General features: G+C 35.1%; 1 protein-coding gene across 1 annotated transcript; it reads left to right on the top strand.

Annotated features, from left to right (window-relative positions):
• The first annotated feature begins 25,530 nt into the window (after window positions 1-25,530).
• On the top strand, window positions 25,531-54,672 carry LOC149410306 (tubulin beta-1 chain). Its single transcript, XM_089648783.1, has 2 exons — window positions 25,531-25,696; window positions 52,951-54,672. Exons 1-2 carry the CDS (start codon window positions 25,640-25,642, stop codon window positions 54,235-54,237), a joined length of 1,344 nt encoding a protein of 447 aa, XP_089504909.1. The 5' UTR covers window positions 25,531-25,639; the 3' UTR covers window positions 54,238-54,672.
• Window positions 54,673-72,089: the final 17,417 nt, after the last annotated feature.

Consider the following 72,089-nt stretch of genomic DNA (forward strand, 5'->3'; position numbering starts at 1 on the left):
GAAAACCTAAACAAAATTTAGATAAAATAATCCTTCAACATATGGGAAATCAAGGAGACACAAAATTTTTATGCGATAAATTTGCTACAACATTCGTAAATGAAATAAAAGACATTAGACACAATTGTACTACAAAATTCTTAGATCGTAACATGTATACAACTCCTGCTATTATGTCAATGAGATTTAGACCTGTAACAGAAAAAGATATAAAAAAAATAATTAATGATATGGATGTTAAAAAGTCAGAAGGCAACGACCAAATAAGAATTAAAGACCTGAAGTTAATTGCTGATAATATAATTCCATTCCTTATACTAAATTAATTAACCTTTATGTAAATAAAAGCATCATGCCTGACGAACTTAAAACATCCATCATCAGACCTATTTATAAATCAGGAAATCACAAAGATTTCACAAACTATCGACCAATTGCGATTCTCTCGTGTATTGATAAAATTATTGAAAGAGCTATCTTTAACCAAATACAATTTTTTATAGAAAAGAACAGAATCATAAATCCCATACAGTACGGATTTCAAAAAGAAAAAAGTAGTACACAATTACTTTCTAATTTCACTGACCACATAAATTGTCATTTAAATGAAAAATATTACGTTGGTATAATTTTTATAGACTTTAAAAAGGCCTTTGACACATTGGACCATCAAACATTACTAAAGGCAATGGAAGAATGTGGTATTAGAGGTCCTTTAAATAAAATGTTTAAAAATTATCTGTTAAATAGAAAAATTAAAGTTAAAATTGACGGAATTTTCAGTGATGAAATGTTAACAGACACTGGAGTAGCAACAGGGTCGATATCGGGACCTACGTGTTATATAATGCAAGTAAACAGTTTACCTAACGTAATAAAACGTTGTAAATGTTACATGTTTGCAGATGATACTTGCATTATATGTGCTGACAGAAATCTACAGAAAATTGAGGAATTTTTACAAACAGACCTAAATAACATAATTAAATGGTCCCACGACAATGGAATTATTATTAACGCAAAAAAAACAAAATATATGCTTATACACTCTCCATATTATGCAAGTTGTCAGAATAAAGAACTGCATATAAAAAGTCATTCATACGATTGTTTTCACACAAAAAACCAATCTCTGCCATGTAAATGCCCAAACATAGAAAAAGTTTACCAATATACATACCTTGGTCTTACAATAGATGTCAATTTTAACTGGTCAAATCACATTGAAAATGTATGTAATAGATTAAGATCCATATTAGGGAAATTTTATCACCTAAAAAACTTTGTTAATAAAAATATATTATACTGTAAATATAATGCATTAGCGGAATCAATTATAGGGTACGGAGTAAATAGTTACGGATTAACGTATAAAACGTACTTAAATAAAATAGAACAATTACAAATCCGTTTCCTAAAATTGATATCAGGCAAAAAAAAATACAATTATGTGAAGGCGATTATAAAAAAATGTTTTCTTTGTGTAATGTGCTCTCTATACATAGTAAGGTAGATTACCAACTAACGCTAGATGAATTCTGGAATACAGAATTCAAAAAACCTGTAAACCATAACTACCCTACTAGGCATAGAGAAGCACAAATGTTTATTATTAAAATATCGCAAAATGTATACGGAGATAGATAGTTGAAATTAAATATATTATTATAAGCTAACAAATAGAAAAAGTGAGAGATTTCTTACAATTAAACTGATTGCTCAGTTTTGTAAGATCTAAGCAAGAGAAAATAATGTACAAATAAAAAAACTGAATAAACACATATAAAAAGTAAAAAAAAATAAATAAAATAAAATAAAAAAAAAATAAAAAAAAATTTCTAACACGCGGTCAATTGATTCCGTTCCAGCATCGAGAAACAAAAGTTGTAGTCAGTTATAGGCCAATGACTTTATTAGTATTGTGCCAGTTGTTTTCATATTTATTGAGTTCAAATTCAACACGTGTTAATGTAATTCTTATATCTAAACAGGATGCATGAGAGCATTAAGGAACCAAGAAAAATAACCAAATTTTAATTACTACGGTTAAATCCCATTTGACACATGATACGTGTCCGGTGATAAGCTTCAAAAGGGATTCGGCGTCGTTAAATGCGTGATAACAGTAAATATTCATTTCCTTAATTATTTTAATAATTATGTACGTACATCCACCTGCTGTCCGGTACAAGTATTATGTAACCGTTTGACGTTTAGGAATGTCAATTCATTGAGAGATGCGCCAGTGTTTTCAGTGTTTATCGAATCTGATTGATTGCGTTATCAACATCGGTCTGGATATCAATCATCGCGACCGTGCTCGGGGAACCGGCATAAAATCATCGATAGTTACGCCTATCGCTCCCGATATTGTAAAGATATGGATTTCACTGTGCTAGACCTCCTGATCAACTGAGAACGTCGATTTTTTTTATTATTACTGTCTATAATCTCTCAATGGTATAAGATATTTATTTACTTATTACACGCCCTAGTGGGCTTTTCTTTAAAAAAAATTACAAGCTATGTGTATCAAATTAAATACTTAAAAATTAATACAATAAAGAAAAATGTAAAGATAATGACAAAAAAGGTTGCAAAAAAACACAGAACAAAATTCGTAGTTAAAAATGTGAACGTGAACTAAGAATCCTCACGCATATAATTGAATTTAAAAGATTCAACAAAACAAAATAGTAGAAGCGAAGACGTTATGTCTAGAAGAATAAAGTGATAGAATATACAACATTTATACTGATTAGTTTTAAGATGAAATATATCACCCAGATCAGAAAGACTGTAAAGTGTCGGAATCGGAGAATTTTGGTAAGCTAGTGTCCCGGTGTTATTTAAGTAAAAAGGTAAAAAATGTCGACATGATTTTTTGAGAACATGGATATTGATAAATTGAAGTAATTCGGGATAGTCAATTTTAAAATGTAGTATTCTTTCTAACAGTCTTAAATCTGTGCTTATTCTTCTTTCTGGAAGTTTCAATAGAGGCATAACGTGAATATGAATTGTAGAGGAAGGCAGGGACTCCAGATGAATTCATGGCAGGATTAAATGAACCAGATACTTGAGTTGGGCCATGACAAGAGTCATGAATGAAGAGTGTGGAGACTGTGTGTGAATACGAATGAGGCAAAGAGTGTGTGCTAAGACTGAGGTGTTTGGCGGTTCGTAATCTCTGCCTTACTATCTGGTTAGTTAGTTAGCTAGAGCTGTAATGAGGTTTAAAAATGTATGCAGAAAGCAGGCAACAAGCCCACGATGTTCATAAATAGAAACCTCTACTAAACACCTAAATAGGCCGCTTGTCTTGCCAGTCGTTTTCAGGCCCGTGAATAATGCATGTTACAATGATTAGATTAGTACCTACGGAGGTTGGATTCGACCAGTGGGAGTGAGCAGGTATCCTTATAGGGGTATTCAATAAGAAAAGGTGTTTATGGTTAATTGGCGTGTAGTCGATAAAGTATCACATAAGTCGGGAGTACTCCTGTACTTCTGTGACTGATACAAACATATCGACAAGTAAGCAGAATCGAAAAGACGGTTGTTTATAAATATCTGCTAAATTAAGCAGATTTAGTCGACGTTAACTGTTGTTTGTTTGTTTATGCGGATATTTCATTTATTAGTTCCACACGAGAAAATATGACTGATATAAAATATTGCAAAGTTATTGAAAAACTCGTTAAATTTTTCGTACTTCTATTGAAAACGGGACTGCAGTCCTTTAACGAATGAATTTCCGAAAAAACTATCAGTGAAACACTATTGTTTTATGAAGATGTCTGTAATGTATGGTAATAAGTTGGGTATTCGAGCGATAGATGGCACTAGACAGAAAGCTTATTCCAGAGTCCGACAGCTGTCGCTAGAGTGTAGCAATTGCCTGTGGGATATTATTGACAGACAACAAGCTTCTAGAAACAGAGAATTACCAACCCTCGGGTAATGAACAGTGTAGACAAATCCAGACATATATTATTGTAACGTAAATAAACGTAATTATTGTAAAGAACCTTCTACTTTATCAAAGAGTTCCCAACACAGCACATATATGTATAAAAATGTCGAAACACTTGTTCATAAAAAATATTATATTTTCGCATTTCGTCGTTATATTTATTGAGATAAGCGCAGCTGCAAGAACACGTGTTCAGATAAATTCTAAATTTACATAATTTTTTTAGGAAATCACGTTTTAACATTTTTTTAGTAGTTTTCCTCCGTGCAACCATCAGGAGTCAGTGAGACTATTGCGTTTCCAATTGGGGTATGTCGTGGTGCTGAAAGTTGTGGAAAGGGGAAGGAGATGGGAAAGAGGAAGGTGGAGAAGTACCCGGCTATTCAGTTCTGGTCACCAAACACGGTCAAATTATTTTTTTATTTTTTATTTAATTTTTTGAAGTGAAACTTCTTTACGGGCGTCATGCATTTTCGAGGACCGGAGTAAAACCGACTCATGACCGTCACGAAAAACCGTAATCATTTGGTGGTGGGGGTACGGGACCCCCACTGTTCACTGTCGCTCTCTCACCGTAGTCGCTTGAGGTGAGGGAGCCACTGACGAACGTTCTCTCTCTCTCTTCTCTCTTTTCCTCTCTCTCTAGCCAACGACGCCACGCCAGGCATCAGCTGCTTGCTTCGTTTACTGCGCGGTGAGTGTAAGACGAGTGAAATACGTAATTGATTGTGGTTTATTCGATTTGGAACAGAGTTTTAGTGTCAAAAATGAATAGTGACGAGATAGAAGTGAGAAAATAGGCTTGCCACACACTGTATTTTTTAAAAATGAATATATGTATATTTACACGATGATGCAGTACATTTTCTTTTGACTATCACATTTCAAGCAACGGTTCAAAACTGGTGGTCTTATACCAATGCGATACTGATAGTATCTTCCACTCTGGAACATGCCGCAAATATACTCTATATCATTTTTTATGAGTAAATCATGAAATAACACAAATTCATCAAATAAAATTTACTTGCTCACGCTGGGATTTGAACACGTGACATCCAGCTTGCTAGTCGAGAGCCTCACCCACGACCATGCTTTGTAGTGTTGAATAACCGATATTATTCTGATAATTATTTAAAAAATATATTTGTACAACGCCCTTGAGATGATTTTTCACGAAAACGGTGAGATATAAATTATAAAAATATTATTATCACTATTCTACTTAAGGATATAGATTTTTCCTTAACCAAGATTCTGCCGAGAGTTAGTTAATCACAACGAATGGAAACGAAAAAGTTCTGCTGTATGCGAGATATACCCCATTAAGAGATACCATAGTGTCACTAGCTCCAGATGGTTGGGAGCAGTTGGGATTCTTGTACGATTTCATGTAAAAAATTTTAAAAAACCTGTTTATTCAGATCTGTTCACAAAACAAATGCCATAACAACCAACGTTTCGATTCTGAACGATGATCTTTCACCAGGGCGATGCTGAGAATATCCCTCAAGATCTGGCATGTCAAGCAGGTGATGAGCAGGCGCATCCTGAACACACCTCCCCCGGTGAACCCGAGCACCCCTGCTAAATCACCAAACGTAGCAAACCTCTTGGAGTGACTTATGGCAGAGATGTTGGTTAAAAACCGCGTCCCAAATTGATTGATACGGAAATTACCAAAAATATATATAAACCTTACTTATTGGTTTGTTTAATGATAAATTGAACGAGCACGTGTTTTTATCTCATGACATCACTACATAAAAAATGACTAAATATGTTGTTGTTTTTTTGTAAAAAATTAATTATTTATGCAGAAAACCGTAATAAAACCAATATCTATTAAATTATTAACGTAAATAGTCATGGGAACAATATTTTGACAGCTGTCATCGATCAGCTGCTCAACCGTGCGACGCCATGTTGTTATTTCGCCCCCGGTGTGACCAGTGCGTAAAAGGTCGTTGTGAAAACATTGCGTACAGGTACGGGTAGGTACCGAGGGGTAGTTACATTTTGACAGGTGCGTGTCTGACTAGCTTATAACACCCTATTTTTACGGATATTTAAATGAGGAGAGTTTAATATTACTCGTATCTATAGCTGAATTGGTCGAGCGTGAAGCTTCTATCCGAGATGTGGTAAGCATCGATCCCCTGCTAATTTTCATAAGCCCGGTATATCAGTCAGTTCGTATCCTCGCTATGTGTGACATTCCTCGCGCAAATTTAAGCTGGCTCAAATCGGCCGCTTGCCTTGGTAAGCCGCAGAATAGTTATATCTTTAGACACCGAGGCGCTAGCAGTAACAAATGTTAAATATGACGTTTACATAACTAATTACGTACTCCAATCTTACCGAAATATACGTAAATAGCATCATTATATCTGTATGGACTATTATATTCATCGAGAGATGGGGAATGTTGATGTTATTAATTGATAATCAAACTAAAATAGACAAATAGTCTAGTAAGGTAATACGAGGAATATTTCAAGGTTAGGACAGTGTTTTCCTTGGTTTTGTTTATGTTCATGAATAGTGCATTGAATATAGCAAAACATATATACGGTTTTCCAATAAGAAGTGTTATTTTGAATAGCCCGCTATTTCGGTAGATGTTACTTTTGAAGCTGTCATTTTTCGACATTTGACAAGTAGAAACTACGCCATTAATAAAAATGGAACGATTCACGCTTCAATAACGCATTGAAATTATTAAAATTTACTTGAGTGAATCAAATGCAAATCATCTTGAGTGATGAGGCCCATTTCCACCTCGGTGGCTTCGTCAACAAGCAAAATTGTCGCATCTGGGGTCGAAAAACCCAAGATTTATTGTTGAAAAGCCTCTCTATCCTCAACGTGTGACTGTTTGGTGCGTCTTATGGTCCGGCGGAGTCATTGGACCTTACTTTTTCGAAAATGAGGCTGGAGCAACAGTTACGGTGAAGAGATTGCGCTATCGAGAGATGATTAATGATTTTTTATGGCCGGAATTGGATGGTATTGATCTGGACAACGTTTACTTTACGTTACGTTTACGAGACGGCGCTACGTGCCACACCAGTAACGAAACCATTGATCTTTTACGGGAAAAGTTTCTTTGAATATCAAAATAACACCTCTTATTGGAAAACCCTGTACTATTTAAAATTAGTATCCTCGCGTGTAGCACCATGCTGATTGAAGTGGGGAACATTATCAATACATCAACTCGTAAATTAGCACACCTAGAACATTCGACATTTTGAAAGCTCTCGATCTCTCGATGACGTAGGAGCATAGATATATCGCTCAGCATAGAAAACATAATGAGTACTTTCCTCTAATAAAATCATATACAACACATGTAATATTGCTGATATCTCGGCTTCCGACCTATATACGGATTATGTGTCAAGCCTCGCTAAGCTCCACATTCCAACCAAGCCGAGCTATAAATCAACAGTTATACCTGGCCATAGAAATATTGCAGACGGAGTGGCTTGAACAGGTAATTATAATGCCGGAAGAGCGAATTTAGCACAAAATACTATCGGCAATTCCAAAGGGAAGACGTTCAGCGGACCCTGCCACGCAAATTTGAAAAACTGCAGAGGCTGCGCGAGGAGAGGTTAGGCCTGCTATGGACGAAGGCCATTGAAGTATCACAGTACAGGGACGCCAGGAGTCGCTTTATCAAGACGATGGGTCTCCGGGGAAGAAGAAATCAGAAAATCATCCACGGTTTTACAATCCTAGGAGAATTATGACTCAAGAGACTTTTTCCTGGCACACACTCCTTGTTTCACTCACATTCATAAATCGTCAGTTTTTCTGATACTTGACATAGCCCGACCCAAGAATTTGTTTAACTTGATCGTGTCTTCCTCAAACTTGCCCAAACTATTTAAGCATTCATTTCTTAATCTTATTACGCCTAGCATTCTTTGCGAATTTACACATTTGTCACAATTTATCCATGGCTTTACAAGACATACGTTTCGGGGATCTCATTTCTACAGCATTCACTCTAGATGGTTACTTAATAATTACCAAAAATTGAAGATACCAAGGGTGTATTTCACCATGCTCTCGATAGTTTATCCATTAGATAACGTATATTTTCGATTTATTTATTTATAAAATCCGATTTAAATATTCGGTACTCGAACCTATGAATAGTCGCTATATATATCGAATAAGTCAGCATCGTTTTCTACCCAATGCGGGTATTTATTTGTTTATTTATTAATATACGTTATCCTATGGATAAGCTATCAAGAGAATACTATCTCAGTGGATAGTACACCCTGATAACTATCCATTATAATAAATACCATCAATAGGCATTAAACTCGACTAACTTATCCGATATATACAACCACTATTCATAGATTCGAGTACCGAATAGAACACTCGAGCTTTATCGTAAGCCAAAAATAATACGTTATCCTATGGATAGTGCTTATTCGGAGGATGATGAAATTCCTCTTTAGTCAACAACTTTTTATTTATTTATTTATTCAAACGCCATAAAATGGCTTTTACAATACAGTGATAATCGAATTACGAGCGTACAGTGGTAAACAGGATAATAATAGCAATACATTAAAGAACAATTAATGTATGCACAAAAGCACTATTGCAAGTGATGCAGTTATTAATATAAGTGCAGTAAGACAGTGCATAATTCAAAAAGAAATATATACCAGTGTAACAATAGTTGAACTAATTTATACTAGGCTTTTATAAGACCTGTCAAGTCGAAGTATGAGGTATCTATGATAATGGTCAGTAGTGAGTAGTTTTGCTAAACTTTTCCTTATAGTAAAACGTCAAATGAAAATTTGACATAGTGTTTAGAATGAAAAGCCTCCTAAAAAACAAGCAATAACAACCTAATCAGTAGGTACATACGCTGCATCAAAACGAGAATAAACCTACCTAAAATGATGAGTGTATTTTCCCCGCATGACGACGGATTTCTCCGCATAGACTAGGCGTGGCTAGCCGCTTCCCCCAGTATGGAGGGGGAGTGGGTTGGCCACCCCCCGATGCAATGAGTTCCACCCCACTCTAGTTTCGTCTGCTTCGCGCAATTTCAGTATTATTTTTGTTAGGGTTGGGTTGGAAAAGGGTAGGTCTCTCGGACTGTGGATATATCGATTGTACCAGACCAGACTTGAGGTAGACTGAATTGAGATTATGAAATATTTACTTTTCAAACTTTCAATTTGTTGGAACTGCATGAGCCAGAAAGACTTTATTTTTATTGTGTAAATATAACAGACTTCGTCCGTTTAATATACACAATATGAACATTAAAAAAAAATACAGTAATGTGTTATTTCAAGAGACAAGTTGAACAGTGATATAAATAAAGAGATAATTAAAAATTAATAAAAAAAACAGTTAATTTGGTAATCTTTTTGAGCAGTTTTCGGTCTAGGAGAGTGAAATCGATAACATTACAATGTCGTAAAGATAGGCGTAACTACCGACGATTTTATACCGATTTTCCGAGCACGGTCGCGCTGTTAATAGCTAGACCGATGTTGATAATGCAATAAATCGGAAATTGATATACTCTGGAGCATCTATATACGAATTGACATTCCTAAACGTCAGTCGTAAAAGCTTAAAATAATAATAAATTGACAATGTAGAAATAAAATTGTAACTTTAATATACAAATGTTAACCTTTTAACGCTAAAAAGGGAGTTGATTAGTTTACGAGGTCATTAGTCCTCAAACTAACAACTTTTGTTTCTCGATGCACGGAATCAATTGATCGCGTCTTTGATGAATTAATTAAGTCTATGGATCGTATATACGATTTCATTACATATAAGAAATTATTCACAAAATCAATTAAAAACACTTTTGTGCTTGAAATCTAAAAGCTCTTGAAAGTGTTTCTAGACTCCATTTGCCAAGCGGTTTTTCATACCTATTACCTACATTCGCGGCTGTATAAGGCACACTAAGAATATTACACACATTTTGGCGTGTGGCTTCCTTTTTACAACTACATATTTACATTCGGGTAGATCATAAAAAAATAATGAAAAATTCATTTTTTGTCAATCAAAGTTCCATAAATTTGTTTGTTTCATCAGTTTCGTCATGTGTTTGTTTTCTTGTTTGAAGTATTCTAAAATTTTACCGTTTATCTCAAAATGGTATAAAATAATGTCGCTATCCGCGTCTGTCTATTTGTGCGCTTAGTTCTTCTAAACCACGCAACGGATTTTAATAGGGTTTTCACTATCATTTAAAAAATTTCTTCCGGAAGATTTATGTATAAAATACATGTATATTATATTTATATAAATTAGAGAAAAGTCGATGTTTTGTAATCAAGTCGTAAAATATTTTCGGGCGCTTACATTGCTAACGCTGGCTAAACCTTATGAGATACATCAAAATAATGTAGTATGGAATTGTATATCTTTAAAGGGCCTACAGAAGTCCTTGATGGTATATGTCTATCTCCTAACGATAACCCCCAGCAACACCGGGTACACGACAGCTAGTTATCTATAAACGAGTTTCGCTATGTAATTATTATTATCATTTCCTTGTCTCTTGAAATCTTAAAGGTTTATATTGAAGATATCAACAAACAAATTGTTTAGCAGCACCAAAGGTATTAGAAGAACGAGATATGCTATGTTGGCCGCCGGACCGTAGCCGGAGTACTACCTAATTAGGGTACTTTGAACGGTATCGGGACGTGTACGCACAGAAATCTGTTCTATGTATTAGTGCGGATACCTTAGCGCAAGCGAAGGTGTGCAGTAGTATTGGTGAACAAAACCGGCGACACTCGGCAAAACAATTCCACTCAGTATGAACTGCGCATAGCACATCTCGTTCTTCTAATATATTTGAGCAGCACCACACCTCGAGTCATGCAGTGCTGAGCCAACACTTCTGTTCTACCACGTGATAAGCACAGCAGATCGTGGTGCCGCACCTGGCAGTAGTTGTTTGATACAAAAACTTATAATAATAATCATATCTTATTTATACATTTAGGCACAATCAAGTTTTAAAAATAATTCACCAAAGTTTGGTAATTAAACATAACTTGATTGACTGCCGTAATACAATACCATATTATGAATACGAACCATATTCATTTTTAGAAAACGAATTTTATAAAATATATTATGATAAAACTATACTAACAGACCGAACGGTTAGTCATAATAGACCCGATATAGTTTTACAAGACAAAATTTAAAAAAAAAAACTTATATCATTGATGTCGCTATTCCAAATTCCTGTAATATTCAAAAATCTGTTAATGAAAAAATAAGAAAATACACAGATTTAGGAAATGAGATAAAAAGAATTTGGCATTCTCAGACTATAAAAATATTACCATTCGTTATTTCGGCTACTGGCATTATACCTAGCTCTCTCATTAAAAAATTAGGCGTATTAGATCTATCAAAAAAATTATATACAAAAATTCAAAAATCAGTCATTTTAAATACATGTAAGATAACGAAAGATTTTTTAAATATTTATGTTGAGGGATCAGTAGGATTTATAGGCCCTGTTAGGAGTACTACCGAGCCGAACCCTCTGATATGAAAATATTTGGAGTCGGTTAATTATTTTCCCATTTGATCTCTGGTGAGTTGACATGTTGTTCTTGTATTGTTTTGTATTTATTTTGCTTATATAATGCACTTGTTTAATGTTGATTGACTAGATGATCATTTGTGGAAAAGTGTGTGGAAGGGTTTAGTTTTTCCTATGGGGAAGATTTAACCCGGAAAAAAAATCGGAAAAGAAATTGTAATAAATTAGCAAACTATAATAAAAAAATACATGTAAAATGTAGTGTACGGTGGTTCATAGGTCAGCCTCCTTACTAATAAACATTATTTAATACAATTGAAAAGCAAACATTAATGTATGGAGGTAATTTTGCACAAAACGGCGCTATATAAATCATCCAAATTATTATTAGCAATAATTGAAATATCAATATAAATTGAAAAAATCTCCCGAGTAAAAATAAATGCCGCCAACGGGAATTGAACCCGTACCTTCTGATGTCCAGTCAGGTGCACTGAAACCACTGAGCTATGTCGGCTTGTCGAGATATTTTAGGCGACTAATTTTTGCTTATAATTATTTGTTATCCTTTGTGCTATGCATAAAACTTTGTCTTATAAACATTAGTTTATCATTAAAATAACAATATTAAGTCTATAATACAGACCATTTTACGGTTCATTCGACGGCCTCCCTCCCTGGTCTAGGGGTAACGCTCTCGACTAGCAAGCAGGAGGTCGCGGGTTCAAATCCCGGCGTGGCAATAATTTTTTTTGATTGATTTAATTTAATTAATTAATTAATTTAAAACAATATACGGTATATTTGCGGCACGTTCCAGAGTGGAAGATACTTTCAGTATCGCTCTGGTGTAAGAACAACATTCAGAATTGAAACGTTGCTTGAAATGGCTTTAGCCGTGTTTGGTGATCAGATCTGAATTGCCAGGTTCTTTCCCACCTTCCTATTACCATCTCATTCCTCTCCCAACTACACTCAGCCTCACAATATACCCCGATTGGGGATGCCATAGTCTCACTGGCTCCAGACGGTTGGGAGCAGTTGGGACTGTTGTTCGGTTTCACATAAATAAATAAATAAATAATAAAAATATGAAACTAATTCCGAATTCCATCTGAATTGCGGTATATTGAGAGACTAATTAAAGGGTGACGGGAAGGGGATGGAGAAAAGGATGTATAGAAGTACTTTGCTATTCAGATCTGGTCACGAAACTTGGCCAAACCAACATTCATTTCTAAGATTTCGATGAAAAAAATTTAAGAAAATACATTTTTTATAGATTTAACAGAGTATTGTACTGCCCTGAAGAAGCTTAGTATAAAAAATAAAAGTGATGTTTATTAAGTTATTGCTTGATTTAAAAAAAATAATAGCCTCTGGACTAATTAAATTCTTACGCTCCTGTTCAGCGTTGGTACATTTAAGCCGGTCATAGGTCCGGTTTAAGTCCATTTTAATCATACCCACTCCGTGGCAATAAGTGAATATCCTTATTATTTACGTTATGCGCCGCGTAACATTTATTCCACGATAATAAGTAAGGTGTAAATGATTTTAGCTCGTGACATCACGTAAATAAAAACTTCATAAAAATGATAATTTTTACCTACTTTCCAAAGGAGATTTTTCTTTCTTTTCCTGACAATATTTTTGAAAAGCTCCGTCTGTAGTATATAGGAAAATGTTGCTTGTGCGATGATGAATGACTTAGCTAGGAGAAGATTGAACCCGCGACGCTTGGGTGGGAATCGGACGCATTTATCCAGTCAGCTACTAACCGGGCATCAATTTGTATAAAATAAAATTCCAACCAATAATAGTTTTTCAATATAAACCAAAATATGAGGTAATTTAATTGATTAGGTTATTTAGTTGGTCATTACTCCAACTTCTTGGCATATATATCTAACGGGGTATGCAGGGGTTGGGTTGGTATGGCGGTGCGGTGTCCCAGTGCTAGAATAGTAGAATGGGTGGGGGCGGGTGGGGGTTAGGCGGGATCGATACCCGCCCCTGGCCGACTGCCAGACGAGCCTTAAATGGGTGTGTTTGCCGCATACAGCTGATATTTTTAAACTTTAAAAAAATCTCGCAATCTAAGAATTAATCAATCTCTGCTATAAAACAAAAAAAAAATTAAATGCAGCTATGTACATAATATATACAGCATGAAAATATTCTAGTACTCTTATTTATTTCAAGTGTGATACATATGTTTTCCAGAGCACGGTCGCGCTGTTGCTAGCCAGACCGATATTGATAACGCAAAACATTATAAATCGACTTACGCTAGCAACATTGGCGGTATTATCTATGAATTTACTTTACGAAACGTCAAATGTCATACATTTACGTAAAAATATTAATAATTTGGCAATGTTGAATTGAATACACACTCTATAACTCTCTTCCAGACATGTATAAAAACAATCAACATATAGAAAAAATTCAAAGTAATTCTTGTCGTGTTGCGTTTTGTCTTGTTTCTTTCTCTCTTCTTTCCTATCCCCTGTATTTGTAATCGATCATAATCTATTTTTACCAATGCATTAGTGGGTAAGTACCTTCTTGTGAGTTCCTACCTTGGCTTTGTGCTTATGGTGTACATACTGTACATCCCTGTCTGTTTTCTTTTTTGTTTCTTCTTATTTGTTCTACTTAACCTCCCTTTTTCTATTTTTATACTGTTTCGTATGTATATTATACTTTTAATATTAAAATACCAATGTAAAATTGTACCTATTAACTCCCACCTATGTATTGTAAATTCCTCTCGTCCTACAATGAGTTTTGTAACTCATTGGGATTGATCTGATGCTATGGAGGCCGCGCTAAAATTTGTTGTTAATTCGGTTGAAATATTTCTTATCAATCGTTGATCGTGTTCGCAAATATCGCTAACTGACCATAGATAACGGATTTCGTTAATATCGATCATGATGCTGGCCCTCCTGGTTAACACTCTGAAATTCACTCCATTAAAAAGTTCAATAAAAGTTTACAAAATATATTTTTAACAACCTTGGTTGTTAACAACTTACCAACTTCACTTATACAAGAAAATTTAACCTATACACATAAATACATGTACCATTTAATCATAACCACGTTAACACCTCAGCACAGGTTCTCCCAGTGAGGTGTTCACGAAACATATAACATTACCCACCACAGTGTCACCTACTCAAACCTACCTTACACCCAGCATAAAACACCATATTAACAACAGTTCTAAATTTATGTATTATATACAAATGTAAATATTTGGTAGACACTGTAATGTATGTATAGAAATAAATAAATAAATAACTACGTTACATACTGACCCATTGATGGTATGGTCATATTGGTCAATGTATTGACCCCATAAATTACAATTGATGAAAGAATCAAAATTATTAAAACTCTCTCTCAGATTCAAAGACTTGTTTCCGACTCGACTTCATGGCAAAGTCCTGTTTTGACTCGACCGTTTAGTTCGTCTGTCTGTATATATATTTGTACGTTCGGTTTCCGGTTCAAGATGACCGCCGTTTTAATGGTTCTGTAAAGATTTTTTTTTCTTGGAAATCGTCGTGTTTATTTGGACTTTTTTTTCAATTTGAATAAAAAATTGTCGTTGAGATAGTAGATAAATTCTTTGGAAAATTATGTAAATTTCGTATTTCAAATAAAACTATGAATAAGTACTGATAAAAATGTGTTGCCCGGACTTTAAGGAGAGTTTTAAAAAAAGTTATTTTCCATTCATTTTGAAAATTTGAAAATAAAATAAGTGTGCAAAATTTCATCAATAATTTTCAAAATTCTGTTTTAAGTTAAGTGTCGGTAAATGGGGCGCAGGTTATTAGAAATCTCATGTTACTTCCCACTATTTTGAAGGTGAAGTGTGCAAAATTTCATCCATATCAGAACAAAACTCTAGATTTATTTTAAAAACAAACCCATACCCGGACGTTCTTCTTAATATTATTGAAATATTTTAAGAATTTAAGAAAATACACTTTTTACAAGTTACGCTTTAAAATATTAAGATGAATAATTTGTTTGCGCACGTAGAAATACAGTATGAATAGGAATAAATAGTTTTGTCCGTATAAAAACTCATATACAAATACAATATTGCATTGAATCACCGGTGCAAATTGACAGAAGTATTCATTAAAATTTATAGTGCGTAACCACAGACATAGGAATTAATAGACGAGAAGATAATGACGAGGGGTAAAATCAACTGTTGAAGAACGAAGGGAGTGAAGCTGACTGTGATTCGTCAATAAATCAATCTGACAGTAAATAGGCATCTCGCATTATAATATCACCATTTACTTCTTAAAAGTAAAATCTGCTTTGGAATGAATAGACATTTTTACATGGGAGCGCAAATTACTCGCCACGTTATGAACAAATTTGCGAAGTCCAAATTCGGCAAAAAAATTCGGTTCATTTTCAGAGTCGAATATTTCGTTTAAGTATTTAGTTAAGACACTTTTATAAATGTTCATAATTTACTTCCCAGCAACCAACCAGCTTTGTGTTTCGCGTCCAGACGTTTCTCGATGTGATAGTAACAACTGATTCATATTATACGATGTGAATATGCTTAAAATAAAGTAAAATAATGCTTATATATGGAATGTAATACGACAATTGTGTTTATTCTCTTTTTCACATCTATTTTTACAAGTTTTCATAGTACAAGTCAACATTTTGCCGTGTTATTTCGTAAAATGAACCGATGATGCCTCGACCATAGTTCGCACGAGAATGATGACGTCACGTTTTCAAATTTCACTTGAGGCCATACGCGAACACAGCCGGCTCCAATGGAACCGGTATGGGGAGTGGGGATAATACGCTTTTAATCACTTAGGGCAGGTCTACTAATATTCATATGTCTATGTGCGTAACAAATAATTCGACTTAATATTTTAAAGTTAATATTTTACTAAAATAATTAAATTAATGCCGTCTATGATCGTGTCGATTGTAACGTACATTACGTTTACCCTTAAATAGAGATTATAGGAAAAATACTTATTTGGACACGAGTTCTACTGTTTACAAAACTGCTAGTATTATAAAAATAAAGGTTCGCCTTTGGCTTCCATCAGTCCCTCTCTGTTGAGACGTCACCGACACATGGTGTTGTGAGGTGTGAGGGTTTAGTTCCCCGACCTTGACCTTGACCTTTTCCCCAGTGGCATAATAATAATGCGAAAATACGCAGTGAGAATTCTACCAAATATTGAAGTTGAAAGGAAAATACCTTTCACTGTCTATGCTTCAAATTTAGAAAACCAAAGCTGTCTAAATTTAGAACCTATTTTCAGATTTGTGACACCTATATTAATTTGTATTTTGATTTTATACTAACTGACACGAACCCGGCGTTGATCGCGGACTTGTAAATAATGGTTTGGGTAATGTTTTGAGGTTATAAATTCATGGCGCATAGTATGTCTTTTCAAAATAGCGAATTTCGGAATGAATATTATCTATATTCTGTAAACCACTCAATCAGCAATAAAGGTTTGGTAATTACAAACGAGTTTTGTAACGAACTGTTTATGTATATTTTTATAATTATGATACAAAACAAACATAGGTACTTTTAGGTAACTCTTTTGTATAACTTTCGATATATCTTTGAGACTTTTTCATGTGCACCTTTTATCGCTGTATTAATTTAGATATTCTTTTTGAAACACCAATCTGGCGTATAGGCCAGTGCAATTAGCGATTCGCGATCGAAGTAATTCCGGTAGTCCCAATTTTTTTATATGTTATATAAACTGATCTCTTGATGTAAAATCTGAATTTCCGACCTTGGCACACCTGTGCTCGCGCCGCCATTTTGAAAAAACTGGCCGAAATCGGGCCAAAATCTAGTTTTTCCCAAATATCTCATTTCCAATACAAATTTCGGCTAAAGTATTTTAACAAGTATAATAGAACATAAAATAACCTACAACTTTCGTGAAAAAAATTTCTTCTATCTCTAATAGATACCGAGGTAGAAAGTCGTACAGGTGCGTATATTTTTGAAAAAACAAGTTTTTTGCGCGACTAGGTTTGGTTTTTTATAAATACCTCGTTTCCAGTACAATTTTGTGAAAAATTTATTGATAATAATTTTGTAGAAAATAAAATTTCGTTAAAGAAATAGGTATATAATTTATATTTTTTATCTCTATTACGTATCCAAACTCTAATCCACCAAAACCAGGCCAACAATTGAAACCGAGGTTAGGTGTTTTAAACTTGGCATTCCTTTATTTTATTTTTCTTTAACAATTATTGTTCTAAGAACATATACGTTGACAACAATCGTCATGCCTGTGTCAGACCTAGATATAAATATAGTAAATAGACTATTTCAGCATATCGGTCGCCATACATTCCCAATGGGAAGACCACTAAAATTGGCCAAGCCACTACATTTGTGCTCGCAGCTTGGTCTGACATGCCTATCAACGTAATCACAACATACATTTAAGATTATTAATACAATTAAGATGATAAGATACATAAAAAAGATAAAAAATTGGTATTTTCGTAAAATTAACATTTATTGACATTCTTTTCTTTATTAGTTAAGTTGTCAGCATAACAAAAAATAAAATTAATGGTAGATCAGTTTAGACAGAAGTACGAGCACTTGACTATAGTTTCTTACTTCTGGCCCTGAATAGCTTCTTCATCTGTCTCATCACCCAAATTTGTGGCGACTGGGTCATCATATTCCTCGTCATCGTCATCAACAAAGGCTTCTACAGCATTCTCGCAGGAGTTGCCATTGCAATGAATGCAGAGTAAGGAACATTTCAAACCCGACTTTCTGCAGGTGCACTTTCCAGCGCAACCTTTTTTGCATTGGCATGATATGAAGTTCAGCAAGGCCTGAGGTGCAGCTTCCTTCAACATTGTTACTGGAGTAAGTAACCCAACAGCATCCTTTTTCCACCCCCATTCTGTCGGATCTTTATCGTGACCAAGCCAAGCCTGCACTTGCAAGTATGTTCTTGAAGCGTCTTGCTGGACTGCATCTTTGGTGGGTGGTAGCCTGGATAAATTGAATTTGTTCTTTTTTACTCCTTTGACAAAAATGATGTACCTTAAATTTTCCAAATTTGATTTCTCGTTGCCGCCATACAAAAGTGCAAATAGTTGTTCGGCAGCCAAAGTGATCGTTTCTGTCTTTGCTTTTGGGTCTTGAAATACACGAACAAGTTCATTCACTGAGTGGTTCTTTAGAAGAATATTACAAAATTTGTGTTTGCCTTGACCGAACGGAGCTCCAGTTGTATCGCAACCACTTATGGCATGAAGGAATAAAATGTTTTCAACTATTTCAAGGTGTTTAAAACATTTGTTCGAGTACAACGCGTTAGGTGATTTATTTTTTCCAACTTTTTGGTAATATACGTTGGGAGGTGAGAGAGCTGTGAGGAGTACCAGCAGATCAATATCCTGACCAACGATTATGACTACATCATGTTGAAATGACAATGAATTTGCTGTGTTCACTGTGAGAATGTCAGCATCCTCTTCAGCTTGTACTGTAGTTATGTGGGATCGTGCAAATGAGGTTCTGAGTAGTGAAATAAAACGAGACTTGTTCTTCTCATTTCCCAGAAACTTTTCCTGTGGCACTTGTGGGTGCATGCTTTCAAAAAACAAAACTTCAGCAGAAGTTGTAACTCTGGCACGCCGTGCTCTTTCCACCCCTTTAGTGCTTTTCTTTTCCATAGAATCTGGGTATCCATCGAATACCACTACTGCATTGGATCCATAATGATTTTGTACATACCTGACATATTGCTGGAAAATTACTGAAAAAGGTTGAGCACGACCCCATACCACTTTGTGCAGTAAATATCCTCCATCAATTACGTGTATTTTACTGCTTCCCAGTTCTGTATTATTTGGTAGAGGGTTGAATGATGGATAAAATATAGACTTCGTTCCTTTGCGCATGCCTTCCTCTGAGAAAAGAGACAATGGTACAGGAGAGAGTTCATATTGAATAGCATTAATGGATCTATTGCCATAGTCACACCCTGATTTTTGACACTGCTGGTCACCGCCGCAAGAGAAACTATCGCATCATTACGTTTTAAGTGTAGGTTTCCAAAGTTCTGGTTGATAACTTTAGACATAGCTAATTTTCCCATCTTTTCAGCCATGTGACAAGTGACTTTGCTATCCCCGATTGTGCCACTGCTAATAGACATAATCACGTTTGTTTTAGGAAATGATTCATGGCAAGCAAACCAATCAATGAGAGTTTGAACGTCTCGATCATCCCTCCTAATTCTTGTAGGCCTCATCTCTACATGTTGCTCTGACGTTTCTGATTCAATCCCACAGAATGACTCGATACCCTCACAAATGTTATGCAGATAAACGAATCCAGCAGTCCAACGAAGGATGGAACTGTCTGTGAAGGGAACCGAGGGGAGGAGTAGAAGGGTGGGGGGTTAGCCCCCCCATACCAAAGTGCCCTCTAGTAAATTTATAGATGTATGTTTCTAAAAATGCAAACAAAAATCTAATAACGTGATAATAAACCGTGATTGATTTTCTGTGCGTACCTACCTAGATTTGTTTATTCTTTACATCGGTAAAAAAAAAACTATATAAACATAAAAACTGCACAGCCCTTTTTAAAATTTTATGTTCTACATAATTGGTATCAATAAAATTTTCACGAAATTCCACTGGAAACGAGGTATTTATAAAAAACCAAACCTAGTCGCGCAAAAAACTTGTTTTTTCAAAAATATACGCACCTTTACGACTTTCTACCTCGGTACCTATTAGAGATAGAAGAAATTTGTTTTAACAAAAGTTGTAGGTCATTTTATGTTCTATTATACTTGTTAAGATTCTTTAGCCGAAATTTGCATTGGAAATGAGATATTTGGGAAAAACTAGATTTTGGCCCGATTTCGGCCCGTTTTTTCAAAATGGCGGCGCGAGCACAGGTGCGCCAAGGTCGGAAACTCAGATTTTACATCAGGGGATCAGTTTATATAACATATAAAAAAATTGGGACTACCGGAATTACTTCGATCGCGACCCCCTTTTTGGCGCTAATTGCACTGGCCTAGTAATAAAGGTTTGATAAACACAAACATGCTTTACAACAAACTGTTCATGTTTATTTTTATAAATATCAACAGAGTTACTACACATTGCTCTGTAATTACTTTCATAGTACCTTAAAGTACTTATTTTGTACTTTTATTATCATATACAATTATCGAACTCCTCTGTACGATAACTTGTATTATACCTGCTTGTATCGATCATACTCAGTTTATTATGTAATATACAACTTACCTATTTATTTATTTATTGGACAATTTGTATAGCGCCGTCTTTGTGAGATATCACCTCAGGGGCACTTTACAGTTTATGCAGGTATTACAAAAAATATAAATATTGCAAAAATAAAGTGAAGATAAGTTAAGTAAAATGAAGTACAGGAACAGGTGACACGAAGATAGAAGATGGAGACTCTGCAACAAGAATCCTAGGTGGTGAAGAAACTGGACCAGCTGCTGCAGCGAGAGAGTCCACCGCGTCCACCAACAGTGCCACCACGAGGTACTCATCCGTCCAGGTATGTGTCTGCTGCTAATAAAGCGCTGACACAATTTCCTCTCACAGACACCAGACCTTGGCAGCACCGCTGTGACGTTTGACGAAGATAAAAGATGGAGACTCTGCAGAATCCTAGGTGGTGAATAAACTGGACCAGCTGATGCAGCGAGAGAGGCCACCGCGTCCACCAACAGTGCCAGCACGAGGCTCGTCATCCGTCCAGGTATGTGTCTACTGCTAATAAAGCGCTGACACAATATCCTCTCACAGACACCAGACCTTGGCAGCACCGCTGTGACGTTCGACGAAGATAAAAGATGGAGACTCTGCAGAATCCTAGGTGGTGAATAAACTGGACCAGCTGATGCAGCGAGAGAGGCCACCGCGTCCACCAACAGTGCCAGCACGAGGTTCGTCATCCGTCCAGGTATGTGTCTGCTGCTAATAAAGCGCTGACACAATTTCCTCTCACAGACACCAGACCTTGGCAGCACCGCTGTGACGTTCGACGAAGATAAAAGATGGAGACTCTGCAGAATCCTAGGTGGTGAATAAACTGGACCAGCTGATGCAGCGAGAGAGGCCACCGCGTCCACCAACAGTGCCAGCACGAGGCTCGTCATCCGTCCAGGTATGTGTCTGCTGCTAATAAAGCGCTGACACCTCACATAGATAAGAGACCCTGGCAGCACCGCTGTGACGTTCGGCAAGTCCATCATTCATCTCCATGTAATCCTGTTCCTGGTAATTGTAACAATGTATACATTGTAAAAGCCTTCAAGGTGTGAATACATAAGTAAATAAATATATCAACTCCTACTTGGTTAGTAGTCCCTCCATGTAATCCTGTTCCTGACCTATAACAATGTATACCTACATGTAAAAGCCTTCTGGGCGTGAAAAAATGAATTAAAACCCTACTTGGTTAGTAGGAAAATGAATGTGCTATGATGGGGGACTTGGCTATGGGAGATAATGAACCTCCAACGTTGGTGGGAAACCACATCTATGGACCACTCAGCCACTAACCGGTTACTTCTCGATTTTGTCTGTCGCTGATGTAATAATTATTAATCAATGATCTTCAGAAACCACATAATGTGTCCGTTCGTAATGTGAATGGAAACAGACAAAAGCGGTTAGCGTAAGTAAGGTAGTAGATACCGAGTAAAGATTCTGACCGCAAACCTGGGAACTTACGTAATAAGTAATAATATATGTTGTTGGTTATTTATAATACAGGAAATCTGTTTGTAACTACCTGAGGGGACATCACGCAGTTTCACCGCAGGTGTAGGCAGAGAGGGTATACCACAACACACCTCTGTCTCGGCACACACTCCTTGTTTTAATCATGTTCGTATATCTTCTTCCTTCGGTTATTCTGACTCTCGACAACATTTCTACAGCTTACAGAAATTAGAAGTACCAATAGCTTATTCTCGCAAATTATTGTGTACCTTCTCTTGCAATATTATCAGCTCTGCTTTATTCCAACTGAATAGAATAACTCCATGTACTTATCAGCTGCCACCTACTTATTAATCGAAATGTAATAATATTAATTTTATTGTACTACATCCATATTCTTAAATTTCTTTACATTTACTGTATCTAATTTAGTAACTGCTATATTAGTCTATTTTCATTATCTATACTTTTGTTATCGTGCTATATAAATTTTGTTTATTTCTTACTTTATAATTAAAAACTTTATTTCTTTTCTTTACCTTATGTATGTAAACAGTAAATTCAAGCTTTGGACAAAAACACTACCAATACCATGCAATAAAAGCTTTCAACAGTGTAAAACTTGAAATTAAAATTGAGGAAAATAAAAATAAATTCACACACAAAATTACAAAATGGATTAAAGAACAAAAAAGACAATATTACCAAAATTTCATAGCATAAAATAAAAATAAAACCTACACGTAACACACAAAACCAATATAAACACACATCACTCACAAACACACAAGATTATTTTCAATGTATTATTTTTTTAATTTTAAATATATTATTATGTATTTTAAATGTATTATTTTTTCTTTAAATGTATTATGTACATTATATTTTCATATTATAAAATGAAGGCCTCAGCACGGGCAAGCCACCCAGTGAGGCCTACATTACTGGAAAACTTAAAATGTAAAAAATTTTGTACCAAATAAATAAACTATAATGGCACTACTTCCCAACTTAAACACGAGAAACGTTTTTCTCTATTGAATAAAAAGAAAGCCTTTTTATTGTAATTAATTTTTAGAATCATATGTTTTTCTTTTGTAAATCTGTCATATGTATGTATTTAAAAAATATATATATATTATTCAATTCAGGTTACTTAGGTTTATAGGTTAGTTTTTTTCATCGCTTATGGATGTTATATAACCTTTTAAAGGTGTGTTGAGTTGTCACTGTGTTGAGTTATTATTCCAACATTGTTCAATAAAACCAGGGGCGGGGGGGGGGTAGAGGGGGAGGGAGGCGGCTACCATCCTAAAACAAATTGGTGAACAGAAAGAAAAAATAAAGGAAAAAAATATGGTTTTTAACTGGCGCCAAAACAACAATTCTATTATTTTTTATAATAAAATTGACAAATTTATTGGTGGTATCCAATTGTAAATTTTCGTAGTGTCGGGGAAATTAATCTCCTTGACTCGTGAACTGAAGTAACGGTAAGTACCTGTGGGTTTTTTTTTAAATTGTTTTTAATTATATTTACTTCATAAAGTAGGCCCGGAGAGAAATAAGGTTCTTAAAGTATAGTATGTCATCTTTAGGGATGCTGCGAAAATAGTTCACAATGAGGACACAGGATTCGGAAAAATATTTTTCACAGTTTTTTGTAGAAAATGTTGCTTGTGCAATGATGGAAGACTTAGCTAGCAGTGATTTGAAGTTGCGAAGCTTGGGTGGGAATCCGACGCATTTATCCACTCGGCTACTAGCCGGTTAGGCTGATATACAATAAACAATACTAAAATATTTCCATTTTAGAAAATACTTTAGAATTTCGTCCAAGTATTGTTGGGGTACTGACTCACTGACTGACTCTCCAAAAAATATTATATCGATGGCATTTCTTGGTTTGCGCTCCAACCTAGAAAATTACTTTTAAAAGGGGATCTTTTTTTAATTGTTCAAATTGCTCAAAACATTCACAACCCGTGCAACGCCGGGTACACGGTAAACATGAGCTAGTAAATTATGTTTAAACGTCGTTATGCACCCAGTATCATTTGTGGGGTAAGGGGGGACTGCGGGCGGTTGTTCCAAACTAGTTTAGAAAAACTTTTATGAAACTTTCAATACCATCGGTGTCCAAAAATACATTCAAAAGCGACCTCTTTTTAAAACTAACGATTTGCCTGCATTTCATGGTTTGTCTGATTTAAAAAGATTGTAGGAAATAATATTGTAGGATATTATAGTAATGTATTTATATGTCCGTCTTATTGCGATAGGACGAGAAAAGTCATAATTCATAATACGAATGTTATTGTCTGCGTGGGATACTTCAAAATGGACATGATTATGCCGCTGCATATTTCTGCAGCGTATTGTGCGGAAACGTTTAGAGGTGAAATGTCTATAGCGAACTTGTGAGTTGTTTTTTTTATAAACCAAAAAAATCCATATTCACGAAAATATGTATAATAATAATAATATTATAGTGGGCGCTACCCGCAACGGTGTCCTATGCATTATTTAAATTTCCTAGGTGGATAATGGCGTGATAGGTGTACCAACATAAACATACTTACTGAAATTATTTTTTTATAAACTTTATGGTTTTTCGTTAAAAACATGAGAAAAACAATATAAAATGGTACAAACACGTTTATAAAAACTATTTGAATACATCTGTATACTTTTGTGATAACATTAAGAGACATTTGATATCGCATTTATTGATTTATCACCGAGTCTGACGTTTATTTTTTTATCGCTTAGTAAATTGGGTTGGTACTGATGAATGCAGCAAACTGAATCACGAAACAGTGATTACCAAAAAAAACAGCGATCTTTGCGGAATGAATGAGAATTACAATAACAAATGTTAAAAAAAATGTTTTTTGTATCGTTTTTTTGTTAGTTAACATTAACCGCGCTAGATGGCAGAATTAAATTTGTATAAATAATAAGGGATGTTGTCTAATGTTATTTTGCAAGTGCTACCGCGGATGCATCCGTTGTAGACTCTCCCTCTTTCTTCTAAATAATCCGTGTAACAGATAGAGAGATTACAACGGAGTTTTGAGCGGCAGGACCATAAAGCGCAGGCGTGTGTTCGGCCAATGGGAGCCAAGCATTGGGCGTCGACGAGGCTTCAAATAACCGTCGACAGAGGCAGAATCATCACAGCGAGCTAATTCTTCGTTCGACTCGGGCGTCCAGTGTTCAGTAAATTTTAGTTTTTTATAAAAGTAACAAGAAATAATATATAATTCAAAATGAGGGAAATCGTGCACATTCAAGCCGGACAATGCGGAAACCAGATCGGAGCCAAGGTAATTAACAGTGCTATATTATTATAATAAAAAGTTCCAGTGGTTTTGTATACATACTATGTTTGACGTAAGTACATACCGGCTTTTTTCTTTCTTCTTTGTCCGACATTTTGTCAAGTGATAAAATCTCAAGATTCAACGGTTGAAAGTGTTTTTTTTCCTGTGGAAATCGTTTGCAAAGGTTCGACTATCATATAAACATCAAAATTGCATAATTCCATCGGCAAATAACTTAAATATGTACATTTTTACGAACAGCAGCTTGGGTGTGGCGGGTCGTCATAATGATCATGTTCAAATACCAGCTGCTCTATACTAGGCTGTAAAACAACAGTTTTCTTTTATAATATTCAAAGATTGTTTTAAATTGTGCAAAGTTTTTATTGAAAAATTAACTTTTATCCAGTTATTTTTAAATGAGACCAAATCGATACACCTACTCACCCTCTTGTGAAAGTTCATCTCTGACCGTGTTATTATATTGTTTTCATCGTTTATTACGATGGATTAATATGCGTATTGTGTTTTTTAATAAATTTGTTGAAAATATATCGTATAATAAAACATATATTCGTTTTAAATCAATATCCATCTATAATGACTAGCATTTCTCGAATGGATATATTTTCCGACGCTCATTTTATATTGTGATTGCCGGTGGTACCTAGTTTAGCAGAAGGCGTCATAGCTAATATTGACCTACTAAAAACACCAACCCAAGGCTCCTACGCACTTACAAGACTACTTCCATCGAGTTACTATGCCGGCCATAATAAATATCTGAATACTAAAATGTCAGACGATAGTTTTACTACATAATAGAAGTTGCGTCATTTCAACTAAATTGATTCAAATTTCGTTGTATTTTAAGGGTTTTTGTGAAAAATTCTAGTAAGAATGATTTTTCTTCAACCCCTAGTAACCCCTAGCACCAGTTTTTTGTTGTTATTTCTAAATTACTATTTGTTTTGAGTATAAATTGCTTAATGTATTCCTCTTGCTGACGTGTTAATTTAGTTTTCGTCCCAGTACTTCAGAAATATAAATACCGAATGCAGTGCGGATATTGTGCCATTCTTGATTATATTAAAACTATAGTTTTATATATCTGTATTTGTATAATGTTGACTACTTGACAAATACAAAATATGTATTTTTTAACTTGTCATAGTCACGGATAACTTTGCAGGCAGCCGAAGAGAAACCAAATACGCCATAATATATTCATTTTTATTTCCAGAAGACGCGTTTAAAATCTAGGAATTTACAGTTCCTACGTACATATAGGAGTAATTTATTTATTTCTTTCAGAATTCGAATACCATTTTAAAATCTAGCGATTATCTTAATTTTGCAGTACCTACCTTCATTAATTGATCCTCTCTTTTAAATTTCGAACGCCTTTAGCTAGTACTTACCAAAAAGGAAATTTGATTCTCTCTTTCAAATTTGAAAACTTTTTAAATTCTGGTGATTATCTAAAATTTGAAGTAAGGTACCTACCTCCCTAAGTATAAATTTTTGCTGTACCTCCCTACCTAAGAGTAAATTTGATTCTCTCTTACAAAATTCGAACACTTTTTAAATCTAGTGATTATCCAAAATGTGCAGTACCTGACTTGCTAAGAGTATTTTTTGTATTAATATTACGACTTTATTTGAATTAAACATTTTTGATATTTCCGCATTCGCGCATCTCTCGGCCGAAACGCGATCTCTCGACCGAGAAATGTAGTTCATCTTATTATAAATTACTAGCGCTAAATCGTTAAATAAATTCAACAATGGTTTTGAGTTCTGGCCACCAAGACAGCTAGTCTCTTCTCGGTCGCTGTGATACGGTCCGGCGATCTCTAGAGTGCAATGCACTCCATTACGTTTCCTCTCTAGCGGGGGTTTATTCTTTTTTTAGATTATCAACCTTTCTATTTAGAAATTTGTATGAAAGCCTTTTTTATATGAACACCGCAAAAGAGTCCCAACTTTCCGGAGCCAGTGGGACTATGGCATACCATATTTGGGTATGTTGTAGAGGGTGTAGGAATGGGAAGGAGATTTTTTATGCGAATACCGCAAAAGAGTCCCAACTTTCCGGAGCCAGTGGGACTATGGCATACCATATTTGGGTATGTTGTAGAGGGTGTAGGGATGGGAAGGAGTTTTTTTATAATACCGCAAAAGAGTCCCAACTTTCCGGAGCCAGTGGGACTATGGCATACCATATTTGGGTATGTTGTAGAGGGTGTAGGGATGGGAAGGAGATTTTTTATGCGAATACCGCAAAAGAGTCCCAACTTTCCGGAGCCAGTGGGACTATGGCATAACATATTTGGGTATGTTGTAGAGGGTGTAAGGATGGGAAGGACATTTTTTCTGCGAATACCGCAAAAGAGTCCCAACTTTCCGGAGCCAGTGGGACTATGGCATACCGTATTTGGGTATTTTGTAGAGGGTGTAGGGATGGGAAGGACATTTTTTATGCGAATACCGCAAAAGAGTCCCAACTTTCCGGAGCCAGTGGGACTATGGCATACGATATTTAAGTATGTTGAAGGGTGTGGAGTTCGAGAAGTACACGACTATTCAGATCTGGTCATCAAAGACGACTAAACACTCGCGAACTTTCTCTCCCCAACTCCTCCCCCTCACAACATACTCCAATTGGTTCTGGTTCCCATAGTCCTCCTGGCTCCAGAAGTTTGGGACTCTTGTGCCGTATATATATCATAATATTATTATAATGACTTGTCCCCAATAACCGGAGTCGGGTGTGGCTGACAATTCACAATACATAGTTAGAGTTCAGTCAAGCACGTAATACAGCGGCACTTTTTTCATGTAGAGTTCTTTTTCTGCCGGCTGCACTTGGAACAGACTTCCTTTCCGCACGAATGCACTCAAAACGACGATCGAACACGGCCGATCAAAAACGAACTTGAATTATTTGTAAAGTCGATTAATTTTTTTGATGATTTCGTGCATTTGCTACTTGTGCTACGAAAATGATTTTTTTGCTTAAAAATTCTTAATAATGTAACTGCCCCAAGATCCATGGCAACACTGATTGAATTACTTTATCATTTTTAAAGACGGTATAATTTACAACCACATCATTTTTCAAAAAATAAGTATGTCATTACGAATATATTGTTAAGTGTAATATTGGAATTTTTTACCCCTGAAAATAACTGACATAACTCACCAAGTGCTCCAAGTATTCACTTTAGTTTATTAATGAAGCATTAAATGCATGTTTCCTCGGAAGTAAATTAAAGCGATGCACTACGTCGTGTAATATTTTAAATTAAGCCGCTATCAATAACAACCCTTACGTAGATGGCGATAAGGTTTAAATCCCCGCTTAACACCATCCGCCTGTTTTGATTTATGCAAGAAAAAAAACATTGCCAAAAAGTGCCTTTTATTTTATTTTGTGGATGTTCAAGCATAAATATTTAATTTTTGTTCGATCATTTTATAAATAAATTAATTTGCCACATTATACAATAAAATCATAACCGAAAATGGGTTCGTAAGTAGGAGATTTTGAACTTTAAAGCAGTTGTCGTGGGACTTATACATTATTTTTTTCTGGGCTTATAAAAAGACTTATCTAAAAATATTCGATTATTTCAAAGGCCAAGATGTATTCTACTCGCAGTATTTAATTGAAGCATTTTAAACATTTCTAGGCGACCAAATTTTCAAATTAAAAACACATGATTTTGCATTACTATGTATGGCATCGCCTTTCGTTATGTTCCTCTAACGGCACACCTGCCGGCCAATTAACGTTACAGCTCAAAGGTTCTAATGCTACGTATACATACGCGAACCAAGAAACCCCAAATGGCGCGATACGCCGCTTGCAGTTGCTTTGTTCCTTTCCCGTAATTCGTGGCTCGGTTCGCGTTTCGGTTCGTAAATGTATACGTACCATAAAAGGTACTACACCTTTTTAATCGTGCCTGTTCCGGAAATGCGCGTGGTAACTTGCAATAACACATGTCAGCCGATCGCAAGTTAAGTAATATTCTTCGTATTATTCGATGCGCAGACAATAGACGAAAAGTTAATATTTTTATAATACAGGGTTTTCCAATAACAGGTGTTATTTTGATATTCAATCGTTAAAGATCAATGGTTTCCTTGCTTGTGTGGCACGTAGCGCCGTCTTGTTGAAAGTAAACGTTGTCCAGATCAATACCATCCAATTCCGGCCATAAAAAATCATTAATCATCTCTCGGTAGCGCAATCCATTCACCGTAACTGTTGCTCCAGCCTCATTTTCGAAAAAGTAAGGTCCAATGACTCCGCCGGACCATAAACCGAACCAAACAGTCACACGTTGAGGATAGAGAGGCTTTTCAACAATAACTCTTGGGTTTTCCGAGCCCCAGATGCGACAATTTTGCTTGTTGACGAAGCCACCGAGGTGGAAATGGGCCTCATCACTCAAGATGATTTGCATTTGATTCACTCAAGTGAATTTTAATAATTTCAATGCGTTGTTGAAGCGTGTATCGTTCCATTTTTATTAATGGCGTAGTTTCTACTTGTCAAATGTAAAAAATGACAGCTTCAAAAGTAACATCTACCGAAATAGCGGGCTATTCAAAATAACACCTCTTATTGGAAAACCCTGTACTATTTACTATTATCCGTTCAAGCTGAAACTCGACAGAACTCTTTGACGATGACAATACATTCTATCAATGCACACACACGCATTTCACAAAAATTGGATGACTTTATATTTTAAGATTTACAGCCATTGATGTATTAATTTAGTCTATGTTTACAACAGTTAATATGAAATGCATGTAAGTACTATCCAATTAGGATTTGGCTGAATTGTTGAATCCAGTCCCTGGGGAGGAAGGTCCAATCCTCAGTCAAACCAAAGATAAAAATAATTTAAATAAAAAAAAATATGTTTTTACGAGTTGATTTTCTGTTTATTTTTTTATTAGTTGTTTTTTATAAACTGCAATTATTAACCTAACCATCTCGATTTTAGAGGTTGGCCACATAACTTACGAGTATTTTCAGAGTGGTAGATACTATCAGTATCCCCCTAGCGACAAATCACCGTTTTGATAACAGCGTTTCTTGAAATTTCTTTAATCGTGTTTAATGACCAGATCTGAATAGCCAGGTACTTCCCAACCTTCCTTTTTCTCCATCTCCTTTCCCTCTCCACTTTTTTAGCTTCACAATGTGCGAATGACGTACGATGATGTGTGTATCTGGGGCCTAGGAGTCGAAAGGTCTTAACACACTTTAATCGGGAAGAGTAGTTCTACCCGTTCGGTCGATTGATGCTTAACGTCGGGAAGGGTAGTTCTACCTTCTGCGCCCGCCTCATTTCAATGGCAGAAAAGAAGAAATTATCCGATGTCTTTATATGAATATTATATACCAATCTCTTTGTAAAGGTCCCAACTATACGTACATAATTATCAAATTGTAATGCAAGTCTTTTTTTAATATTTATCTTGGAGTCTTTTGTGTACATCGATATTTCAACTAAAATGACCTATATTATTTAAAACTTGACACTTGATAGGTATTTCATTTGAAGATCAACGAAATAAGTAATTTAGATGACATATTCTGTTATTCTAATAATTCAATTCTTGGAATGAGGGTTTTTATGACCATGAAACCCGAAACAAATCTCTCTATCTCTGTTCCGCACCCACTCAACTCCTAGGTGCGAGCGAGCGCACAGTGTCTGACGCGACTAACAAAAGCAGGTATCGGCAAACACAGTTAGGCGGACCCTAATAAATATTTACAAGACAAGTGCATGTCAGTTTTTAAAACGCAAATTGTCGTACGGTTGTGTTCTGAGGAGATAATATTTATATTAGCTTTTTCAAACCTTTCAAAATGGATTCTGAAAATTACGAAAGTGATGACGAAATCGTTGCAGATAATTTATCTGCCTGTTCTAGTAATTATTTGCCTGAATTCGATAGTGAAAGTGAAGAATCTAGTGGAAGTGAAGAAATTCCTTGTAGGAGAAGAATGTCAGTGATGCCATTACAGTTTAGTGATTCTGAAGAAAGTGATATGGAGCAAGAAGGAGAAGAGTGGTCTCGAATAGATAATCCGCCAAATATCGAATCATTTTTAGGTCATCCTGGTGTTTGCGTAACACCAGCTGATTCCAAAAGTATTATGCAAGTAGTAGAACTATTTATTGGAAATGATTTGTTTGAAATGATGGTAGAAGAAAGCAATCGTTACCATGCTCAAAATGAATCAAGATTCAAACAAACGAACAAATCCATCAAGTGGAAGCCCATAAACATTCCAGATATGAAAAAAATGTTAGGATTGATTCTGCTTATGGGTCAAGTGCAAAAAACTACGAGACAAGATTATTGGTCTTCAGACCAATGTATCGAGACGCCCATATTTTCAAAAACAATGAGCCGTGATCGTTTCAATCAAATTTGGAGATCTTGGCACTTTTCAAATAACCAAAACATTACCGATTCCAGCGACCGCCTTGAAAAAATTCGACCCGTTTTGACATATCTCATCCCAAAATTTAATTCTGTTTACAAGCCTCAAAGGGAGCTTTCTCTAGATGAAAGCATCATACCGTGGCGGGGAAGGCTAGCATTTAAAGTATACAATGCGTCAAAAATAATTAGATATGGTATTCTCGTGCGAATGGTTAGTGAAGCCCCTACGGGATATATTTGCAATTTGGAAATATACTGTGGGCAAGGAAAGCGACTAATAGATACAGTTGAAACATTGCTTAATCCATACCTAAATTTGTGGCATCATGTATATATGGACAATTACTATAATAGCGTTAAAACTAGTGAAGTGTTGTTGAAACATAAAATAAGAACGTGCGGAACAATGCGAATTAATCGAGGTTTTCCCGAATGCCTTAAAAACGTAAAACTCAATCCAGGCCAAAGTATTTTCCGTCGAAAAAATGATGTGTTATTGCAAATTTGGAAATCTAAGAGGGACGTCAGAATGATTTCAACTATACATTCTTCGATCATACTTGAAAGCGGCAATATCGATTGGAAGACGAAACTACGAATCTGGAAACCACAGAGTGTTATTGAGTATAACAAATATATGAAAGGAGTTGATCGTGCAGATCAGTATCTTTCGTATTACTCAATAATAAGAAGAACCAAAAAATGGACTAAGAGAGCTGTGATGTATTTATTGAATTGTGCTCTGTTTAATTCCTACAAAGTTTACAAGGCCTTGAATGCAACCAAAAGACTGACTTATAAACAATTTTTACTTAATGTTGCCAAATATTGGATAATGACCGAGATTTCTGAAACTGATGCAAATTTTGAGGAACCGAGACCATCCACTTCACAATTACAAAGGAAAGTCTTGAAAAAAGATCCTCCAGGGAGATTATCAATGGACACGAAAAAACATAAAGCGATAAAAATTGTCACCGGCGGTAAAAAGAAATATCCCCAGAGACAATGTCGCGTGTGTTCTGCGCACAAAACGAAAGGTCTGACGAGTTATATGTGTCAATTTTGCGACGTCCCTCTTCATAGGGGGGAATGTTTCACTAAGTATCACACCGTATCCAAATATTAGATGAACAATTTTTAGACGTGAACTGAAACTGATTAGATAAAAGTGGTTAGAAACTAAAACCTAATAGTGTATGGTGAAAAACAATAAACAATATTACGTGAGCAATACGAGAAGCATTCTACCGTAAGTGATTATTTTAAATTTCATTTGAAAAAATAACCAATATTATTAGCATGTTCCGATGGTTTTGGTCCGCTGTACCGTGCGAGGAGCAATTGTACACGTGGTATTTCAATGGGTAATAATGTGTTACTTTGACGATACTAGAGAAGTGGCAATTGTTTTTGTTTTTATAATGATTTGGGCTTGGTGAAAATATAATAATTTGTAATTTTATTAAATTGAAACCTAGTTTATACTTAAAAAATTGAGCCCTAATGACACAACAATGACTTTGTTTTCGATTTATTATGTTGCATTAGAAATAATACTTGGTTTTCGGCTAGAAATTTTATAGCTTGGGTATGCTGAGTTAGTATGTAGAAAATTTTATTGAAATATTTCCATTATTTAAGAAGATATAGCGATTTAAAACAAATTACACAAATTCGCGCGGGACCTTTATTTTCGCCCGTTTTCAGCGGTCAGCCGGCGAAAAAATAACCCGATCAAAGTGTGTTAATATAAATAGCAGCATCAGTTTTATTACAAATCGGTATAGATCACAACTTTTACTGATTGTCTATTCATTCGCTCCAATTATATATTTTTATGCGTCGTAAAAAGGTTTGTAATTTAACAAATATCGAGTTCGGTAACTTGCAAATAAGGTTTCCGCGGATATCCGTCGTCTGTTACATATATACCAATATGTTGTTTTTATTTTCGCTCTTCCGTTTTTCCTAATTTACATACAATGTCCTAGTATCAAGTATCAAGTTCCTTCCCATCGAAGAAAAGGACGCTTTGATGGTTTGGACATGTAGAGCAGATGGACGAAGAAAGAATAATATATCGCACGCCATATCGATAACTAAGCAGAATCGACACGATAAACTAAGCTGTGAACGTTAGTTTATCAACATCCCTAACTGCTTAATATCTGTATCTGTTAAAAACAATCGCCCTAGGATGGAAATATTACCTATAATTTCGTGCAGTAATAACGTATATCACAAACTAAAATTGATATGTTTAATGATTTTAAGTATTTTCTGATTGGTTTTGTTTACCATTTCTTTAACCATCATTATTCATTACCCGGTATGTTTATTTATTACAAAATAATTCAAATTATAACAGTATGCAAAATAAATATTTATTCATTTTCCTAATTATGCATAAGGTGAGCTCCAGGGGCTCATGTATACCTTGAATAACGGTTGAGTTATTATTTGTCTTTGATCTTCACAATATATTTAATTTCTGCTAGAGTTAAGTGTCCAAGGTTTCGACTAATTACCGATATTGTAGATAAAATAAAATTTAAAAAAAACTTTATCGTATAAATATTGATAACGGAGTGACAGACTCTATAAACTAACAATATTAGTCAATATCATGAGTGAATTGCAATCGTGCTACCAAGTGTCGGCTAACTACCGATATTGTTGATAAAATAAAAACCACTTTATCGTACCAATATTGATAACGGAGCGACCGCCTCTATAAACTAACAATTTTTTTGTCGATATCTACTGTCGATAAAAGTGTCGACTAACTACCGATAATGTTGATAAAATAAAAAATAAAAAGACTTTATCGTACCAATATTGATAACAGAGCGACCGACTGTATAAACTTACAATATTTATGTCGATATCAACTGTTAATATCATGAGTGATTCAAGCTACCAAGTTTCGACAAACTACCAATATTTTTGACGAAAATTAGTTGGTAATCATGTCAATGTTGATAATCTTAAGTCTTTAATACTCTTGAGATATTTTTTTAAACTCTTTGCGTTCTCTTGTTGAATTAGAATAATATTTTCTTGTCTAGTATCTATTCTCTCTTCTAGTTCGTCTTTAAATAACTTTGTTTATGTAAATTACTTCGTCCCCTGCTGTGTGAATGAAAATATCCTTGACATTCCGAACCCCATTTATTTATTTAAACGCGACAGGATAGCTAGGAAGAATTATCGAATAGATAATACCTATTATGCCATGACTAAACACCGGAAATTTACCTCGGAATGTCACACTGAACCAGACAATCCCTAGAATTGTGATATATAGCAATTTGTAAGAAAAGTAATGTCGCCACTGACATAAACACCATTCGACTCCTAGGCCACAGACATTCCAATTATTTTTTTATTTTTTTTTTATTTTTTATTATTTGTTCACCCTAACACTAACACAAGACCCGTGAAAATGTTGAACGCGTGAAACGGGATGTTATAATTTCAATTTTGAAAATACAATAAAAATTAATTTTCTTTTAAAATATTATTTTATAGGTCAGTTCAATTCTGTTAAGGCGAAGCTTAATGCTAAATCACTATTTTGATTAATCTTTCTAAACGAATTGGTGTACATTATGAATACCAAAAAACATGCTTTAGATAAATTGAAGGTTTTCCTATCGTTTTGTTTGAGTAGAATACGAATAAAAAAATAAATTACTCAATAAAAAATAAAAATGTAAACTACTACAAAAAATATTCTTTCAGTAGAAATGTATGAACGCGTAAAGGAAATCACTTTAAAAAAATACAGTATTATAGCTAAGATTATCTGCGACAGTTTCACTTGATTAATTTTATTGCTTTCTTATAAAATTATTTAGAAAATAAATAAAAAACAGTTTTGTGCTTGAAATCGAAAGTTTCTAGACTCCGTTTGTCAAGCGATTTTAATGCCTATTACCTACAATACAAGATATACCAAGAATATACACATTTTTGGCTTGAAGCTTCCTCTTAAAGACATAATTTCGATATTTGATAACGTTTTGATACATTTCACCCAAAGTAAGATAAAATTGATCTTAGTTTTGAGCATATAGTCACAGATACGTCCAGGGCACACTAGTACCGGATTATCTTCACAGCGGGACCACAGGAAGTCTTAAAAAATGATTATGTAGGTACATTGGGCCCACAAAAATTCTTGTAATGATTTTGACTGTCGGAGCGTGTAATTCATTTTGTTTTCGATTTGTTGAAACAACTGAAGAGATAAACCAAAAGAACTGTTGTGGGCGTTTCCGTGTACGAGAAGTAGGCTCAATTTTTCCGTACTTCTGCTGAAAGGATGAAACATTTTCAGATTGTGGCTTTCTTTCTTGAGCAGACAAAAAATTTCATTAGTCTGTCTGTCTGTCTTCTTTGTTGTAGATATCTATTTTGTTTCAATTCGGTACAAATCACACTTCTTGGGATTGTCCATTCGGTGGTTAAAACAGAGTTTCAAAATAACAACATGAAATCTCGGTGCGTATTGGAAATAACACGGGTTATTTTTAGTACATGGGAGTGCATTCATCCGCGGTGCGGTTGTAAAACCCGTCTTGTGTGGTTCTGTATGTTTCAAAGCCATACCCGTCTTCGGTACTACCTACATAAATAGAGTTAAATACTGCTTACCTTGTTGGAGAGCATAGGATGTTGTACTGATCGACAGACTATTGATTGCAATGTAGAGTAGATATTTTTACTAGAAAAAATTTAAAAAAAGTTAGTTATTTATCACCTTTAAAAAGTGATAAAAAGTCACGAATAGTGATGAAACAAAAACTAGGTTAGAGTACTTCTCATTCTACGGTGATCGGATAACTCATCAAAATGACAATTAAAAAGTCATGAAAAGTGATAAAAAACTATGTTACGGAGGTTAGGTTTATATTTAAATTTAATGACTTCACATCACTTTTGAAAAGTGAGTTATCATGGAACAGTTATCGTTAATACCGCGTATGTGACTACGGCATCCCCAATAATGGAGTGTATAGTGAGGTTGAAATAAATGCGAGAGAATAGTAGTTGGGAAGTACCTCGCTATCCAGATCTGTTCATTAAACACGATTAAAGCCAATTTAAGCAACGTTATGAGACGTTACAAAATCGCTGTATTTTTATTTCAAATGTTCAGAAAATCTGATGAAACCAGGTAGGAAGCACTAGTATTTTAAAAAAGGTGCTTAAAATTATTGAGATGCATAAAAAATCAACCTTGAAAAATGAAATAATAACAAATTATCATGTTCCTTAAGTAGTGCTAAAATAAAATCCACGTTCATTATGTTAATTTGTTAAATGCATTTGCATTATAATGCAATGTTATTTCAGATGGCGAAGATAAAAGTACATAATGCATTTTGCAAGCATTTAAAAATAACGTCATCATCTGATGGTATTATTATCTCAATGACTGTACAGTTTAGGATTGTTGTACACGGAAGTGGCGCCCTCTGTTATTTTCAAAAAATATTAGTCTCAATTTCAGTCGCAATGATCCAGTACAGCACTGAACAACTAATCTTTAAAGTGAATATATTTAAAATAAAAAAATCAAAGCTTATTTATTTATACTGGGTTTTTACAGATGTTCTCACTTACGTGAGAACAATCCAGTTATAAGAACTCGGTTAATACATATAAAATTACAAAAATCTACTCGGACATTGAATACATCTAAATAAAGATTTACCAACAAATAAAAAAAAAATAGTAAAAAAACTCACTCAAATGACAATAAATATAAAAGAGAGGCAAGGACAAAAGATACACAAATGGAGACAAAAGTAAAGCAAAAAAAATATAACTAGCGTAACATTTTGTTTGCAACGGCAGGCCATTTTTTCTGTATCCTTATAAATTATCGAAAAAATGCCTACTTCAGCACACTCTTATCTCATATCTTATCTCTTATCTCATATCTTATCTTCGCGATATAGTCGACACATTTGGGTCAGAGGGTTAATATACGCGATAATTGCGTATTTTTAATTGTATTCAATTGAAACATGCTATGGCGTTGTAAACAATTGGTATTGGTAACATTTATTTCAATACTGCTAAGACGTAATGTATTGTCAAGATGGACGTGAATTATTTTATGTAAGCGTATTAGATCATTCAATTGCCTTAGATTTTTTGGGTGATATGTCGTACGATTTAAGATGGTCAGGTAGACCACGTTTATGTAGCCAATTTACATGACATGCATAATTCGGTATTTGGTATTTAAAGCGCGGCCTTTTTCATACACAACTAAATTTTGATTTGAGGCCAATATACCCTAATAACTGATTTAAAAAAAATTATTTATTCAAAAGGTATAGCATAAATTTAGTACGGATGTGTGTTACTTTATTTATTTGTGTTTTAAATTATAAAATACAATACATTAAAGAATTTAATTTTTCATGATTTCAGAGTCAACTTTGGTAATTATTGGTGACTTAATGGTAAATTACTGAAAAAAGCTTGTCTTTCATACTATGCAAATATAAAGTTTGTTAAAAAAACTATTTTGACGGGCTTAAATTTTATTTTCAAACGATTGATTTATGTTGGAACACGAATTTTTTTTTTACGATGTTTTATTTTTTTAAATTTTGTTTGTTCATAGTAATTTGTTATGGCGATGCACTACGTTGTGTAGTATTTTAAATTGAGCTGCTATCAATAACAACCCTTACGTAGATGGCGATAAGGTTTAAATTCCCGCTTAACACCATCCGCCTGTTTTGATTTATGCAAGAAAAAAACATGGCCAAAAAGTGCCTTTTATTTTATTTTGTGGATGTTCAGGCATAAATTTTTAATTTTTATTCGATCATTTTATAAAAAACTTAATTTTCCACATTATGCAATAAAATCATAACCGAAAATGGGTTCGTAAGTAGGAGATTTTTGAACTTTAAAGCAGTTTTCATAGGCCTTTACATTATTTTTTTCTGGGCTTATAAAAAGACTTATCTAAAAAATACTCGATTATTTCAAAGGCCAAGATGCATTCTACTCGCAGTATTTAATTAAAGCATCTAAAACATTTTTAGACGACCAAATTTTCAAACCAAAAACACATTATTTTGAATTACTACGTATGGCATCGCCTTAATTAATAACTCACAAAACATTGTTTAATTGCCTATATTTTATATATTAAAACACAGATAAATAAAGCAGCACATAACCGTACTAGATATTTGCTGTAACTTTTGATTACAAAAATATTTATTCAGTTTGGTCGAGTATTTTGGCTTCAAATCCAAATTTAAGTTTTGTATGAAGGACTCGCAAGCGTTTTTCATCAGAAGTAATGGACAATCGAGGCTACTTCAGGCACGCTGCAACACACTTCTATAGTTTTGACTATTCAGTGGATGCAATTTCCAAAACAACAGCGCTGCATTTTAGTATGTTTTGCATAGCTGAATGCAATTGAGTTTACCGTTAGGAATAACAGTCAACCATAAACCGTAATCCGCGCTACCAATTATTATTATATGAAACCACTTACATGACGACAACTTTACCATAATATTATTATTATTATTATTAATAAATGTGTGATATTTTTAATTATGAATGAGACTTGCAATAACAGTGTATTCTTAAATATTATATAAAAACGGTAAATTTTAAATATAACAGAAGTTTATTTATAAATATAAAAGCATGGTATTTAATTTTATTTATTCCGGAATGTGGAGAGGTTTTTTTTTTCATGCGTATACCGCACAAAAGTCCCAACTACTCCCAACCGTCTGGATCCTGTTAGACCATGGGGTCCCATCCCAATAGGGAGGGGTTAGAGATAGGGAAGAAGGTGGGAGACTATCTGCCTTATCAGAACTGGTCACCAAACGCGGCTAAAGCCATTTCAAACAACGTTTCAATTCTGAATGGTAGTCTCACACCAGGGCGATACTGATAGTATGTTCCACTCTGGAACGTGCCGCAAGTATAATATATGTTATTTGAATTAACACTAATTCATCAAATGATATTTACTTGCGCACGCCGAGATTTGAACCCGCGTCCTTCCGATTTCTAGTCGATAGCCATATCCCTCGAGGTTAGTGCAAGTGATCTTAATAGCGAGGCACTTACCCGCCTTAAAACAATTATGTTATCATAACTTCATTAATTATGATATTGATTTATCAGATCGGTGTATACCCTCAATATCACCCCGGTGAAAGTTATTTATTTACTACTACCTGACGTGTACCCGTGTGTCTCTGCTTTCTATAAATATAATATATGCATTAATATATATAGAAATCTTCCGGAAGAAATTCTAAATGATATAGTGAAAACCCTATCAAAATTCGTTGCGTAGTTTAGAAGAACTAAGGACACAAACAGACAGACGCGGATATCGAATTTATTTTATACCATGTAGACATTAAAGAAGCAGCTGTTAGAACCGATAACCAAATTCACAAAGAATTTAAAGAAATTGCACATATTTTGTCTTATATACAGGGTGTATCGGCACGTACCCGACAAACTTTAACCAGCTATTCCTTAGCACATTTGGAGTAAAAAATGTTATGGGCACTTTGCTGTCCGGTAACATTTTTTTTCTTTTAAAAACAAAAAATAAATAAAATTTCCACACTCCGTTACTGCCCCAGTATAGGGATAAAGTACTTGGCAACGCCGCGCTACTGTCATCTCTTTCACACGTATTCTGTCTCAAGTCCCGTGTGGGCTTTTATAAGCAAGTGTGTCGAAAACCATCTTCGCTCTTTCCTACACACTAAATAATAATAGTTAAAAATGAGACGAATGATGCCATACCATTGTTATTGTAAAAGCGCGCCAATACGTAAGTATACAACGAAACTCGAATAAGAATTGCCAGGTGGGTTTTTTAATCGCTTTAATCTGACTTCAAACAATAATTAAACACGTAAAAATTATTTAATATAATATTACAGTACAGTACTTTGAACCTTCGCAATAAATTTATTTGATTTTAAGTTTAGTTTGTAGAACTCCATTTCAATTTAGAGATTTTTTTAAATTTTTAACAGTCTTATTATTAAATTTATAAAAACAGTGTGTTTATAAACAAGTTCTGCTAGTTGTGATTATTATTACGCGTGACAGCTAATTCACCTTCTGACGGCATTATCAAACTGTGGTGAAGCCACTTACAGACGACGTAAGTGATAACTTTCTATTTTTATTATCCTGGCTTTATTGATTTCAGAGTAAATTGTCGTAAATTATTATTTGTTAATTCCTATTATTGCATTGTTTAAAATTTCACTTAATGTCGTTGGTATTTCCAACTGATGACTCAGGGGTTTATTTCCCTGAATAATTAAGTATTTTGGGGTCTAATTATCATGCATTTCATAACATCCGATATATCTACACAATTTTTATGTTGAATTGGGGAAAGTTTTATGGCTAAGGGAAGGAGTGGAAGGTGAGGAAGTACCTGGATATTCAGATCTGGTCACCAAATACGGCTAGTCATTTCAAGCATTGTTTAAATTCTGAACCTGGATATTCAGATCTGGTCACCAAATACGGCTAGTTATTTCAAGCATTGTTTAAATTCTGAACCTGGATATTCAGATCTGGTCACCAAATACGGCTAGTCATTTCAAGCATTGTTTAAATTCTGAACCTGGATATTCAGATCTGGTCACCAAATACGGCTAGTTATTTCAAGCATTGTTTAAATTCTGAACCTGGATATTCAGATCTGGTCACCAAATACGGCTAGTTATTTCAAGCATTGTTTAAATTCTGAACCTGGATATTCAGATCTGGTCACCAAATACGGCTAGTTATTTCAATCATTGTTTAAATTCTAAACCTGGATATTCAGATCTGGTCACCAAATACGGCTAGTTATTTCAAGCATTGCTTAAATTCTAAACCTGGATATTCAGATTTGGTCACCAAATACGGCTAGTTATTTCAAGCAACGTTTAAATTCTGAATTAATTAATCAATTACGAAAAAGCGTGGGGTTAAGAATATTTTTTTAAATTATAGTTGTAATTTATTGTCGATTTTTTAAAAAATTTGCGATATTTTAAATAAAATTTAATAATTATTATGTAAATAAATTAGCAATCTGGCAGCATTCATTTGCAGGTGGTCAATCCAATGCAGTCATGACGTTTGTGTGAGTGCTTTCCTTTGTGTGAGTGTGTTGCGCAGCAGTTTTATATGAACCGTTTTTTGATTCATCGGGATTGTTTTTAAAACTATACATTCTTTGCACCTTCAAATTAGTGGAAATAAACTTAAGTGTGTCAAGCTGCTCGTTATATTCCGGTAATTCTGGAAGGCTTTTAACATAAACAATAATATTCATATATCACATTCCGCGAAGTTGTAAATAACTAAATTTATTAAAAAATATACGTTGTAGGATAGCCTAGCAAGTAACATTTTGACAGAGCACTTACGGTGATTTAAAAAACAACGGCGCTGTTCAAATAATCCAATTATTATTATTGATAAGTACCTAAGTGAGGAAAATTGTTTTTAAAAGTTCTCAGAATTATTGGACTTCGATTATAAATTCAGGAAATCTACTAATTAGTTTCTTAGTTTCAAAATTAGACTATTTAATATGTGAAACGCGTAAGAGGTGAAACCAGAGCATTCCAGAGGTGAAACAATTTAGATACAAAAATAAAACTGATGTGTACAATACAAGAAGACAATCAGTGATTCGCATACGAAAAATGTGAATAATCATTATTGTTAAATAAAATATTTATTTTCTGGTACTGGATTATGTAATACGGGCTACGTTCGCAGCGACACGCGAGTTAAGTTGCGATGTTGCTTTCAAATTTTGACAAAGGATAAAACAGTAGTGACATGTGGTGAAAATATGTTTAATTAATTTTTTATTAAAAAAAAACGTTACCGGACAGCAAAGTGCACATAACATTTTTTACTCCAAATGTGCTAAGGAATAGCTGGTTAAAGTTTGTCGGGTTAGTGCCGATACACCCTGTATATCAATGTTGTGATTTCACGGCTCAGCCAGATGGTGATTCACTTCTCCTGCATTTCTGCATCGTCTGCATCATATTTCTCGGTCGCTTTGCAACTACGTCATCGGTGTTTTCGTCGAATCATTTGGCTTGATACTCTACGTGATATTTCTAGACTGCACATTCCGTTTTATCGAGATTTTTGTGTTTTTCACCATAATGGAATCTCTACTGTCGTGACTTCTTCTATGATCGTGCCTGTCAAATTAAAAATCGAGTAACTAACTAAGCGTCACACAGATAGGATGGACCGTCACATAACTCTTGTCTTAGCACACTCCTTCCTTGCATTCGCGTTCATACATATATTTTTTTTTACATTAACACCACACAGGAGAGGCCCTTAGGAAAATAATTTCCCTCAAGGCCTGTGTCATCTTTGGGGATGCTGTGTGGAGGGTACTTTTAAAGAAATAAAGTTCTGGGAAGAAAATGCGTATAAGCGGTGGGTAGGAACCTTTGGTTCAGTGTGTCCAGGAGTGACGAACGTGTGAACCCACCCTCTAATATTTATTCATCAACATTATGCCAAAATTGCTTAGAGATATGAGTTTAAGCTTTAAAAAAGTAGACATGGTGGAGAGGAAGAGGAATATAGGATAAGGAAAGGGATAGAAATTGTTTCCGGCACATTAAATAATCATGTATTAATTTATGATCGTACGCGTTACCTCGATTCGATATTTCATGAAATTACAATTATATTTATTTTCTAAAATAAGTATGTAATTAATAATAATTATTATTTTATAGGTAGACTTTATCGCTTGTTTGAATTCTTCACGCAATCGCTTCCATTATTGAAAATGGCATTTGATTTCAAAACAAATCCGAGTTCATTTAACCAGCGTTACAATCACTAAACGAAATTAGTATTTTTTAATGATTGATTTCGGTTGACATTTTAAAATGTCATGTTTTAAAAATGGATTCGATTGCATTATACTTTATTACAGTTGTAACTGATGCACATATGCGTACTGCAGTCATTTACAATTATAATTGCAATCATGTCCATAGTCGTACACGAAAAGACTGCCCCTCCTTAAAATAAGTCACACCGAGGGCGTTCCACTTCTGCGAGATGGATGCTGTAGAAATTCAATCTCGTACTAAACCATACGCTCCATTAGAGGCAGTAGCGAGATGAATTTATTCAAAAGCGACCACGAACGGTGCAGCTAGAAAAATTTTAACACAGCCTCATTTTTTCAAATTAACATTATTTATGTCCTTGTGGTGAGAGGATTTGTCCTAACCGCAAGTTGTAATATCTATATAAGGCGGATACAGAACATCGGATTTTGTCCGTCCAGTTTGAAGGAAACTTACCGAAAGGGAAAACAAAATGGCGTAGCTACTGTAAGCACAAGGAGAAAAATGGCTATTGCCTATTTAAAGAATCTTATTTTTTTATTGGTACGGCTTTTTAAGGTTATACTTTATACTCATCAATTTAATATATCATTGAAGAAAAAGATAATAATAACAAATGTAAACGAAACATGAAACAGAACAAGACAAAAAAATACAATATGACGGTCTTAAGAGGAAGCTACAAGCAAAAAATGTGTATATTCTTGGTATACCTTATATTGTAGGTGATTAGGCATTAAAATCGCTTGACAAAGGGAGTTATTTCGACATTTTTCAACGTTAGATTTAAGCACAAAACTGTTTTTTATTTATTTTGTAAATTATTTTATATTAAAGCATAATTTCGATTGAAACTGTCACAGATAACCTTAGCTATAATACTGTATTTTTAAAAAGTTGTTTCCTTTACGCGTTCATACATTTCTATAAAAAAATGGACAAATCACGGCTAAAACAATTTCAAGCAATATTTAGATTCTGAATTGCGGTCTTTGACTAAAAGGGTTTAGAGGTCTGTTTTTTTTAAATTTTATTTTTATAATGAACGTTGACGGACCCTTTTGTGATGGGTTTACTGGAATTGAAAGGGGCATTGTTCAGTTATGTAATGATAGAGAATCATGATCCATGTTGTTGAAGTATTATTTTTTATGATAATAGGGTACATAACCTAGAAAACAGGCCGCAACTCGAGGAAGATCATACGATATAATGTTGTGGTAATAATATTCCAAAACTAATGGTGCTTTTAAATTCAGATTTTTTTTATTTATTAATGTGGTTACATTCCAGGAACCTACGAACCGGTAACTATTGTGAGGTGGGAGGAAATAGGAACCGTAAACCGGGGTTACTTTTGTTTTGTAATTTTTCAGTTTATATTGATTTTTTTTTGTCAATGTAGTGTTATTGGAATTTAATGGTAAGATAATTTCTGCGAGTTCTGAGAAGGTTCTATTCAAGTTCTTATACTATATGAATGCCGCACAAGAGTCCCAAATGCTCCCAACCGCCTGTGGTATGTTGTGAGGCTGAAGGTTGTGGGGATGGGAAGAAGGTGGGGGAGTACCCGGCTATTCAGATATGGTCACTAAACACGGCTAAAGCCATTTCAGGCAACGTTTCAATTATGAATGGTGGTCTTACAACAGTATCTTCCACTCTGAGACATGAACCCGGGCAACCCTGCTATGATACCAAAAGTAGCAAACCACAATGGGTTATCCAATAAATAGATCCCGGGACGGCCCATACCCATACCCGCCTCTCAAATTGAAATGTTAATGTTATAAAAATATAATGCAAATACGACTAAACTGAACGAAAAAGTCATCGTGTAAAACGTCCATTAGCTTAGCACGCTATTGAATCCGACGCTTTGGACCATTCTATTTCAGAAAGTATCTCATACAATCTAAATATTGTGGGAACATTTGTAGTGAAATTTTCATTCCAGATAATTAAATAATTCCAAAGATAATGACTTCATTGTTTTGCTTTTGATTTGATATCACCGTTTTGTACGTTTCTCGCCGCTGTAAGCTATACTCCCCTTTCACAATGTGTACATTGCAGTCAGCTGAGAAATAGGTCGAACATCAAAACGGCAATAGAAATAGGTCGAACATCAAAACGGCAATAGGAATAGGTCGAACATCAAAACGGCATTACAAATAGGTCGAACATCAAAACGGCAATAGAAATAGGTCGAACACCAAAACGGCAATACAAATAGGTCAAACATCAAAACGGCAATAGAAATAGGTCGAACATCAAAACGGCAATACAAATAGGTCGAACATCAAAACGGCAATACAAATAGGTCGAACATCAAAACGGCAATAGAAATAGGTCGAACATCAAAACGGCAATACAAATAGGTCAAACATCAAAACGGCAATAGAAATAGGTCGAACATCAAAACGGCAATAGAAATAGATAACAGAACCAACAGAAATCAAAACATTGAAATGTGTTTGACGACTAGATGAGCTACTTGTCAATCTTTCTCTTCCCAATCTCATTCCCGTCGCCACTCCTCACAACATACCACAGTAGTAGTACCAGTGACTTCTGGCAGCACATGGTTATTCTGAAAAAAATAAAAAAATAAATCTATTTTGTTCATTACCTTCTACACGGGTTAGTCCTGAAGAGAATAATTCACTCGGTTGCCTATGTCATCTTTAGGGATGCTGTGTGGCGGATTGTTTTTGAGGAGAGGAAGGAGTGTACACGAAGAAAAAATTGTACTGCTGATTTATTAAAATCCTCTTAAAAACGTGATGGCTCGCCATTTCCGAACAAAATATGTATCACCATATTCAGAAGATATCGGAACGCGTGTTCTTACAGCTGCGCTTATCCTAATAAATATAACCACGAAATGCGAAAATATTATAATTTTCAACCCGAATTCCGACACCCTCATAAAACATTCGTTAAGGCGAAGCTTAATGCCAAATCACTATTTTGATTAATCTTTATAACGAATTGGTGTACATTGTGAATACCAAAAAATATGCTTTAGATAAATTGAAGGTTTTCCTATCGCTTCGCTTGAGTAGAATACAAATAAAATAATAAATTACTCAATAAAAAATATAAATGCAAACTACTAAAAAATATTTTTTTTCAATAGATATGTATGAACGCATAAAGGAAACAACTTTAAAAAAATACAGTATTATACCTAAGATTATCTCTAACAGTTTCACTTGATTTACTTTATTGCTTTCTTATAAAAATATTTACAAAATAAATAAAACCCAGTTTTTTTATTGAAATGGAACGTTTCTAGACTCCGTTTGTCAAGCGATTGTAATGCCTATTACCTACAATATAAGGTATACCAAGAATATACACATGTTTGGCTTGTAGCTTACAGTCCCGTTTTCAACAGGAATACGAATAATTTGACAAGATTTTCAATAAATTTGCAATAAAGTAAGTTTTCTACGTGTACCAGGTAGGAAACACAGGCTAGAAAATCGTTCCATAGCTGAGAGGTTGAACTCGTAGAAACGACCCGTTCTCATGGTTTGATAGAAAGTTATCTAGCACACCACATCTGGAGGGCGTCTGTCCGCACACTTCATAATAGTAAACTTGACATTGACGTATCAACAGAAACTAGTTTTAATTGTTGGCCGTTGGTTAATTGTTTCCACAGCTTCTAGCTGACGTGAGAATTATGCTCCGTTTCGCTCTGAATGTTGGCCTTTTTCTATTATGTTGTTTTCTAACCCATTTCGCCAGCATTCGGCCGAAACGCGAAACGAAACTCGAATGCTATCTCGGCGCACACTTTTAGCAATTAAAAATTATAATTAAATAATTTCGCGTTAATTACACAGCGTGATACGATAGTTCGTTAAATTTGTTTGCGTTCAATATTAGTATTTTAAATTTATTATTATTTAATAGCATATAAATACATGTAAAAACGACACTTAAAATAATTTTCTATTCAAATATTGTATTTACTCTTTTCTGAATTCTTGACACAAGCAGCAGCAATGCTAAATCACTATTTTGATTAATCTTTATAACGAATTGGTGTACATAATGAATACCAAAAAATATGCTTTAAATAAATTGAAAGTTTTCCTATCACTTCGCTTGAGTAGAATACAAATACAAAATTAAATTACTCAATAAAAAATATAAATGCAAACTACAATTTTTTTTTTTCAATAGAAATGTATGAAAACGTAATAGGAACAACTTTAAAAAAATACAGTATTATAGCTAAGATTATCTGTGACAGTTTCACTTGATTAACTTTTTTCCTTTCTTGTAAAATTATTTACAAAATAAATAAAAACCAGTTTTTTGCTTGAAATCGAACGTTTCTAGACTACGTTTGTCAAGCGATTTTAATGCCTATTACCTACGATATAAGGTATACCTAGAATATACACATTTTTGGCTTGTAGCTTCCTCTTAAATTCACGTAAGCGAAATTAGTATTTTATGTAAATCAACTATTTTGAATTGAAATATATTGTACAATAATATTTGTACCTAGATTTTACACACTTGATAGATAAATCGACAGAAATTTGATATGGGCGTGTCTGTGTTCCCGAAGTAAGGTCAATTTTATAAGGGTATATATAGATCACATTTCTATTGCTAATATACCGGACAAACCAATTAACATTAAAAATAACATAAGAGTATGAAAGTGTATGAAGCGAGAAGTGTGCGCGAAGACAAATTTGCTCTGCGGTCAATACCCTCTGCCTACAATGATAAATTAGTTTTCTTATGTCATGTTTTTCAACTATATAATATACAATAGTTTCCGGCAGTATGTCCGGCACCAGCTTTAGTTTAAATTTGCGTTTCTAACTTTTTAAAATAATATTGTAAACTAAATTTTAATGTCCGCAATCGTAATTTTCCGTTCAGTAACCCGATTTTAACATTAAAACAACCGGCCCCGTTTTCCACGTTTATTAGGGAAATCAATTCTTAACCCCCCCCCCCTCCCTCTCCTCCCATACCTTGTACACATGCGGTATAAAGTACAATCGATTTTCTCGACAAAACACGCACATTCCCTGTTTCTAGGATTTATTCGAGGGAAGTAGGAACCCGGCACTCGCATATATTTTGTATGAATTATTGTTTTTCCGATCTGGCAATACATAACTCTTGTTTGTATGGACTAGTTTATAGTGTTGCCAGACCGGCGCGCGGTGATGTCATCGGCTTATTACACTGCAAGCGAGTAGGTGTTCATTTAGGGTAATTCCACGTAAATCAGCAGCGCATGGGTTTGTTTGATCCCAGTAGATTTTGAGTTTGAGTAGATTAGTCTGTCTAGGGCCTAGGAGTCGTAAAGTCATTTTAATAGGCGACAGAATCAGAGTTTTTACGAATAAGACGTATACTTATTCCAGTATCTATACGATTTCGGTAATTTCAACTATCTTTCACGTTTCCTTATTTATTTATTTTTAAATTCACGCCCGGCTGGGCTTTTATATGTTATTTTCTTATTTTGTTTGCAAAGAACATCTAAATAAAAGACAAAATCGAAAAGAAAATATAAGACATAATAAAACAAAATGTCAAAACGAAATAAAGTGGAAACTAGACACTCCACTATGCAAGATGGAAAAATATAATACTAGGAAAATTACAAAACTTTGGTACGATAAACAGAGCTACGTAGTTTCTATAGTTAAATTATCAAACATACATATAGGTTGTGTGTCTGTCTGTGATTGATTGTAACTCGGATTTGTTTTGAATTTATATGCCATTTTCAAATTTGGAACTGATTGTGTGGAGAATCAGACAAGCGATAAAGTACCTTCCTATATTTTTTTACCAGAAAACCATTTTAATTCTTTATTTGAAATGTTTATAATTTTACTGTTTAAATTTATTTGTATAGTTTTTTTTTTCTTTGTGCTAGTTGGTTCCTATTTGCACTTTCTTCAGGCTAAGTTTTTTGTTTGAATAATAATAGGTCTCCTTTCAGTCTGCCTTATAATTGTTTCATTGGTTCCATTCGGAAACAGTGATAAACATGTATCTGATTTGTCCGGTTACCGTTTCATTACGAACCCGTCTCGCACTTTGCAAAAACAATAAGAAATTAAGTCACGTATGACGTACAATTTAAATTAATATTCGTCGGGCTCCCTTCTGCCTTCCACCGGCGTTTCATGTTATGTATTTTTGTAGTCCAGTTGAATAATAATTGACGTGTGTTTGCCGGCGAGTGAGTCACACACTCCATAAGTAAATATATATAAGTATACCGTATGCATAATTCATAACAATGTTCGTCGAATATTTTTAATAAAGCCAATATTTTGGTACATTTAGTCCTAGTTGTTTGGCCAACCGTCACACTTGACATCGTCACAAATCGACGGTCAGCGCCATTTTGAATATATTTATATATCCCGTTAACCCTCGGTTATCGCGCTGTCAGAATTTGGATAATTTTGATCAAACAACCGAAATAAAATTTTACGAACCGCTGTCAGGCCGAAAATCAAGGTTGTGTACCTACTGTCCGTCAAACAACTGGTCCGTATGAAATTTTACAGTTTCTTCGCCATTTTGCAATCATAAGCAAAAAGACAACAAAGAAAATCACATTCTTACGGCCGCTGTTCCCAACTTTTTGATCGTTATCTAAGTTCAAATCTTTGTTTTTGCTCAGCCAAGCGATTTTTAAGCATTTTGTAGGGAACGTTCGATTTGCGTTGTTCCCAATCATTTTATCTTTGAAAATCTTAAGTAGCCCCACACACTACTGCACATTACCATAGACAATAAAATGACATCAAATTAAAAACTTTCTTTGTTAAATTAATATTAAAGAGTTAATTATTGTAGCTCTTATTAATACACATTACTTCTTTTAAATACCGTTATTCATAAACTGGTATTTCATATTTTTTAAACTAACGTATATAATATATTAAAAATAAAGTGACAACTTGAACGTGATGCCACAATCGGGACTTCCCATTTGATTTGGCAGATCGACGTAAGTTTTTTCTCCGTGCGACAGCAAAACAAACCCAAACAAACCTTAAAATGGAGATCAAAGCAAAGCGTGCGAAGAACTTCACACAAAATGATAATGACAAATGCAACACAAAAAACTGAAAGGAGCGCAACTGTCGATTGTCAGAGTGACATTTGATCATTGATTCGCGGTATTTTTTCACTCTGTCGATACCTTTTGTAACTAGTTTTTTCCTTACATATTGCTTATGGCTAATCCAACTGTCCGGCTGGCTTACACTGGGCGGCTTGCTTAAGCAATTATTGTGTGTTGGAATTACGTAGTGCAGTGGTGATTCGCTTAGAATTTGATTATTAGGATTGGGAACAGCGGCCGTTATAATAGGAGATCTCTCTCCTGTTACGAACATCAGAATGCAACTTTTGAAAAATTGTTGCTGAATTTTTGCTTATGACTATTTTTCTCATTTGCCATAAAAACATGTATATTTTTGTTCTAATCTAAAAACGCATTTGAATTATCCGATTGTTATTGTTTTATATTTAGATTTGACTCATAATAACTGCTGTTGTTTATTGACAATTTAACACACACAGCGGGACAATAATAATACTTGTGACATCACCAACCAGTTATCACATTCAACCTTTGCATACCTGTTAAGTTGTACGATATTCGTGCTAAAATGACCGTACATGGAGACAAGTCGTATTTGCTGTAACATTTATTAATGCTGCTGCGGCTTTACATGTGATAATTATATTCATTGCGTAATCATCAGTTTTTATATCCAAGAATTGAATGTTTTTGTAGGTTATCATTAGCAATGCCGATCCTATCCATAAAACGCTATATTGACATCGACTACTTAAGGCGAAGCATCATGTGTTTTTGGTATGAAATATTTATAAACACATAATTTGAAATAGTCAATCATTTTTTTCAAGCCTTTTTATAAGCTTAGAAAATAATAACGTATCAGGCCAATAAAAACTGCTTTAAAGTTAAAAATCTCTTATTTACTAAACCCTTTTCGGTTATTGTTTTATTGTATAATGTGACAAATTAAGTAATTTAGAAAATTATCGTAAAACGTTGATATATTTGTGTCTGAACTTCACAAAATAAAATAATACACACTTTTTGGCAATGTTTTTTTCTTGCATAAATTAAAACCAGCGGCTGGTGTTAAGCGGTAATTTAAACTTTATCGCCATATACATAAGGAGTGTTATTGTTAGCGGCCCGATTCCAAATGTTACACGACTTAAAAGAAAAATATTGAACTCATAGTTGAAAGCTTGAATATAGACATAATTATTCTATCCGCTCAGTAACGACTTTAATCATTTTTAACTAAAGCATTTTAAAAACTGATTCTGAATTTATATTACTGTCTCTTTCGGAATTTGTTTAAAGTCAACGACAATCAATTGCATGCACCGACTTTGCATGTTACACGTCAATAGCTTTTTCGTAGAAGAAAGTGCTGTTGATAACTTTTCCAACGTCTAAAAATAGTTAATAAGTTCAGATCCTGACAATTTTAAATTAGTTGCGATGTACGGGGTTACATGTTGCTTGAATTTAGTCATGCGACAAGTCACTTTGTTTATTATTAATGTCTGTTTGTTGGGGTTGTCGGTGCCTGTCTCCAACCATCCCTGTGCGAGGCACCGACTAGTGACAGCTCATTTCTGAATGTCACTTCCGTTGGTAATGCATCTGTCTTTTTGTTTGGGGTAGGCTGTCAGATATTGAACTAATGTCTTTTGTACGAGTGGTGATGTAATCGGCAATTAGCTAATGGTATTTGTTTTTGTTCACAGTTCTGGGAAATCATCTCAGACGAGCACGGCATCGACCCCACCGGCGCATACCACGGAGACTCAGAGCTCCAGCTCGAGCGCATCAACGTGTACTACAATGAGGCCAGCGGCTCCAAGTACGTCCCCCGCGCCATCCTCGTGGATCTCGAGCCCGGTACCATGGACTCTGTCAGGTCCGGTCCCTTCGGACAGATCTTCCGGCCAGACAACTTCGTGTTCGGACAGTCCGGCGCAGGCAACAACTGGGCCAAGGGACATTACACGGAGGGAGCCGAGCTGGTTGACTCAGTCCTCGACGTCGTGAGGAAGGAGGCCGAGTCCTGTGACTGCCTGCAGGGCTTCCAGCTTACCCACTCCCTCGGCGGCGGCACCGGCTCCGGCATGGGAACACTCCTTATCAGCAAAATCCGCGAAGAATACCCCGACAGAATCATGAACACCTACTCGGTCGTGCCTTCCCCCAAGGTATCCGACACCGTGGTGGAGCCCTACAACGCTACCCTCTCCGTGCATCAGCTCGTTGAGAACACTGACGAGACCTACTGTATCGACAACGAAGCCCTCTACGACATCTGCTTCAGAACGCTCAAACTGTCCACGCCTACGTACGGAGATCTCAACCACCTCGTCTCTCTCACCATGTCCGGCGTGACCACCTGCCTCCGCTTCCCCGGCCAGCTGAACGCCGATCTCAGGAAGCTGGCTGTGAACATGGTGCCCTTCCCCCGCCTGCACTTCTTCATGCCCGGATTCGCACCCCTCACCTCCCGCGGCTCCCAGCAGTACCGCGCGCTCACCGTGCCCGAGCTCACCCAGCAGATGTTCGACGCCAAGAACATGATGGCCGCGTGCGACCCCCGCCACGGGCGCTACCTCACGGTGGCCGCCATCTTCCGAGGCCGCATGTCCATGAAGGAGGTCGACGAGCAGATGCTCAACATCCAGAACAAGAACTCCTCGTACTTCGTCGAATGGATCCCCAACAACGTGAAGACCGCCGTGTGTGACATTCCCCCCAGAGGACTGAAGATGTCGGCCACCTTCATCGGAAACTCCACCGCCATCCAGGAGCTGTTCAAGCGCATTAGCGAACAGTTCACCGCTATGTTTAGGCGCAAGGCTTTCTTGCATTGGTACACAGGCGAGGGCATGGATGAGATGGAATTCACTGAGGCCGAGAGCAACATGAACGACTTGGTATCCGAGTACCAGCAGTACCAGGAGGCCACGGCTGATGAGGAGGCGGAGTTCGATGAGGAACAGGAGGCCGAGGTAGACGAGAACTAGATCTGGCTAGCCCGTCTGTCCCCATCATCAGCTTCACTAAACCACGGCGCGCGCCTGAGAGATATGTTGCCACATACGAGTACAGCACACCTCGCTGTACGAGCTTCAACATTATTTATTAGTATAGAACCAGCGCCGCTGTCACCGCCATTCTTTACCATCTCGCGTGTAATTTTTTTATATTTAACATTTTGTACATTTCCCCCGTCTGAATATAAAAACATTCCCGTCTTGTGTGCGGAGGAATAGAGATCTTTTTAATTTTAAGCCTGTCTTGTCATCTCGAATATTTATAAAACTTTTTATATCGCCTATTTGTTTTTGTACGATTTTCATCATTTTCTTCATTTGGAGCATCTAATATTGTCATTAGATTTCTTTATTTGTTTAATTCATTGATTCATCATTAAAGACGCCTATATCATTTTATAATAACTTGTTTATGTTCAATACACCCAACACCAATCTCCCCACTCCCCAAAACACGATAACAAACAAATTCTTCAAAATTGGTCGTAATAACCAACAGAAATCCAGCTCGTTAAGGACCATATTTAGCAGTACTAACGTACCTATAAAAATAGCTTAAGAAGAAATAAATAGAGGGAAGTTTGAACAATGGAGCCGAACTAAGTTTAAATCGAAGGCTCACCAATAGTACTAAAGTACCTATAAAAATAGCTTAAGAAGAAATAAATAGAGGGAAGTTTGAACAATGGAGCCGAACTAAGTTTAAATCGAAGGCTCACCAATATACATTCATAGACACAACTCCTAGGCCCCGGACAGACAAATGAAATTGATTATCTGCTCCAAAACCAATTACTGTATTTGAAATTATTTTGATCGATAACTGAAGTAAGGTAAAATGCGACCTTTACTGCGGCTTTACTTATATGCGGCACAGTACGGATACAACATATTTCTGTCGTTTATTTATGCATTTCGGGGCCTACATTAAAAATATAGAATTACCGGAGTCAGTGTATAAGGCTCGAAGGTTCAGTTCTGTGTGGGAAAGGAGTTATGCAGGTTATACCTTATCAGGTCGACATCCAAAAATTATGCGTCGAGTTTCTTACGAAATTGACTTGGCCTAATATGGAGGTGACCAGATGTATCCGATAGTCCAATCAGTGTGACTTTAGCAGAGGTGGATAGGCCTATCTTTGGACTGTACTAGTTACAAGGGCCAGCAACAATCATCACAGATAATAGAGAAACATTTACGTGTAATATAATATCCAAACGAGAATAGGAAGGTAGGGAAGTATCTGAAAATTCAGATCCGGTCACCAATCAAGGCTAAAGCAATAGCTTTATTTTGTATTACTCGAGCAATATTTATATTTTTAATGGAATGATGGTTTTTCACAGGGCGATACTGACAGTAGCTGCCGCTCCGGAACGTGCCGCAAATATACTATACACGGTGGCCACAAACTCAGGCGGGAAATTACTATAAGTACATCATATTAACTGGGGTCGATTTTGTAGTACTTATATGTTTTTTGATTTCGATTAAATCGAGCCCGAAGTTGGAATCTTTTGGGTTAAATTTGAAAATTTCAAAAACACTGGTCTCTTAGGGGTTAAATGACCTTTAAAATGCGACACATTTAAAAATTTATTAATACATTTGAAAATGTAAAAAAAAGAGTTTTGGGTTTTCTATGTGATGTAGATTTACTAGTTTAACGCTTGTACTAAGAGTTTCTGGACACCGTGTAGACTATTTTTAATTAATAAATTGTGAAATAACACAAATTAATGCAATAAAATTTACTTGCGCACGCCGGGATTTGCGACCTGCAGCACGCTTCCATGTCATATCTCGCCGCCCCTTTCTTCCCTTAAATATCCTCAGTTCAACGTAATAAATTGCCCTTTTACTGATAACAGTCGTATTTTTCTTAATTTTTGACATTTAACACAATACCTAATAATTGTCCATACTGCACTGAAAACACAACACAGTAAAAGTGTGTTGTGAGTGTGTCCGTGTGTCCCATTACTTCTACTGAAATTTATTTGACATTTTCTAACATCTATCTTCTTGAGCAGATAAACAGTTTCATTGGCCTGTCTGGGAGTAAGGTGTAAATGGAACTTGAGTGAAAAATATTATTTTTTTATTTTTTTTTATTGAATAAATAGTTAATACATATCAACAAACAAGTCCTGCTAAGCCAATTGAATTGGCTTGTCAACAGGTGCTTAAAGTTTAGTTACATATACATTTTTATAAGTTATAATTTACATCTTATATCTACAGAATCAACAATTTTTTCATACAATTTTTCATACATATTAAAGTAAATATTTTTTTTCCGATAGCCAATTTTTCACAATATATTTAACCTTATTCATAGATTTACATTGCTTTATAGTGTCAGGTAATAAATTAAATAATATCTTCGGTATGTTGTATTCAAACGTTATCTGTCCGTATTTATTATTAAATTTCGGAACTATTAACCCGTCATTGCGCGTGAATCTAGTACTGTATTTATGTTCTAATTTTTCTTTATGCTGCGGGGTAAATATATACTGAATTATGATTTTTTGCCATAGAATAGCCTTAACAGGTAAAATTTTGGCACTCTGAAACAGCAACGGTGTATTATGTCTCTGTTTTACTTAAACTTTGACTTAAAAACATATATTCACATAGATCAACAAACGCTGATTCTGAATGCTGATTTTATTATATATAATTATACGCAGAAGTAGAAATGGTAATTTAAAAACGATTGAAACCGTAAGAGACATAAACGCCCTGTGATTGGTCGGCGGGTTCTGACAGATCTTACTCAAAGTTGCGCTGCGTAGACTCGCACACAGGTTACCACTGTGAAATACAAATGACTAAAGAGAATTCATTTTCTTTAAAAAAAAATTGTTAATTATTTAAATTGGGATTTGTGGATTTCAAAGCGACAAAACCGTGGTAAGTATGACGTCACGCGTACCCCGTCAGATTTCGATCGTTTGGCGGGCTTTGAAAAACGAAATAATTTTAACAATAAAAACGATATTAGTAAACAGAAATACTGGTATTATAGTTAGAAGATGGACGTCCATAAAAAATTTAACTTTTATCCGGAATTTGTTATTGACGACAGAATTCTTTCGAATTGGTATAGAGATCACACTTCTAAGAATTATCTGTTCAATGCCACTCTCCATCTTACCTAACCTAACCTAAACGTCTGTTACCTTATCTACCCTGAGCTTTAAGGGTGAGGATGGATCCCCAGTAAAAACTGAGCAACCACTACAGCTACAGAGTTTGGCATTTATATTTTATTGCGCATTGTAACAATATTAATTTTACTTTATTGAAAAATTTACAATTCATCAATCGAAATCATTGTACATTGTTCAATATTGATACATTGCACAATACATCAATATTATGTATTATGGCGGTATCGATACGGTAGGGTGGTTACGATACTTGGCTACAAATCTGGAACTCGCGGATTTAAAACCCGACATGCGCAATAAAATCATTTTTAAATAATATATTACTGGCTTATTTCTCCGGCGTTCCTGGCCTGTGAGAAGAGTTTTTCTAAAATAGATTATACAGTATTTTCCTATTATTTTAAACGTCAAGAAGTGTGCAAAATTTCATCAGGAAGTTTCTAAAGTCTGCTTTATAGGGCGGGAAAAAAGAATGGGGCTGCTTTTTCGAAATCTCTTGTAGACATTTTTCTTGTTTTGAGGGTAAAGTGTGCATCTTTTCAGCAATCTCGCGATTAAGAGAAAGCTACAACCCAAAAATGTGTATATTCTTGGTATACCTTATATTGTAGGTAATAGGCATTAAGATCGCTTGACAAACGGAGTCTAGAAACGTTCGATTTCAAGCAAAAAACCTGTTTTTATTTAAATTTGTAAATAATTTTATAAGAAAGCAAAAAGTTTAATCAAGTGAAACTGTTACAGATAATCTTAGCTATAATACTGTATTTTTTAAAGTTGTTTTCTTTACGCGTTCATACATTTCTACTGAAAAAATATTTTTTTTAGTAGTTTGCATTTATATTTTTTATTGAGTAATTTATTATTTTATTTGTATTCTACTCAAGCGAAGCGATAGTAAAACCTTCAATTTGTCTAAAGCATAATTTTTTGTATTCATAATGTACACCAATTCGTTATAAAAATTAATCAAAATAGTGATATGGCATTAAGATTCGCCTTAAACTGTAGATTTGTACAATAAAACAAAGCCTTGCCACCACAGACATATTTATGTATATACTATAGATATGGTGGTATTTAAATGTACTAAACGAAGGACCGATAAGATCCGAACTGCTGAACAGAACCTCAACCCATGGGAAAGGAACGAAGCAACCGCAAGTCGTTTGTATTCATCTCTCCCACTGCGATGCAAGGCGATTGGTCGAGATAGTCCTGCTGGAGAAGTAAAAAAATCTACCTCAACCAGTCTCTCCAAAATCCGGCCCGCCACACAGTAGGTGGGCAGATGCATCCACCGCCAAGACCTAGACACCCCTAGCCACCCCTACTAAGTCACCAAACGTAGCGAACAATTTGGGGTAATCTATGGCAAAAGTTTAGAACGAATGGTTCTCGGGGCGGCGATACCCATACCCGCCTTCCATAGTGGACGATACTCTCAGTATTGCCCTGGTGAAAGACCACCATTCGGAATTGAATCTTTGCTTGAAATGGCTTTAGCCGTATTTGGTGACCAACTCTGATTAGCCAGTTACTTCTTTACCTTCCTCTTCCCTATATCTTTCCCTTCCTAACCTTCAGTTACCACATATCCCGATTGGGGTGGCATAGACTCTCTGGAAGCAGTTGGGACTTTAGTGCGGTATTCAATTTAAAATAATTAAAATATTCAGCAGTATTTTTTTTGTTAATTGCGACTAACTAACTAAATAAACTAACCATCACGACGTTTCCCTGCAGGGGTAGTCAGAGAGGACGGACCGCCAAGCAAGTCGGTCTTGGCACACACTCCTTGCCTCATTCACATTCATACATACTTTTCTATTATTCTGACTCTTGACATGGCCCGACTCGAGTATCTGATTCACTCGATTGTGCCATGTCTTCCTCGGGCGTCCCCGACTTCCGATATCATTCATATATTCTCCTTACACTGCTTTCTTCATTCATTCACTCTATATACCCAAATCATCTAAGAGTCCTTTTCTTAATATTACTGATGACGCTTATATGGTTTTACCACATATACGCCTCAGGGATCTCATTTATTCAGCATTTAGTCTACTTTCACTCTTCCTCTGACATATCCTCATATGCCTCAGTGCCAGGTGTCAGGGTAGCTGCATCAGCACTCCATTGTGGACTGCTTTCTTCGCTTATTTGAATATATATCAGGTCCTTAGTCCTTAGCCTATATTACCCTTGACACGGTGAATCATAAAACCACCCCAAGCTTAAATAAATACCTCCCCCTTGAGAGAGGGGGCGAGCTATGTACCTAAGTCCCTACCTACAATAATAGTACTTACCCGATGGATGGATGTAGACACTAGGGGGGTTTTTGTGACGTCATTTTCACACCATATGATGACTCACTTTCCGCCCGAATGGCTAAAATATTCTGCCATCAATATTATTACAGTTTGACAATATCTTTGGTCAGCGACAACAAATTGGAAAATCTATGACCCGATTTTCAATGTTTGGTTTTCATGGATTCTGATAAGAAGTTAAAAAAAAATATTACCTTAGAATAAGATTAAAAACCATCTTACTTCGGAAATGATTACTAATTTCTGAACTCCATTTAAACCCCAGCATACCAAATTTCTACTGATAGGAAGTTTCTCTTTAAGTTTTTAAGTTCCAAAAAAAATCTAATTTATACATTTGTTACGCCTAAACCTTAATTATATTAAATACCCTCGATAGAAAAAAATCGAAAAAAACTAAGCTCCGAAAATTATTTAAAACACTTTAAATTATTTAATATGCTACAGGCATGAAATAATTCACAGTGTATCTTTAAATGCAACCAAAGCATTTATCGCGAGATTTTTTCTGTATTTCAAACAAGTCGTATTTTATTAAATATTTTCGCTTAATTATTATCGTTTTTTTAATATTAGCGCGCTCCCTCCAACATTCGTATTTACATATCTCCCTTTCAAATCATATTTGAACGCTTACTACGGGGCCTTAACATACAAATATGCAAGACGTCAAGACAAGAACGACGCTTGATTCGGTCATCCTCGTCGCTCATCGGCTTTTTCTGCCCGGCCGCCAAAACTCTGTGCAGTAAGTATATTTACTTCGAAATTGTAATATATTTCTCTGTGTATATATTATTAACTAGCTGTACCCCGCCACGCATTTCTGTGGCTCCTTCTGTCTGTGCTGAATGTGTCTGTGAAACAATAGCGCATGCTGCTTTTACATCCAACAGATTGAGCTGTTTTTTATTATTTGTTTTTACATGTCACAGGTGACATCTATATAATGAAGGTATATAAAAACACACGCGTATTCAAATGTAACGTTGTGTCAAACTTTTAAAGCAGTCTGTGAAGAACTCTCGGAGATTTAAGATTTTGAACCAACGAACATTTACACTTTAATTTATATAGATAGACAATAAAAACATTGTTTGTTTTATTCCACTTTCACTTCCTTTGATCGATCAATAAAAATCGACATGATGTTTCAAATCTGCCAGGCTTCCCGTCACTGTTATTTTTTTTAAAGTTAGATCCCTTTACCCTTCAACCATCTTGGTGTTGCCATTAAGCACGTAAAATATTTCATCGCCCTTGTTTTTCTACCATAGTATTCACGGTACCCCGAAAAGTCGTAAAACAAGCGGGAATCGTATTTACATCACACATAGTATTTACCCAAAAAAAAACTTTTATTTGAGACTAGCTTACGTTTACCCGGCGTTGCTGGGGATTATCCTTAAGAGATAGACATATACCATCCCGGACTTTTCTGTAGACCTTTTTAAGATATACAATTCCGTAGTACATTATTTTGATGTTTCTCATAAGGTTTAGCCAGCATTAACAATGTAGTGCCCGAAAAAATATTTTTACGACTTGATTATAAAACATCGACTTTTCTCTACTTTCTATAAATATAATATGCATGTTTTATATATGTAAACCTTCTGAAAGAAAATTTCTAAATGATAGTGAAAATCAAATCAAATTCCGTTCCGTAGTTTAGAGGAACAAAGCGCACAAACAGACAGACGCGGATAGCGACTTTTTTTAAAACTATTTAGATATTAAACAGCTGATTTTAACCCCCTGGCGAATGATTTTTTTTCAGATTTGACCTAAAAACTTCTGACTCGATTTTTCTCGAAAACGAAAATTAAAAAACAAAAAAGTTATAACACTAAATCGACTCTACATGAGATGTAGATGTAGAGAACACAATAAATGCATAATACAAGAGAACACAATAAATACATAATTCAAGATAACACAATACATGCATAATACAAGAGAACACAATACATGCATAATACAAGAGAACACAATAAATGCATAATTCAAGATAACACAATACATGCATAATACAAGAGAACACAATAAATGCATAATTCAAGATAACACAATACATGCATAATACAAGAGAACACAATACATGCATAATACAAGAGAACACAATAAATGCATAATTCAAGATAACACAATACATGCATAATACAAGAGAACACAATAAATGCATAATTGAAGATAACACAATAAATGCATAATACAAGAGAACACAATAAATGCATAATACAAGAGAACACAATAAATGCATAATACAAGAGAACACAATAAATGCATAATTCAAGATAACACAATACATGCATAATACAAGAGAACACAATAAATGCATAATTCAAGATAACACAATACATGCATAATACAAGAGAACACAATACATGCATAATACAAGAGAACACAATAAATGCATAATTCAAGATAACACAATACATGCATAATACAAGAGAACACAATAAATGCATAATTGAAGATAACACAATAAATGCATAATTCAAGATAACACAATACATGCATAATACAAGAGAACACAATAAATGCATAATTCAAGATAACACAATACATGCATAATACAAGAGAACACAATACATGCATAATACAAGAGAACACAATAAATGCATAATTCAAGATAACACAATACATGCATAATACAAGAGAACACAATAAATGCATAATTGAAGATAACACAATAAATGCATAATACAAGAGAACACAATAAATGCATAATACAAGAGAACACAATAAATGCATAATACAAGAGAACACAATAAATGCATAATTCAAGATAACACAATACATGCATAATACAAGAGAACACAATAAATGCATAATTCAAGATAACACAATACATGCATAATACAAGAGAACACAATACATGCATAATACAAGAGAACACAATAAATGCATAATTCAAGATAACACAATACATGCATAATACAAGAGAACACAATAAATGCATAATTGAAGATAACACAATAAATGCATAATACAAGAGAACACAATAAATGCATAATACAAGAGAACACAATAAATGCATAATACAAGAGAACACAATAAATGCATAATACAAGAGAACACAATAAATGCATAATACAAGAGAACACAATAAATGCATCATACAAGAGAACACAATAAATGCATCATACAAGAGAACACAATGGTGTGCTCCATAATCAAAGGTAGGTGATAGGCTGTGTGTAGTTTTGTCATGAAGGTAAGAATCTTATAATAAAAACATTTAATATAATCATTTTTGCGACATTAGATTATTACATATATATAAATCTTATTTTTTTGACTAACTAACTAACCGACATTACGCCGTTTCCGCAGACACAGTCTTGCCTCATTCACATTCATACATCGTCTCATACATAATATTCTGTTATTCCGACTCTTGACATGGCCCGACTCAAGTATCTGGTTCATCTGATCGTGCCATGTCGTCATCGGGTGTCTTCGACTTCTACCGTTCACATTTGCGTCATATATTCTCCTTACACTCCTTTCTTTGTTCATTCGCTCTACATGCCTAAACCATCTGAGCGTACCTTTCTTAATCTTACTCATTGAATAAAAATAAGATGATATTGCACGTAGGTACCCAGTGTTGACATTTTGTTATCAGTTGAATCTACGCGTTCTTTACCCCTTCAGGTTGAATCACTGAATAGATAATACACACTAGAAATGTCGTATAGATTCGAATGGAAACCGATGTGGCCAATGACTTTTGGTTCTACCCATTTAGCACGCGCTCTATCTCTCTTACACTGCCTGACATCGAATATCGTCATTACATTTGATCGAAATTTGGAAGGCAGGTATAGGTACCATATATTGGATAACCACTAATAACCCAACCTCTGCCATAGGTCGGGCCGAATCGGGAGCGAACGGTTGAGTGAGACCCTTTGATCTCTCCAGCCGCTCTCTCTCGACCCAACGATTTGCACCGCTGCGGGATGGATGGATTCATACGTCATACTCCCCTCCCTCCTTTCATTAAAACGACCCTCCACACAGCATCCACAAATATGACACAGGCCCTGAAGGAAATTATTTTTCCTCCATGCTCCCGTGTGCATTTAAGATATCTATATAAATAAAAATGTTAATGTTTGTTTGTTCATAATCTTAAATTTCCAAAAGTTCTTTACCGATTTCTTTGAAATTTTGACACAACTTTGCATTCGAATACGCGTGTATTTTTATATACCCATTTAATATAGATGTCACCTGTGACAGTTAAAAACATGTTTTTTTTAAAACAACGCCATATGTTGGACGTAAAAGTAATTGACGGTATTTTTTAATCATCATCTGCACACACAGACCTAATGTAAAATAAAATAAAATTTCGTAATGCTGTGATTCCACCACCTATTCTTTACTCTATTTTTAGAAGGAATTGTTACTCATTCACAGTTGCTCTATTCTACGATCGATTCTATAATAGAAACAAAGGAATGTGAAGTTAGGTTGATGAGGTGGGAACGCTGGCGCTGGCTTACGATCTCTGTTTTTGAAATGTAAGCAAAGAATGGCCAGACTTCTGTATCATGAAACACGCCCACATCGCATTTCTTGTATTCTTCTTTAGTCCTATGGTTTGGATGGATTGAGTGGGAGGCATCATCCGCCATTACCAAATATGGCGAAAAGCGGGAAAGTGTGTGTCTCTGGTCGGCTTGGCGCCAATATGGCAATTAGGCAACACAATACATATACACGAGCACACAAACACATGCAGAAGGGTTCTGTATTCGTGAAGGATGTGTAATGAAATGTGTGAAAACATATTGTTGAATTTAAATGAAACATGTAACATAAAAGAAACAGAAAATAAAAAGGTGGCTGTCGCAACTGGGGATCGAACCAAGGACATCTGTTTTATCGGGACAACACTCTAACCTCTGAGCTTATTAAGGTCTCAATCGTGCACAGAAAAAACTTACTGATATAACATATTAAAAACTAGCTGTAACCTGCTACATGTTGCTGTGACTCAGTCTGTCTGGGCAGATAGAGAAACAATATCGCTTTGTAATATTGCTTTGGCGCAAAAAATCATGTTTGTCCAACAGATTACGCTGTTTACCAACTGCTGTATCAAAAAAAGCATTTTTGTCCAACACATAACGCTGATAACCAACTGCTGTATCAAAAAAAGCATTTTTGTCCAACAAATAACGCTGTTTGCCAACTGCTGTATCAAAAAAAGCATTTTTGTCCAACAAATAACGCTGTTTGCCAACTGCTGTATCAAAAAAAGCATTTTTGTCCAACAAATAACGCTGTTTACCAACTGCTGTATCAAAAAAAGCATGTTTGTCCAACAAATGGCATTATTTAAAAAAAAAAAATGGCCTTTCACAGGTGACATTTATATAATATAGGTATATAAAAACACAAACGTATTGCAATGCAATGTTGAAAAAACTTATAAATGTTGATTTATTAAAAATTATGTCAATTTATTCGTATTCATGTTGAAAGCTGGACTGCAGGCCTTTAATTAATGAATTGACAGATTTCCCAACAAAGTGTCAGTAAAACGCGAATGTGTTTTAAGGACAGCGGAACACGTGCTCCTGAAAATTCTAATATTGTGACATTTAGTCATTATATTCAACAGGAAAATGAATCCTGCATTAACACGTTTTCTGATATAATCAGAATGAACTGATATTTTATCAGGAAATGGATTTACATCACGTTTTTAACAGGATTTCAATAAAATTGTGTCTCAATAGCTAGGTTAGAGTGTTGTCCCTGTAAGACAAAGGTCCTTGGTACGATCCCAGTTGCGACGCTTTATCTTTTCTTTTTTTCCTTTGTCTTGTTCTGTTTCGTGTTACGTTTAGATTTATCTGTATTATCTTCTTCAATGATTATATTATATTACTTAATTTAAAAACATGCACGCCTTGTTTCCTGAAAATAAAGCAGAAATGTTTGTTAAAAGTTTTCTTTGGTTTTTTCAAACAATTTATTTGTCGAACAAAGTATCTAACTAGTGTATTCACTTATTTACTAGTTCCTGGGTAGGAGATGGAGAAAAGGAAAGTTGAGTAATACCTGGCAATTCAGATCCTAATTTGCCAATAATCATTTCTTTTACTACACAGATAAACATTATTTAACAAGACAAAATAAAAGATTAACTGGAGAATTCGTCTTCATTCTAATTATTTCTCACAGAATAACATTAGCGGCAGATTTTCACAAATATTGTTTACATAAATACATAAATTGAAAGTGATAAAAATTATTAAAAACAGAAATATATTTATTTATAAATTCACGCCCGGCTTGGCTTTTACATGTTATTTTCTTATTTTTTTACAAAGAACACAACAAAATCAAAAAGAAAACAAAATCAAAGTTAAATCAAAAAATAAAATCAAAAAGAAAATAGAAAACATAATAAAACACAAACTCTTAAACCAAAACAATGTCAAAACGAAATAAAGTGAAACTAGACACTCCTCCATGCAAGATGGAAAAATATAATACTAGGAAAATTACAAAACTTTGGTAAGATAAACAGAGCATTTGAGCATCAATATGAGAAAAAGTTTATAAAATCTAAAATACGCTTGCAAATAATTTTTTGGAAAAATTTAACAGATAAAAACATCGAGAAAATCACCTACGTATTAATATTAATATTTTTTTTTTTTTTTTAAGTTTTTTTTATTAGTAAAAAAAAGATACACGAATTACATAATATAACAATTACATAATATAATTACACAATATAGTAGGTTATTAATTACATAATATAAGTATTCGATGTACCCCCATAAATAAGCAGGGCTTGTGTGTATGGGGGTGTTGTTATATTTGTTTATATTTGGTACGATTCAGTTCAACTGTTCGGAATACTTTTTAAGGTGGCTTTTGAATTCGTTTATATTTGCATTCATGTTTCTAATTTTTTCTGGTAATGAGTTAAAAAATTTAACTCCGAGATATTCATGGTTGAACTGTCCTATTGTTTTTTTACATTTAGGAGTAGGAAGTATTGACGTTTGTCTAAGATTTCTGTTATTTTTAAAGGGTGCAATTTTATTTTGAATATTGTTTTTATAAATTTGTAATGTTGCATGGTAGAAGTATAATGCACTTAATTTTCTGACCTTAAATTGTTTGAATAAAAGTTCGGACGAATATGAATAGGGTTTTTTTAATATGGTTTTTATTATTAGTTTTTGTGATATGTAAATTGTTTGAGTTTGATTTTTATATGTACCGCCCCAGCCTATAATGCCGTATTGTATAATTGATTGACAGAAAGCGAAGTATGTGGTTCTAAGTAATTTTTCGTTTAAAATATCTCTTAAATTATTCTATGCGCTAATATTCTACGATTCGGATTTAGAATGAGACAGATGTTCCATCGCTAAACTGCATCCTCGATAACTTTATAATCACACAGACACATATGCAACACATCTTCGATTCCGTCTCGGGTATAAACAGATGATTAAAAAAGGTTGTGATGACCTCAGTTGCTCAACGGTGAGTGCGCACTGTTGTGATGGGCCAAAGATGGACTCGGATACAAAGGCAGCTAAATAATGTCACAATTAGCCATGACTTGTCTCCTAGGTCCAAGGTAGGTCAGGTAAAATCAATTATCAAACACGTGATTTTGTTTTATGTAAAACCGTTAACCCTCGACCGTCTGGAGCCAATCAGACTATAGCATCCTCAATTGGGGTACGTTGTGAGGCTGAAGGTAGTGGAGAGGGGAAGAGGAACTTGGCAAAGTAGATCTATTCACCAAACACGGCCAAAGCCTTTTCAAGCAACGTCTCAATTCTGAATTGTCGGTATTATACCAGGGCGATACTGAAAATATCTTCAACTCTGGATCGTACCGCAAATATACTATCAGATTATTTTAAATAAGTAATTATTTTACAAGCAATAATTATCCGCCTGAAACACTCATCCACATTGAAAAATCTCCTGATAAAAGATACATGACGCCAACGGGACTCGAACCCGTGTCCCTTCGATTTCCGGTCGACAGCTCTGACCACTGAGCTATGGCGGCTTATCTCTTATCCGCGAAATAATTCAATATATACTAGTGTTTCATTCAACAATTACTGCTTGTTACATTTTATCAGGAGATTTTTCAATGTGGATGAGTGTTTCAGTCGAATAATTATTGCTTGTAAAATAATTGTTACCCTTTGTGCTATGCATAAAAAAATCTTGTCTTAAACATTAGTTTACCAAAAAAATAATAATTAAATAAGTAAGTTGTGAAAACAAATTAATAAATAAACGCGACCTCTGGTATGCTCGTCGACAGCCTTACCACTCGACCGTGCGTATATATAATTTGGATAACCAACACCCCTGCCATAGGTCAACTCAGCTGGTTCGCTACATTTGGTGACTAAGCAGAGGTGCACGAGTTCATGGGGGTGAGTTTTATCCAAGTCTTGGCAGTTGCCGGATCTGGTTCGGATTTGACCTCTCCAGCCGAACTCTCTCGACTCATCACCACAGTGGAAGGGGTGGATTCAAATGTCTGTAACTCCTGTTAAAAGATTCTCCACAAATCATCCCTAAAGATGACATAGCTCCTAAAGGAAATTCTTTCTTCGAGACCTCCTGTTTTGAGTTAATTTAATCTCTATTATATTAAAATATGTTTAAAATGTTCTTCCAAAATACGGATTTCACTAGCATTTAGAAATATATACATATCAACTGTAATAAAAACAGGGGAGAAATGTCATGAACAATGATTAGTATTCGCCGCGTGTCGCCATCTTATAACACGCATTGCGTAGCCAGCCGCTTTAAAACTCGCAGCAGTTTAATCGCAGTCGGCACATCTCTATGCCATATCTCCCTATTTCTTTATTATCTATATAGTTCATCTCTTCAGGGTATACAAAACATCAACAATGAATTAAAAAATGCTCAATAATGATAGATCAAGTTTTTTTCTCACTTTCTTTCAAAGATTTTTTTCGAAACAGGTTTGTAACATTTTTTGCCATAACGGACTGCGAACATTGACGGAATAAATTACCCTCGGGTACCTAACTACCTAACTGTAGACGTAATGATTAATGTGACCACCGAAGAGATAATTCCATAGAAGTATCCCGTGGGCGTGTCCGTGTCCCCAAAATAAGCTCAATTGTACCCAACGTCTGCTTTTTTACATTAGCTCCACAGGGGCCAGGTTCAGAGGCCTTGAGGAATAAAATCTCTCAGAGACTATGCCATCTTTAGGGATGCTGTGTTGGGAGTCTTTTTGGGGAAAGAAAGTAGTAGAGAAAGTTCTGATAAGGAAAAAGAAAAGAGGATCGACTTGTCCAGGAGTGACCATCCCTCCCATTACGGTGCAAGGTGATAGGTCGATAGAGTCTGGTTGGAGAGTTCGACCGGTCTCCTCCGATCCGGCCCACCACGCAGAAGTTGGGCAAACGCATTCGCCGCCAAGATCCAGACAAACCTCAACCCACGATCCCGGGCACCCCTGCTAAGTCGCCAAACGTAGCAAACCACTTGGGGTGTTGGTTATCCAATAAATTGTTCCCGGGGCGGCGGTACCCAAAACAGCCTTTCAAATTGAGTCGATAATATCGATTTGACTGTCTGGGTTCTGGGTTAGAAGTCGATTTTTTATGTAAATGAGCGACATCAGTTTTCTTTCGGATCGGTATATTATTAATTCGGATAACATTTCTAGGTAGGGACTTTTTTATCTGTTCATTGTCTGTGACTAACTGAGCCCCTGGGGCGCCCAGCTAACAGCTGTTACAGAAACATTTGTAATTTACAAATCATTATAGACTATTTCTATTACCTATTAGCGCAGACTCGTTAAAAATCACGGATAGTCTGAATTATCAACAAATCAGTTCCAATTTTGTAAACGCCGATTAAAATAATTTTCTCAAAAAAAAATGTTACAGGTAGGTATTTTATCGCTTGTTTGAATTACAACCATGTCCAATTTTCCAGTACTTACCCACCTTCCTCTTCCCAACTCCTCCCCCTCTTCACTCCCTTCAGCCTCAAAACATACCACAATTATGGATTCCATAGTCTCTCTGACTCCATACAGTTAGAAGCAGTTACATGGACACAATAAGATATAGGTATATTGAAAAAAACGCCAACAAATCTCATTAACCCTTTAACAACTATATAATGTTATGAGAGGTAGTACTATACTACAGGGTTTTCCAATAATAGGTGTTATTTTGATATTCAATCGTAAAAGATCAATGGTTTCGTTAAAAGTAAACGTTGTCCAGATCCAAACCATCCAATTCCGGCCATAAAAAATCATTAATCATGTCTCGATAGCGCAATCCATTCACCGTAACTGTTGCTCCAGCCTCATTTTGTAAAAAGTAAGGTTCAATGACTCCGCCGGACCATAAACCGCACCAAACAGTCACACGTTGAGGATAGAGAGGCTTTTCAACAATAACTCTTGGGTTTTCCGAGCCCCAGATGCGACAATTTTGCTTGTTGACGAAGCCACCGAGGTGGAAATGGGCCTCATCACTCAAGATGATTTGCATTTGATTCACTAAAGTGAATTTTAATCATTTCGATGCGTTGTTGAAGAGTGTTTAGTTCCATTTTTATTAATGGCGCAGTTTCTACTTGTGAAATGTCAAAAAATGACAGCTTCAAAAGTAACATCTACCGAAATAGCGGGCTATTCAAAATAACACCTCTTATTGGAAAACCCTGTATATGTATATATTTTATGTGGGTCATATGAGACGTAATCCCGTCAAGGTTACCCAGAGGATGTAATTAACTTAGGCCCAAATCTACTGAACCAAAAATTTAGGAGCGTGAGATTCCTAATGTAACAGTGGGCTGGGTGCGCCAAGATCTGTACTCATAGACTAACATTGCAAATTGTCTCACAGCATCAGGGGCGGATCATACCATTATACCATCACGGTCTTTTCTGTAGGCCTTTATAAGAATCACAATTTCATGAGATTTTTCAATGTGGATGAGTGTTTCAGGCGAACAATTATTGCTTGTACAATAATTGTTACCCTTTGTGCTATGCATAAAAAAAATCTTGTCTTAAAAACATTAGTTTACCAAAAAATAATAATTAATATTTGACAAGTTCAAGTATTTCACCTAAAAATGTAGACAATTTGTCTCGACGCCATCTAGTGAGAGAGTTAGCACTTACAATGCCTTTCTCATATAAAATAAAGTTGGTTGTTTTCAGGTGAAAAAATGTAACAAGCAGTAATTGTTGAATGAAACACTAGCATATATTGAATAATTTCGCGGGTAAGAGATAAGCCGCCATAGCTCAGTGGTCAGAGCTGTCGACCGGAAATCGAAGGGACACGGGTTCGAGTCCCGTTGGCGTCATGTATCTTTTATCAGGAGATTTTTCAATGTGGATGAGTGTTTCAGGCGAACAATTATTGCTTGTAAAATAATTGTTATTACAACTGTAAATGATGTCACTTTTTACAGCTGTAATGGCAGTTCCAGTTCAATTCGGCACATCACAGCACCTACGCATGGTTTTCTCACGATGATTTAACCCATATGAATGTTATTATTGCACTAATGAAGTTTTGCAGAAGGATATAGCATAACGATTTAACCCATACGAATGTTATCATTGTACTAATAAAGTTTTTCAGAATAACGCACAGCGATGTAACCCATACGAATGTTATTATTGCACTAATGAAGTTTTGCAGAAGAATGTAGCACAGCGATGTAACCCATACGAATGTTATTATTGCACTAATGAAGTTTTGCAGAAGAATATAGCACAGCGATGTAACCCATGCGAATGTTATTATTGCACTAATGAAGTTTTGCAGAAGAATGTAGCACAGCGATGTAACCCATACGAATGTTATTATTGCACTAATGAAGTTTTGCAGAAGAATATAGCACAGCGATGTAACCCATGCGAATGTTATTATTGCACTAATGAAGTTTTGCAGAAGAATGTAGCACAGCGATGTAACCCATACGAATGTTATTATTGCACTAATGAAGTTTTGCAGAAGAATGTAGCACAGCGATGTAACCCATACGAATGTTATTATTGCACTAATGAAGTTTTGCAGAAGAATATAGCACAGCGATGTAACCCATGCGAATGTTATTATTGCACTAATGAAGTTTTGCAGAAGAATGTAGCACAGCGATGTAACCCATACGAATGTTATTATTGCACTAATGAAGTTTTGCAGAAGAATGTAGCACAGCGATGTAACCCATACGAATGTTATTATTGCACTA

Source organism: Hesperophylax consimilis, chromosome 28 (genome assembly GCF_061612785.1).
Source record: "Hesperophylax consimilis isolate HC1 chromosome 28, BYU_Hcon_1.0, whole genome shotgun sequence".
NCBI classification, from domain to species: domain Eukaryota; kingdom Metazoa; phylum Arthropoda; class Insecta; order Trichoptera; family Limnephilidae; genus Hesperophylax; species Hesperophylax consimilis.

Coding starts and splice junctions, on each gene's coding strand:
- LOC149410306 (XM_089648783.1), top strand. CDS start 25,640: ATGAGGGAAATCGTGCACATTCAAGCCGGACAATGCGGAAACCAGATC. Junction 25,697..52,950: donor GAAACCAGATCGGAGCCAAG/GTAATTAACAGT, acceptor TTTTGTTCACAG/TTCTGGGAAATCATCTCAGA.